General features: G+C 41.7%; 1 protein-coding gene across 1 annotated transcript; it reads left to right on the forward strand.

Moving 5' to 3' along the window:
• The first annotated feature begins 625 nt into the window (after positions 1-625).
• Positions 626-30005, forward strand: DPT (dermatopontin). Its single transcript, XM_062595678.1, has 4 exons — positions 626-944; positions 10924-11049; positions 22661-22768; positions 28607-30005. Exons 1-4 carry the CDS (start codon positions 646-648, stop codon positions 28671-28673), a joined length of 600 nt encoding a protein of 199 aa, XP_062451662.1. The 5' UTR covers positions 626-645; the 3' UTR covers positions 28674-30005.
• Positions 30006-72089: the final 42084 nt, after the last annotated feature.

Here is a 72089-nt window from a genome sequence, read left to right on the forward strand (position 1 = left end):
AAGCTGGTGCCCTGCTTCTCGATGTGGGCTGTTTCCATGCCAAGCTAGAACATTGGATTCTCAGTCATTTGGGCTTCACTCCCCCCATGACCAAACAAGGCCAAAATGTCTATAGGATTTTTTGCAATGAGAGTAGTAAATTCCCCCGCCTTATCCAACTTCCATCTTTCTAGGAACTGATGGACTCATTTCACCCATATTTAAAGAAAAAGTGGCTGGGGGGGGCACAATCACATTTTGTCAGATGTTACAAATGATGAGAAATAGCAACTTCAAAGAGAGCTTTAATTTCAAATAAAGTAGTTTGCAAACTGAACTACTCTCTCGAGAGTACAAGTGGGATGTCTGTGACACATGCATTACAACATGTATTTTGTTCTATAGGGTAACTCTACAGCAAGGGATCACAGATAGCTTGCAGTTGTGAGAAACCCTCATTTTCATGGCCTGCAGAGTTACTGTACTTGCAGAATTCCACCTTAAAAGTAATTGGACGTGTCTGTAACTCAGAGAAGGTTTGCTAGGCAATGACACATTGCACTTGGATCTGGAAGCATAACATCTGGAAGCCAAATGTTAGAGGCGATATAAAAGAGCCAGCCCAATGAACTGGTGGGGCATTTCTAAGCCAGAAGCATCGTCAACATGGACCTTGCCCTTCTCTGTGTGTTTCTGCCTTTGGTGACAGTGGTGTGGGGCCAGTATGGTGACTACTACTATGGCCCCTATAACTACGGAGATAATGATGAATGGGCCAACGTGTACCGTCAGGGCTTCAACTTCCAGTGCCCGCACGGGCAGGTGATTGTGGCCATCAGGAGCGTTTACAGCAAGAAGGAGGGCTCCGACAGGCTGTGGAACTACGCGTGCATGCCGGCGGCCCAGAGCCTCGGCGAGCCGACCGAGTGCTGGTGGGAAGAGATCAACAGGGCAGGGACCGAATGGTAGGACACCCCAAACCCTCCGCCCGTGGTGCAGCCGCGATACCCGAGGTGGAATGTGTATGCTAATACTGTGGTGACAGCAATGCAAATGCATATTAACGCTACCATAGCCATCTGCTTAGCTACCCCGAATGACTGCTTCAGGCTCATTAATCATGCCGCATGCATGGGAGGTGATCAGGATGCTATTTGCCTTCTCTGTAGCATTTTCTTACTGGAGAGTCTCAATGTGCTTTATAAACGCTGTGCCATTTGGTCACTCACAGCCTCAGCTGGAAAACGGCCCTCAGATGAGGAAAATGAGGCATGAACCTTTAACAAGGAGAGGATAAAGTCACTCCTGAAAGGCCACACATCACTGAATCAGTGACTAAACGGGGGAACAAATCCTCAAAGTCCTGACTCTGCACTCCTGCTCTTATCACTAGGAAAAATTTCTTCTCAGTGTTGCACTTTCTTTTTGTGTTTGGTTGCTAAGCTTTTTGGCTCAGGCCCAGTTAAAGGCTGTTTTCTAGTCATGCTGGTATTAAGGAGCCAAAAATTCACGCTCATGAATGATGATAGTAGTGTATATATGCATGACAATGATAGAAAAAGATCATGTAAATTCCCTAATATGGTCAGTTTTGATTGACTGTAAGATTCATTTCTCTACCAAGCTTAGAGGCAAAAGGTGATCACATTTTATGGCCACAATATTTTATGGAAATAAATAAGTATGGTGTTTCATGTTTAGGTAGTATATAACCCCAATATTTATTTTTCTTCTGATTTTTTCATGAAATTTAGAACATGTATTTGGAAAACTCTGTACAAAATACTCCTTGGACACAGTGAAATGAATATTTTCAAATATTTTAAATAGTTTTGCTCCAAAAATATGAATGTAATTTTTGTAGATTTCACATTATATGGGAACAGGTTAAAAATGAAATGTGAAGCCTCTGCTTTTTAAATGGTTCAAATTTTTTTTTCTGAATTATTCATACTCTTTTATTTACCATGTGATACATTCCCATGGCTGATGCAACTGCTAAGGAAAAAAAGACTGACCCCATACTTCATTTTGGAATAAGACTGAAAAGAAAGGGGGAAGGCAGATAGGCAGAAAGAAAAGAAGACATTGTGGTAATACTGCATTACCTGTTCCTTTTTCATATACTAATGCAATTTATACTTATTGCATAATAATTTCAAATGAGACCTTTTTGTTGTTCAAAATAAAATCATCATTCTCCTTCTGAAAATCCCTGGCAGTAATTGCTCAAGTTCACTTCTTACAAACAAGATACTGCATAAGTCTATACAAAATGTTTTCGTCTGCTATCTGAACCATGGAGCCATATTCATCATCAGGCTCCGTATGCTTAGTATGAGTACATACTCAGCATATTATCTGAACTCACTTCTTTCATCTCTTAAAAATCTTTTTGCTTTGTCCTCTTTCTTACCTGTATTTTCCCTACTGCCTTTCTCGCAGCCCTCTTTTCTATCAAATATATTTCTTTCCAATCCCTCTTGAATGTGTTATTCTGTTTAACTCTCTTCCCTAGCTTTTGGAGTTGTTTTTTCCCTATATGATCTTTCCAGTCCAACGCTTTTACATCTATCTGTCTTCTCTATACAGAACTCTTTCCTTCTTCTATCTCATTTGGGGGTGTCAAATATACCAAAATGATTTGGGAAGGGGAACTCCTTAGAAGAAAAGGTGACTGTGTGCTCCTAGTTACTAGTTTTTTCTGCACTTCCTAGCTAGCTGCAGCTGGTTGTGTTCTGCAGTTTTCTGTGCCACAGGACTGAGTTGGTTGCATATGTGGTGCTTCACGTGGGAGGCTTGCTGCAAGCCAGTGTCCCTCACTGTGCCCAAATACTGCCATCGGAGAATCCAGCGGGCTCATCTGGACCAGAGGGAAAGCGTGGGCCCACAGATAGCCACTCAGGTGGCCAAGGGCAAGCTCAAATCTCAAATTAATGTAACAGCATGGATGTGGTCTATGGGACCTTTGACAATCCCATACCTCCTCTCTTGGCAGTGTTTAAATTATTTCTCTTTGCCTGCACCTCTTTACCTTGTTTTGTCATACTGCTCTCAGTGCTATTTGGAGGCCACTCACAGTTTTCAAGAGAGATCCACAAGGATCTCAAGAGAGATCTCAAGAGAGTAGGTAGGACCACAAATACAAGTCGTGATCTGTATCACCGGTTCCTGCTCAGTCACCTAACCAATCAATCTCTTTGTGAGCAACACATTACACTCATGTCAGCTGAGACTGCACTCTGCTGGACCATCCAGTGCAGTCCCCATCCGGATATGCTGGACTATATTATTTCTTCTTCAACTCTGCCTTGCAGGGAATTTTGTCTCACCCTTCACATTACATCCAGGGGAGACTCCATGGCTTGTTCTGCAAAAAAAAAAAAAAAAAACACAAAGCCACAAAATTTTCCTGAAAATGTAACCTACAATTCCCCTGCTGTAATTGAGGCTTTTTAATCCTTGCCTTACCCTCACTGAGTAATGGGAACAAGTACCCTACATTCTTCGCAAAGTCTCTTTAACTTATTTATAGGCAGCTGCATTTATATAGCAGCTATGCCTTTCCCTCACCCCTGCACCCTCACATTGCTTTCTGTTCAGGCTGAACATGTCTCCACTCTTCTCGTCCTCCTTTGTCAGTTCTATATTGCAAAGCTTCTAAGCAAGCTCTGTCCATATGTGCAGCTCTCCTCTGAACTTTCTCCAGTTTCTCAGACATGTCCCAGAAACTCTAGTCTGGCAGAAACACTAAAAAATGACCTCTGACAAATGGCGTTTGTGCCATTTCACAAATCACCATTCCTAAGTGTTCTGCAGCTGCATAACAGAGACAAATCCAAGAGATGTTTCCTTAGAAAAGACAACAAACCAAGAAAAGCTTTAGAGAGAAAACGGAGTGGGAATAGAAGCAGAGAGGAAAGAGTCTCCAACTCATTATTTTCTTTGGCCATTAGCATTAGGGGGGAAACAGCAGAACTGGCTGTGGGGAACACAAAGAGACTATTGGACAGGAGGGGGCCACTGCAGAGCTGGTTTTGATAAGTTTGCTTCCCACACTAATGCTGACTATTATACGGACTTCCAGGATTAAGCACTTGAGATTTTGCATCTTAAAGATATTTAAAAAATGATTCAGCAGAAAGAAGGCAACAACACAGATCAACATGAGACACCTAATCAAGGTGCTCCCCTCTGGAGTCAATGGAGAGAAACAGGTATTCTAAAAACCGCCCTTGTGGGCACCCCATCTCTCCCCATAATCATATTGGGGAAGATCAATCAGCTATGACAGTTGTTAATTAAACTGTCTAAAATTACCTACTGGCATTTCAGAACACATCTTACTAAAAGTGCTATGCTAAATAAGTGCATCCCTGCAGTTAAACATATGTGCACATGCACTGCTGAAGACATGTTCTTATGGTTTTGCTGAATGGGAATGGACATGGGAAAACTGGGAATGGACATGGGAAACTCGTGAACAAGACTCAAAGGGGAAATTCTGACAAGAAATTGGATTAGATGATCACTGGTGCCTTCTTGGCTCAAAAAAACCCAGTGAGTATATTTAAAATTAAGCATACGTACAAAGGTTTTATTGAATCTGTCCCAGCCACTTTCATTCTGGTCTTAGTGCCTCTCCTGAGTACTGCCCTCTTCTGAGAGAGGAGAATCTGTTCCTGAACTATTAGGAAATCCTCATACCTGGAGCAGGGATAAATCTTCAGGACATCCCCAGGTTCTAAACATCTCTTCTAGCTATCTGACATGACAGTGTAAGGAATTGTACCTTTTCAAACAGAATAAGGCCTATGTCTTCAGCTCTATTTGTTCTGGAGGAAGTTTGACCTTGGGTAAAAATTCCACCAGCTAAGAAAAGGTAAGGTTTGAGCAATTTCTGGTGAGGCTGTGCTTCATATCTTTGCTGGAGATCAATTACAAAGTTGTCTCTGCAGACAAATCTTTGAAAGCGATATTCAAGAAAAGGTATTTTTCTTGCCTGAAAGTGATTGTATCAGAGGACAGGGATTAAGTAAACAAATAAACAAAAGCTTGCAAGTCAAAGGCAAACAAGTTTTCTTTCCAGGAGGAATTGCTTCTTTTATACCCCTCATCCCATAATATAGATGGAATCTTGCCATATCCCCACTATACTCCCAGTTATTCAAAAGGTATAAAATAGAAACATTTCTAGCAAAGTGCTACTGAATGCATGATTGCTGCCTCTTCTCCTTGTTTAAACTTTTGAGAAAACGTTTGGATGGGAGTTGGAAAAAAACAGATGACATGATTCTCCCACCCCACTCCCATTTCCACTCTCTTTTGTCTTCTCTTTATACACACAAACACACAGTTCAGATCTTTCAAGTAGATGCACAATCCCATTTCATTTCCCATAAGCGAGTGCAAAGACAGACTCATAAGCAAAGGAAGGAAATGTCTGTAGGAGCCTCCTGTTCAGACATTGGCAGCACATCCCGGTACATCTGCGAAGGACTGTTTTTGTTCTGAAACTCTGACCAATCCCAGGTCTCAAATCTGAGGCTGTGCTACCCAAACCTGATAATCAAGCTGCCCTTTAAAAATGTTCTCATTTGTGCTATCTACATAAACAAGTTAATTTTCTTCACAGGCCTACATTTATATTAAAGGGATAGTGCCACAAGGTTTTAACACAGCTGCAGTGGACTGAGGCCAGTGAGAGTATTTTCTCAGAGGAAGGATTTTTATGTGGATAGGGAGGGCTCATCAGCAACTTTCAGAGAGAAATGAATTGGAGGATTAGGATATTGCCTTCCCTTTGGGCAGACAGGAGAAAGGAAAGCCACTGATAGCCCCTTCATGATTATCTGAGTCTTATGAGAGAAAGAAAAATACAACAGCAGATGACAGTAAGATTGCCTTTGGCCATGTGGAACTGCATGAACATGTGCCTCACCACCCCAGAATGGATACCAAAGACTCCTTGTAGAAGTGGGCATTAGAGATCAGCATGGCCTAACCAAAAGTGGAGAAGCAGTTCCCTTAGTCTGACTGCCAGTGTTTCAGCTGGCCTGAGTCAAGTGGCCTGAGCCTCTCACCCATCACAGACGGACCTTTACATTAGCTGCCATCACGCAATGAACAATTCCACAGAGGAAGGACACCCTACACAAACAACCCAGAGCAGCGGGACAGGGTCTCCCTCCATTATCATTCCTAAAAGGAAATTAAGTTTTGGATACTGAAAATAACAGGTTTTGGTGAAGCAATACTGTTGGAAATCAATGGGTCTAATGTCTCATTTAAGAAATGCCTCTTCCATTCTAGCTGTGCTCCTACACACTGAGTGAGGTTAGGCCACCCCTCCCCACGGGTATTCCAGGAAAGACTGCAGATGACCAAGAATGCAACATTTTTTCTGTTGGGTCTGTTTGTCACGTCCGATATAGCTCCATAAAATGCAGATCCATTCTGCTCTGACAGGCCAAGAAAGGCAGCTTTAGAGCAAATAATGATACAATTTTTATAGAAGCCGTCAGCTCTATTACAAAACAGTAGGATTTTTGGAAGCGTGGAGAACGACACTGTCAGTTGACCCTATTATAAGGCACAAATTGCCCTTAATGCAGCACGGCCTTGTGTCGGTTGAACTGTGCATCAGCCTGCATGAGGCATTCCCGGAGTTACCATAAGGGCTACCTGCTGCTTAGTCCATGTGCTATGGTTCAATGAAGGCTGAGAAAGCATCGGCCACTGCAGCTCAACTTAGGCCTCCCTGAGGAGATCTGTAGCAAACTGGCTTCCTTTCTGGGTTGAGCTCAAGAGGATACACTGCTCAAGCTAATCCCTAGTGGATGGGAGGGACAGAGGACGTGAAGGACGGGTTGCAGCATAGCACCAGCATTAGGTGGGGCACAACACCCCACGGCACTGTCTAGCACAGAAGGGATATATGGGCATAATTGTGAAGTGACACCAACACTGTTGCTACTGTGTTCAAAACACCAGCACTACTGTAAGCAATATTCTGTCTCGAGTCTGGCAGGCAGTTGTTGAGCCAAGTAGATATACACTTAGTCTTTGAGGCTACATCAACATTTGCAAAAAATGTGGCAAAATTGAAGTGGATCTGTAGGATGAAACAGTTTGTGTAGATGACCAAAAAACAAATACACATTTTGAGTCATTTACTTCAAACCAGCTCTAGTCTGCTTCTATGAACTACATGCCCATTGGCGACTGGGGTGCACAAGCAAGCTGTGGAGTGCATCCTCCAGTCAAGTTTCATCTGAAAGAAATTCATTTTGCTTGCTCCAAGATCATTCTCCCTTGTGACTCAAAAATCAGTAAACAAGGATGATTTGCTCTGAAAGTGCATCTAGCATAGATGCACCCTTTGGTGGCTTGCCATGATAGAACTCAGCTGTATAAAGGACATCATAACTATTAACCAGCTCAGAAGAAGATTTGTTGCAGTCCTGTGCTTTTCACAGCAATTGCAGCAGGCTGTGGAAAGTCTCAGCTACCATATCCTTTTCACTTGCTGCACACAACCCCTCCTAGACAGAATTAGCCTGTGTAGGTTACTTTACGAAACCCCACAGTCATTTGCAACAAATCAAAAAAAAATTGGCATGACTTTTTAATCAATTACTCTGAGTTCCAAAAAAAAAAAAAAAAAAAAAAAGGAAAAAGAAAAAAAGCATGTATTGCAAAACACATTCCTCCCTAAAAATACAAAAAGCCTTCAGCTTTAAGACTGTAACGGATAAACACGCAGATGCCTGCATACATCATTATTCTCAGTATGGTACCAGAATGGTATAAAGGACTTCTGTGGTCCCAGAGAACCATGATTCAAAAATGGAAAAGAAAGAAGGGAAGGACAATTTTCCATTCACCAACACCTAACCCTCATCACCACGAATCTTCCCTCTCCTCCATCTACCAGTCAGCTCACCTCCCCATCTCCCAGTACCAGATGCAAAGCACAGCTCTTGATGCATCAAAATCTCAGCCAATATCAAAAACCAACCTGTCCATAGCCAACTTTAATACCACACAGTCCGAGCTGCTTTCTCATGCCCATCTACACTCACCTTCTAAAAGGTATCTTCCTCTCCTCTTAGCAATCCCAAGCTTTTACTAGCTTGCATCCAGTGCCATACTTCTGAATTCTGAATTATCTTTTACAGTACTGCTACAGACAGAGTGTGGCAAAAAAGGCAAATTTTTTTTGACTTGGCTATAAATCAAAGGTCCTGAATTGCTGGGTTTTACTCACCATAGAGATTTGCAGGATTTGTTATAACAGGAGTAGTGAATTCAAAATAATAGAAGGAGAAAAATCTTATAAATTAAGGCTTGTTTTCAGATTAGAGTTCAAAGCATCTGTCTAAAACAGTGTGTGTGGGGGGGGGGGAGGATATTTGTTACCCTTGAAGAGCTACTTTGTGCTTGCAGAAAAGAGGCCAGTTGGAGGAAGGGAAGAGAAGAGACTTCATATGAACTCACAAATAAATACCCCAATTTCTGAGAGTCTCTCTCTTCATTTTTGTAGGGATATGTGGATTTGACTTGAAAATTAGAAAGATCAAAAGAAAAGTAAACTTGTATTCTCTCAAAGCTAAAGCATAGCACTTCAATTTCTCAAGCTAACGTAAAGTATTTCAATTTCAAATTGAAAGTCACCTCTGACTGATTCATATTTTTTTCAAAATGAATCTTTCCCTCTAAGTTTGGAGTGTATTAATAGAAGTGTCAAGATAACAAAAAAGCAGTTACAGGGAAGGAAAGGAAGAAAGAAGGTAGGACTTTCTAGCTTGAATGTCAGCAGGTGAGGAAAGAAAAGGAGGAGGAAGAATCTTGCCCAAAGATATGTATGGGCAAGGATATCAGGTGCCAGTCAGCAGGTATGGGAAACTGCAGTGCAAAAGCCCCTTAGAGAAGTGCAAGAGAAAAGGGGGGAAAGAAATGTTCCCATTATTGCACCTATGCAAAAGAAAAACTCCCAGGGGCACAAGGACTTAAGCAGTGGGAATGCACATAACTGGGAACGGGGAGAGGCAGAAGGTAGAGACACAAGTTTGTTTCTACCTTACATAGAATACAGAAAAGTGCTCATTTTGCAACAGGTACAACCATTATCTGTATTTCTATGCATCTACTTTCTTTCCATCAGGATTACACCAGTCATCTGAAGCTATCCAAGACGTTTACAAAGAGTCTTAGCCACATGTTCCTGTGGCCTACGTGCCAAAAAAACAGAGCAACTCCCTATCTAAGTCCTACTGAAGTCCTCTGAGTGCAAGCCAAACTGCCTTACTTGGCATGATACCACAGCAACTCAGAGCCCCACCACTGCCTAACTCTGAAGGGCCTCGAAAGCCCCTTGCAAAGCACAGCAAGGATGTGTGGCCCCAGCAATGTGGGAGACATGGGGATGGAAACAAATGTAAATAAACTTGTCTGAACAACAGAAGATTGTGCAAGAGACTAACAGAAGAGAATAGACCCCTGGTTCAAAGCTGGAAGCCTAAAGTTAGGCAGGGGAGTTCATCCTTTCACAGGTCAAAATTGGTCAGGCTTTCAGCTTTTGCATCAAGTGCTTGTGCACCAGCACCTGTATGCATGAGTGAATGACTTTCCTAAAGTCAAAGGCTGTTAGGTGATGTGTTTTCCCTTCTGGGAACACCAGAACCACTAAAATAAACTATGAAGTCACTTAATGGAACTAAAGCAACATTTTTGATATTTTTCATCATAAATTTACTTCTTTATGAAGTGTCTCTTGAATATATCAATGCATTTGATTTTACAGTATCGCAAGGAAGGATTGTTGTTAGAGCTCTAGGCTGCCACTTCTCCTTGACAAAGGAAGGGAGAAAAGAAATGGAAGAAATGGCATTTCTGTAATTTTCTCCAGTGAGGAGACAATGAGGCTGGGAGGGTGCATCAATGAATGGGTGCTGGACAGCTGAGCGAATGTGCTGTCCGTCTTCACGCTCTCCTGGTCTTTTGTCTCAAAGAAGCAAGCTATCCAAACTCTGAGTACTGCCAGAATTAATTTGGGTATCAGTGACCAGCTGCTTGTAGGGTGTGCAGGGAGAGAAGCATGTATCTGCATACTTAGAGAGCATACATATACTCTACTCGAAGCCACTGATTTATTGTATGACATAACTCTCCAGTACACAGAAAACATGAAGAAGCAGATTTGCCTTTTGAAAATCCCATCACAAAACTTGTGAGTTATATAATTTCATAAAATCTGGGTCTCAGATTTCCTCACGTGAAAGAGTATTAGCAAACCATGATTTCTTCACAAGCTTATAATGCTTACTGTTAAGAGTGCCTTCCCCTCAGTAGTGATTGAGAAAGAAAGGAAGAAAGGAAGGAAGCAAAGAAGAGAAAAAGGAAGGAAGGAAGGAAGAGAAAGGAAGAGAAGAGAAGAGAAGAGAAGAGAAGAGAAGAGAAGAGAAGAGAAAAAAGAAAATGTTAAACTCACATAAAAGGTTTTTTGTTTGCAGAGAAACTGTTAAAAAAGTGATTCCAGTGAACGCCAAATGTCCAAATACCAGCAGTCAATGATAAAGGCGTTAATGGAAAGTCAGTCTCACAACTTGTAAAAACTTGAAAACAGCAAACCAGAACAATTTCTTTACTTCATCGGCATATTGCAATGGTTAAATGATAAAAAACGGTTTGTACAGTATTTTAAAATGTAAAGTGGTACATGAATGCTAAGGCATTCATAGTTAATTAACTACTGCTGATTTCTTACATAAAATGATTATTCAATATATAGTAACAGATCATTGGTTCTCTATACAGAGCTAAACCCTTAACATCCTCCCTGAACCTAGATTTCCAATGCTCTTTTAGAAAGCACTTGAAACTTTTATGGAATCTAACTTCATGCTTTCCTTATTGTGTTCTGTTCTTTCTCCTTTTTCTTAGGTATCAGACCTGTTCAAACAATGGGCTGGTGGCCGGTTTCCAGAGTCAGTATTTTCCATCTGTGCTTGACCGCGAATGGCAATTTTATTGCTGCCGCTATAGTCGGAGATGCCCATATTCATGCTGGTGAGTTCAAGCAGAAACCAAACTTGTTAGCCTCTATCATCCAAGCATTCCAGTAAATGTCATTGCCGGTTTGGCCCATTATGGGTCAGAACTTTCTTATCTGGGAAAAGGTTAACTGTGTTTTACAGGCTTAAGTTATTTCCACTCTGATGATGGGCATCTTGAAGATCCATGGCTAAGGGAAGAAAGTGTGGGCACAGGTACACCAAACAGCACAATACAGGAGAAACATCTGAGATAGCCCTAAATGAACTGGTTTGGGTGCCAGCAGCAGCATAGCTATGCTGGAAACTATGAGAGCAGTCTCCAAAGCGGGAGTTTCATTTCAAAAGCTTGATATGACTTCCAATACTTTATCCAGCACATTTACAGGAGTAAGAGCATCTTCGGGCTGCAGTACTGTGCTGTAATAACTTATGCTAGTGCACTTCCCTCCATTTACCTCAGAAAAACCACCCTCTGGCTAAGAATTTGAGATTTTCTGTTTTATAGTACATACAAATTGTTCCTTCTCTAAAGGCTGTTCGAAGCCTTAAGTCAAAATGAGCTACCAATTGTAGTCCAAGCACAACAAAGAGATGACCTCTTCTCAACGGGCTATCACAACTCGCTGGAGCTGGCAACCTCATAGACACTATGGAAAAAAAATGAGCTTCCCTTTGTCCCCAGGTGTGGTCTTTCTAAATCAAGGTGGAAGCACGGTAGCAGACTGTGTAGTGAAAGCTCATATTGCTCCTATCTATTCTGTGTAACAGAACTCAAGACTTCAGGCTCCAGGGCTATCAATCCAGCTATTTTCACTGGCACTGAAAGCACTACCTTCTTACACTTTAAAAAAGAAGAAAAAGGGGGATAAAATCTATATTGAATCTTTGTTTTCAAAATTCGGCTTTAAAGTAAACTTTCAATTGCGATGCATACAAAATGTTTACATGCCCACTGGTCTTACTGCTTGGCTGGCTGGCTCATGGCCAAACACAACAGCAGTGCCTTGCTTTGCAGACTTCAGTATCCTTGCAGCCAGGAGGAAAAGAACTGTTGTCTTTTCATTTTTAAAGATTTTAAATGACAGCAACTCTATAAAAATCTTTGAATGTTCCTCTGGCCCCTTTTCAGCCCCTAATGCTTACAGATGTTCTGCACCTGTGGGCTTATTTACATACCTGCCCCAGCTCTTCCCATCTCTAGAAAAAGACTCACTCTCTGTTTTAAGCAGTTCTTCCTATCTCTTGGAGTCCTCTACTGTGTGAATTTTCAGTGAGACGACAGAAATAATCTATGATTTCTTTTGTTATTGTTGTGAATTCTGTTGTATTCAGACATTGTCTTGACAGCCTTGTAACAGCTTTGTCTCTCTCCTGAAAATCACAATACAGAGAGTAGTGCAAACCCCAATGGAAATGTCTAGGGTTATTGATGTCTTGCATTTCCATCCCAGCTGCACATGGATTTCTATACTGCCCTTTTGTTTTAAACAGGGACAACACTGTTTCTTATTCCTGAACAAGACTGCATTATGCTGGTCAGCAGCTACCATCTTTCCATGCAGAAAAGGCTGCATTTCAAAGGCAGGTGAAGTGCTTCCCCACTTTAGTAGGAGAGAAATCTGCTCCTTTGTGCTCATATCCTTCTGGCAAAGGAGAACTGAACATCACAGCATCAAACCTCTGTCCAGATCTGACACCTAGGCTTGTGAATAGATTCTGGAGTGTACTAGGATTACAGGTATATTATAAAACCATTTTGCACCATCTACTATCAACCCCAGACACTTTAACTGGAGCTTATTCAGTTCTGGTCAGACAACCAGCCTATCCTGACACTTCCAGATCCTCTCTCATCCTGGATGGTCTCTCATACACCTTCTTTTTTTTGAGACCCCTGTTTGATCTGACTATCCTAGACTGCCTCCTTACAAAGTATTTATCCCAATTTCTTTCAAGTTTTCTTTCTGCCTGTGGGGTAAGCAGGGTAGATACAAGCCTCTCTACATACAGTTATCCAAATTAGGATGTTACCATCTGGATGGGCAGACAACAGGATGGGTAAAAGACTGGCAGGATGATTAGGCTTAGCAGGTAGTCATTAATGCCAGTTCAAAGTGTGGAGCACAGCAGGGGTCTGTCCTGATTCCTGGCCTGATTAACCTCTTTATCAATGACCTGGAGAAGGCAACAGAGTGCATTCTCATCAAGTTTACAGATGACACCAAAATGGAGGAACAGCTGACATGCTCGAGGGCAGGGCTGTCATTCAGAGGGATCTGGGCAAGCGGGGGGAATGAGCTGACACAGACCTCATGAAATTCAACAAGGACAAATGCAAAGTCCTGCTCCAGGGAAAGAAGAGCCCCTGGCAACAATCCAGGCTGCAGACTGACTGACTGGGGAGCAGCTCCACTGAAGAGGATCTGGTATTTCAGTGGCCAGTAAGCTGTGAAGAAGCCAGCAGTGGGCCCTGGCAGCAAAGAAGGTCAGCAGTGTCCTGTGTTGCATTGATAGGAGCATGCCCAGCAGGTCAAGGGAAGTGATCACTCCTCTCTGCTCAGTGCACACGAGACCACATGTTGAATACTGTGTGCAGCTTTGGGCACTCTGAAGCATGAGAAACATTGATAAATGGGTCTGAGTCTAGTGCACAGCCACCAAGACAGCCCTGGGGTCTGGAGCATTTGTGCAGTGAGAAGAGGCTGAGGGACTGGGCTTGTTCAGCCTGGAGAAGAGGCGGCTTCGGCAGCACCTAACAGCAGCCCCCCAGGACATATAGGGAGGTTACCAAGAAGACGGTGCCAGGCTCTTCATAGCAGTGCATGGTGGGATGGCAAGAGATGACAGGCATAAGGTGAAACAAGAAAGGTTCAGACTGGATGTAAGGGAAAACCTTTTCCCCATGAGGACAGTGAAGTGGTGGAGCCAGTTGCCCAGCGAGGCTCCATCCTTGGAAGTTTTCCAGACCTGACTGGATAAAGCCTTGAGCAGCCTGGTCTGACCTCAGCTGACCCTGCTTTGAGCAGGGGGTTGAACTAGAGACCTCCTCAGGTCTCCTGCTGCCTGCGGTATCCTGTGACTCCAAACAGGACTCTTCTGCTTGAAGGCCCACATCACACAGCTAAACACTCCCTTCCCTCCACATTACAGTGGTCTCATGCATATTGTCTGCTGGGAACAGGTCCTTTTATGTTTTATTCCCTCTACCATCCCCAGACAGTGACTAAGGGAGTACCAGCTGTTACGCTAACATCCAAACATGACCCATAACGTGCTAGTGCAAAACCCCATGCCCTGGAACCACTTTTCCTATTACAGATACAGCTTGTCAGAACTGCTAAATTTCCGTGCTCAGGAACTAAACCTCTGAGGCTTTAAGCCCAGTGGCTCTCACTCAGAACCCCACTTCCACTGGCATTTCCAAATTATTGCCACAGAACCTAATTTAGACATCATGCTCGTCGTACCTTGCGCTGTCTGCTTAAGGTGCATTAGCCACAGAGACTGTGCTGCTGAACAATCTGCAAAGGAGTTCTAGCCCATCACTGCTAGCACATCAAAATGCACATACATACAAAATATAATAAAAATGTGTCGACACATATAGTACCATTATTTATTACAGTTTCTGCCCAAGCCTCTAATGGCATTTCCTTCTGAAACCAGTTGTCAACAAACTGCCTGTGGAGAAATGGCTATTAACATGCTGCTGACTCCTGCTTCTTTGTTGAAGCAGCTTAATTTCATACAAAGGCATCTATCAATATATGACTTTGTGGAAAAGTAATATCAGGAAAATATGAAATGACTGTGGTGCCCCATGGATCATGTGTGACACACAGGAAAATCCATATTAAAAAAATAGTCCACACTGCAGAATTTCTTAGAGTCTTGAATTATAGCTTGCAATGAATCTCTCATTACAGAACCAAATTCAGGCAGAAAGGTATTTTTAAGGAAAACTAACAGTACTGAGACATAACAAAACTTCTTGTTCTAAATTAGTGTTCTCACCTAGGGTATTTAATCCCTTCCTTTCCCAGATGTCTCCTTACATGGATCTCTGGTAAATATATGATTAGTAAGACAGATGATCTTTATTTATGGCTTCTCTTGGATCTTCTCTTTCAGGAGACCTACGCAAGAATGTATTCTTTTCTTCCCTAAAAGGAATAAAGACAGTTTTCTTCCATATAGGCTAGCCATAAAATTGGTTTGTTAGAATTTGACCCAACTTTTAGAGCTGGAACAATCCTCTCTGTATTCTTTGAGTCCTGATTCTACTTATTGGAATACTAATTTATGACATTAATGAAACTCATACTAAAACACTTTGCTTAACTTAAGCACACAATTTAGCCAAACACATGTTTAAGGACTTTGCTTGAGTAGTGTCTATATCCTTACTCTTAGAGTCCAGCGGTTGTGTTTCGCAGCTCCTCTTCTCATCATTAATTCCCAGTTTAGCTGCACAGTGAACCTATACTGCAAATAATTATACTAATCTCTTGCATTCTCATAGTTTTGCACTTGTTATTTTTATATTTTTTTACAAGTATTTGGTTTCCTTCCTCACCATGCCAAGTCTTGTCATGGATTCTGCACATTTTTACCATACTGAAAATAATTAACATTCCTCACAGGAGGCAGAAAAGCTCCAATTATTTTACCTGGCTGTGTAACTCTACTGCAGTAAAACTGAATGGTTATCCAAATCATAAAGCAGCAAATCCCTTGCAGATGTGCAGACAATGTTATTAAATAGTCCCATCGGCTCTCAGATTTTTCTCTTTGCAAGGAAATTGAAAGCTTGATTCTATACTCCTAAAAGCAAACACATGTCACAGAGCAGCCCCAAGTCTGCACAAACTGTTTATGACTGTTTCCCCTCTCCAAACAACCAGCAGTTCAAGTGCCAGAATGTCTGTCTGGAGCGCTGGCTGCTCTCTATCACTGTGACATTGTCCAGGCAACAATTACATTTTCCAAGAGTTATGGGGCTTAAAGAACTTATTTGTTTCCTTGACTCAGCTGGCTACCAAAGCCATACTGATATTCAGATTTTGAGCAGGCTTCTCCAAGATTGCCAGCAGCACAGATAACATCCCAGAAGGTGAACTCAGAATAGACATGGTGGAAACATACACTTCTAGGCAATCCAATCCTCCCACCCCACATCCCCCATTTTTTTAAAGGTATTTTACTGATTTTCTCATTATCCAAGCAGAAACAACCTTACAGTTCAATCTCTAGGGCCATCCTTCAGACATCTCATAGAAAACACATCCACTTAACCCTGGGAAGTTGGCTAATGTTATTTCAACCACGTCTTTCTGGAGGAATAAGCAAAAAGTGTCCTGAGCTCTCAGCTGCTGCTATTATTTGTATTGCAAATAATACTTCCTGTAGGCCTCCACAAAGAGCTGTGGTCCCACTGTGCTGCCCACATGGTTCCTTAGCTCCTGTGAGAGTTTACAGTCTCACTAGATCAGAACCAAAAGAGAAGTGCACTGACATGCCTAGGCCCACAGCACACACCAGAAGCAGCGGTGGAGCCTGAAATCAATCCAGAAATGTATGTATGTGATGTGGTAAGAAAACTGCTCACGTCTACAAGAGTGCCAGGATATCTCTAGTTCCCTGGCAGCCCCGCAGTCCTGGGAACGTGGGGAGGAATTTCTACAGATGCTTTACTAAGACCTGCTTTGGCTTTTCAGCACAATGTGCTTGTTAAAAGGGGATGCCCTCTTAGCTGTCTACCAGCTAGAGAAACAACTGATGTTGATTAAAGGGACATTGAATTCCCATGTTTGGTGAATGTGACATACTGTCTCACAGCTCTTAAAACAAAATTCTCCTTCAGGAAAACCATATTCTTCAAGCAATTATAAATAACATCTGAAGCAATAAGGCCACTCATAGGATGCTTCTTATCCTCGAAGATCACAAAGTCAATGTCAGCTCTTACACTTCCCTCTTGAAATGAATCAGTTCCTTCTTTTGGCAGTTGCTTTGTTAAAGTTCAGCAGTGAGGAGGAAAAGAAAGGTTAAAGAGCAGCCATTCATCTTGCTAGCATAATAGTTGTGCAAGAACAGAAAAGGGTAAGGCACTCTGAAACAATGCATTTACCATCAGGGAATAAGTATATTCAACAGCTGGAGCAGGAAACAAGCTCTACTACTGACTGGTTTTGATCTTTCTTTTGAGATTTCTTTTCTCTGCTTGATATCTGAAGACAAGGCATATCCACAGTCCCCACTTACTGCAGTAATGTGAGGGTCGTAAAACACTAATAAGGCCATTAGTGTGACTCTAGCTCCTTATCTGTGAAAAGGAGATTCATGATAACTACCTCTGAAGTCAGTCCTTAAAGAGTATTAAGAAGCACTGTAGATTATTACAACATCCTTCTCAGTGCTGAATAAATAACCCTATGCCTTCTCTTAATCCCTAGCACATTAATTCTTCACTATGGAGAATAAACAAAACTGCTGTTTTCAAAATGAAGTAATAACAACAGTAATCCTGTTACAGATTCAATGCCTTTAAAGATGCCTTTTTCTTCAATACATTTTCTGCCCTGAGCAAGATTTATGGGATTATGATAAAGTACATTTATATGGTGGGTGGGGGGGGAGCAACCACTCAGAAGGGAAGGCACCCCAGATCAACTGCACCAGGTAAAAATCCTATTAAGAAAACACCATTTCCTTTCAGGTGTTCCTGCCTTTCTCCACGCACATGCCAACCCACTTACACTCCCTCTCACAAGCCTTTTTTCCCAGCCCTAAGAGTAGAATTTCCTGCCTTCTGTCCTCTCAGTAATACCACTGTTGTTCCAAATATCTTGTGTGCAAATGTCATACCCTTAATACTAACATGAAGTGGATTTGTAAAGCAGAAGCAAAATTCCTCTATTTTCCGTACTAATTTTTTGCAAATGGATCATTCAGATGAAGAGACTACCACTTGGCAAATTTCTCACGTTGCTCTTTCCTCTCCTCTGCAAGCCCTTCCTCAAATTTAATACCTCTGGGCCTATCCAGGTTAAGGATATAACCCTACTGACATGCAGTCTGCTAGCCTCTACACTGGTCCCCTTCCTTCTAAGAGTTCATTTGTCCCAAATCTGTTCAGTGTCTAGGTGCCGTGACCAACGTAATGCAGGTCTCATGGGTGCTTTGAAAGCCTCTGTTCAAGGGCTGTCCCTCATCTACTCTCTCAGGCTCCAAAAGCACCACTGCTTCATCCCAGAGGCCTTAGATCACCCCAAAGGGTAGCAGCAACTTCATCTCAGCACTTGGCACTTCCCAGGCTCCTTGGTGCTCTCCTAACCCAGGCGTTTTTGCTAACAGGTCAGTGCTGGAAGCGCTTACAGGGCCCTCATTCAGACTGTTGTGGATGGGTTTTCCCAAACTTGTCCTTGCTCTTCCAGACTGCCTTGGGCTTGCAAACTCCCACCAGCTAGGGTAAAGAGTACCTCTTTTCACTTGTGTCATGACTCCTCATGGGACACATGTAGCTTACAAATGCTACTACATTCATAAATAAATTGTCTGCAAATCACCAGTGGTCTGTAAGGCCCTGGTAGGCAATGCACAGTTGATAGGCAGCATTGCATCAGGGAGTGAAATACATAGTATTTTCAGTCAAAAATTTGATTCTGAGGTTATGTACTAAACTACAAGAAATGCTGAGGGAGTCATGGACCTGTTCTGAGCAGACTGAGATGTTCAGCTGTTGAGTCAATGACCTTTCTCCCTTCCAAGAGAAGAAAACTAAGTACTGAATACCCCAGTGCTATCAATGTAAGAGCCTGATCTCTCAGTGCTGATCTAGTTTGTGAGACATAGCCCTAGGACTCCAAAAATAGGGATAATAGGGAAGGGCTGGTTAACAGCACAAAACCTTGCGATATGGATAATGAGTTGCATTTCCTTCTAGAGGCTCTCACGCAATCCAGCTGACCTTGGGATGCAACGGCTTCAGGGAACGGTTACATAAATGAGTACGGCAAACATCAAAGCGAACAGAATCAGACAGACAGACCACACAGACTCAAGTGAATTTGAACATTGCTTTCGTAGCACTATTTACATATTTTCTTTCCAGAACAAAAGGAGTCGGTAGGCATCTGTGCCTATTACAATATTACAAGACGAACAGCAGAGTAGCTCAAATCCCCATATCATTTGTTTAGGTAATTTTCATACATTTGCTTTTTGAACACGTCTGACTGAAGGAAGCATGAAAGGCTGAATGATAATGTGGAGAAGTTAGTAGAGAGGAAGGGAGAGATGACAGCAGGCAGAAAGAAAAGGGAGGGAAGCTAAATGCAGGATTTCCCTACCACAACTCTTCCCTTCAGAATAACACTGCCTACTTCTGAGAAACATCCTTGAGACCTTTCACAGTAATTCTAGAGCATGTCATCAGATTTACTTTTTTAACTGAAAGACTCATGAAACTGTTTCAAGAGACTGATTCTCAGTTATTCCGAGTACAGCTAAAAGCAGCTTTTGAATGTCATGTTTTGCACAGCCTAGCCTGCCCAGCACACAGTGCTGGTCAAGATTACAGAACATTTTCCTTGCTGAAAGCCAAACAGATGTCTGAAATACATTTGGTGGAACATATATAAACATGCACCTCAGTGTTTTTTCTCAAAATAATAGCCCACCCCCCACCACCACCCCAGCCCAACAACCCAGATTTGATGGGGAAATGAGAAATGAAATCCCAGCCCATATCTGGCCCCCATGCCACAGGTCCCAAATACCTGCTGTGACCTAGGCATCTTCTAAGATGCCATCCAAGTCTGTGCTAGCAGACACTCTTGCTAAAAATAAGTAAACTAAAGGTACGGATTTTCCTTTGGCAGGAGAGGCAGCCATCCTATTAAACCTTCTTACCCTCCAAAATAAGATGGCCACATTCTGCCTGCTGAGAACAGTACCTTGCTTACGCTAACTCCCAAATGGTGACTTCCCTGCAGTAGTGCTAGGTGGCCTGCATCAAAATTGTCTGGAGGATTATCCTAACAATTTACCAGTCTCGGCAATCAAGTTCTAGTGCCCAAAACATTTTCTAGTGTTAATTTACTAGCATAGATGTTCACAGTTTCTCTTGGCCTCTGGTTATGGATTCAGAAATACCGTAAAGTTCCCAGATTCAGATTCATGCCTTCACTGAGGAGGAGTAAGTCCTCCTCAAGACCTTGGTATCAGAGGAAAGAAAATGGATAAAATACAAATCAGGTAGCAAAAGACAGTCTTTGTGGACTCCAGCCCTCCAGCATTCACACTGCAGTTCCCTATGCGGAGTGCAGAACCTCGAAGGCACGTCTTTGCTAACTGGAGGGTTTCCAGCAAACTGGTCCCTATATTCTCAGGGATCAATTTACGCTCAGGTTAAAGTCCTTTTTCAGGGCCATAAAGGGGTACTAGAGATTCAGGTGGTAGATTGTCTTGGTGAAAAAGTATTCAAAGGTCAGCTGTAACTGTCAGACACTGACAAGTATACTCAGGAGCATGAGGAGAGATGTCCTGAAAGCAAAAATGATACCGTCAGCCTTCAGTCAAAATAACGGATAAATTAGGTTTGCCATGGTTTCACATATTTATGTGAAAAACCATACAGTCTAGGAAAATCTACCAGCATACTTGGCACAGTATGAAAAGGCTTCCTGTAATGTTTCTATTTATTCTCTTGGTCCGGGCCTGCCCCAGTTTCCTTAAAATCTATAGGAGGTTTCATCTTGGACATTCATTGGAGCTGGACTGAAGAGCGTGGCTCTAATTTTCCCACTTCCAGAGCAGAGTGACGGCTCTGCCCCGTCTGACTAATCATCCATCTTAATAACTGCCTGCGTATGCAGTTTTTTTCTGTTCCTCCTGGCCTGCAGCATTTGTCTGTACCTCCTGTGAAATACTGCCGCTCATTTCTTATCAACAGCCCAGCACCACGAGGGCTCTGCTCACCCCCGGGCCCTTGGTGAGAGCCCTGACGACGGACAGACGGGTGCTGCAACCAGGTCAGCCGTCTGCTTCCCAGACGCGCTTGGGCACGGGCGCTCTCGTATTACGACCGTGAATTGCCACGGCCAAAGGACAGGACGCAGGAGATACAAGGAGAAGTTCAGAGGAGTTGACTGTTGAGACGTAGGGATCATGTCAGAATTTCACACTCAATCTCCTTTTTCATTTGTAAAGGAGTAACGATTTCTTAGGAATGATATTCCAGCTAGGCGAGGGCTTTCTTCCATTTACAAAAGTTGGTAATGACCTGCATTTAAGTCACATCTGCTTTGCAAAGAAGATGTAAATCGCATAAGAATGCAGTAGACAAAGTGATCAAAAATACAGCAAAATATGTAGACACTGGTAGCAATTACAGAATATTTCTTGTTATAGTGAGCAGAAGAAAGCAGCCTAATACAGTGTATACAGGAGTCCCTCAGTTTTCATGTAAGCTTTCACTTTCTCAGTACTTGATAGCTACTGGTTCAGGCCCAAATACTCCCAAAATATCTAATTTTAAAAACTTAAAACCATCCCTAAAATTGTACTCCTAGTAAGTAAAATATTTATGCATATGCTCAAATCCAACTGATTTAACAAAATGTAAACATATAAATGAGTCCTTGGATGGAGTGGACTAGGATTGCCTTCAAGCATCATTCAAGTCCCTCTGCTGGGCTGAACTAGATCAAAAAAACAGGTATCAGGATTTCTGCAAAGGCATCTTAACCTTGTTAATTTTAACAGGAGTTCAGCTATTCATTTCAATGGAGACAGCATTTTCCTTACAGGGAAACTGATTCTTCCCCATGCAACTCTGAAGTGAAGCTGATACAACTCCACTAGCAACTCCCACATAAAATGGTAGAATATGGAGAAAGATTGAGTGCAAGGTTTCCTGATTTTTAACACAATGTTGATCTAAAATACTGGTTGAGGTCCCAGCCCTTCCCTACAACTGACCATTAACCTGAAAAATGTCCGTAAAACCAAGTCCAATATTACTTGTCATTACCAGGGAAGCAGAAACAATTATTTGATTAATATACGCAGAAACACGTTGAGTTTCTTAGATAAAAATACTTGGAGTTTCTTAGATAAAATACACTGCAAAAAAGTATGGTCCAAGCCATTATTTTTAAATTACAAGCAAGGCTGAAAGTTGAAAGAACAAAGAGGAATGGATTAAGTGCTACATGTATTTAATAAAATGCATAAATGGATAAATACTTCTAGTTATTTAACTTGGCTACAGCTCTCCACAGTAGCAAACCAAACAGACTGACAAGAGGCCAGAAAAAAATCCCTGTAACAAAGTCATTAGTAGTAGACAAGCTTAAATTCAGGCTGCTTTTCTCCTAAAATTGTGGATATACGTATATATAATATTCCAATCTGCTCTTAATTCTAAATTTATTTAAATTATTCAGATAGCTACACAGAAAAGAAATGAAAGTAGAGTATGGGTGAGACTGCATCTTGTGGTGCTGTCAAGAAAGAAGAATGTTCATCAAAAAAAAATCTACTGTTTGAGTTGCATTTAGTCAACTGGACTTCTTTATACGATGGTCAATTATTTTTTCTTCTTTTTCCTTAATATAAAGGTTAACAACAGAATATCCTGGACACTATGGAGAAGATATGGACATGATGATGTATACTTATGACCATTACATCCGTGGGGCAACAACAACTTTCTCTGCTGTGGACAGGTTTGCTTTTTAGCTCTGTTTTACTAGAGATTTTTTAAAAAGGCTCTCCCTTTCCTATTTCCCTGAAGCAGCACATGGCTACAGGCCATCAGCTGTGGTATTTAGCATCAGGCTAGTACTCCTGAGGACCAAAGTCCAGAATGCATGTGGCTAATTGTCCAGAGCGGTGTACAAGGAAAAGGAGACATTCATGCACCATGGGATCATCTGCTGTGTCCACCTGAGTATGAAAAATACAGTGGTAGGCTTGGCTAAAACTCAGTTCCACAAAACATGACAGAGCTTCAGTTTGTTTCTCACCAGCCTCTAGTTACAGCATCTTTTCTCTAGCCCTGTGAAAGCCCAACCTGGAATGCTTTGCCCTTTCAGGGGACAAAGGCTTATTCTGACCCACCTTTCTTGACAGAGAAGCACAGAATCTGCCAGCATGCAAAGATGAGACCATAGAAACTGCAATCTGTAGGTTACAAAATGCCCAGGTCGTGCAACTGAAGCATTGCAATGCAGGTCTAAACAGATCTGAGGTCACATCAGGAACTGAAATTAATGCAACGCACACTTACTCCTTTGCAGGGATTGAGTTCATTACTTTCTCTTATTCAGCCCTGGTGATATTTGCCTTCAGTTGCTCTTCTTGTGCAAGGCCCTGTGGATAGCAAAGTTGTAGTCATGCCAAGGGATGCATAGGTGCCTTGCTCAATTAAAAAGAAACAATTCTCCTTCTCTATTACATACAATTGCAATGTTGTAAAAAGTGGATCACACATAAACCCAACAGTGCTGTCTCTATCTGGGACTAGAGAGCTCCGAATGTAGCAGGTCTAAGCAGCATGTGAGCACTCACAGAAATCTGAATGTGGTAGGAGGGCCCTGACTCTCTCGCACTGACTGCAAATTCATCAATCACGTGAGCTATTTCATTACTGATGTTTCTTTGACACCTCAGTGCAGTATATTAAAACATTTGCTATCAAACACAATATGGACAGCAAGTCAATTAGTGTGCTTTTTAGCACACCAATATTTTGCTTTGGTGCACTGCACCAGCCAGTTGTTGCCAAGAATGGCAGAGGAAGAAGGGGAGACAGGGGAGGGAAAAACTGGGATTCAAACACACCAATATTTAGAGTTGCCTCCAATGCTGTCCAAAGGAGCTGAGCTCTTTTGGTCACTCTGATGTTCTCAGCTCACTGGATTTCATGAGAGTTTCCCTGAACCAAAAGATTACCTCTAATAAGGAGGCCTTTCCAGAAATTATAACACATTTCCCTGAACCAAAAGATTACCTATAATAAGGAGGCCTTTCCAGAAATTATTACACGTTGTTAGACTGCTGCGGATCAAGAATTTATAATTTTCTGATTAAAATTCATTAGCCTGTTTATTACCAACTGGAAGTTGCATGTACAGATTATTCCTACAAGTGGAAGAATAGCTTTCATGGTTGGTTGACTCAAAGGTATCTCCCCTTCCTGTGGATAAAGACACAAGGCTGCAAGGTATTTCCCTATACTGGGATTTTCTCTTATATATTCCTCAGTGCTGCTGTTATCTCTGGTTCTCATAGGCCTTGCAGAGAGCAGGAGTGCTACTGCAAACAGCGCACTCTCTGCAGCTAGATTCCAACCATCATCAGATATGGGCCAGGGTAATGTCAGGAATCACACAGATTAGTGTGGAAAACAGAGCAGTTCAGGCAACCAGTGCCTTCGAGCAGACACACACGTGTCACTGCCCAAGACTCAGCATATCTTTCAGAGTGAGGTGACAGTGTGGGACTGGCCAAGAGCAGAGAGATCACAGGGACGACAGGAGTTCAGGTCCTCACAGGTTACCAGATCACAGTATTTGGAAAGGGCAGCAGCCACCACCACCTCTGTTCTGCCTCTGCTATGACAGTAGAGATGAACCTGCAACAGTAGCAGGTGAAAACTATGGACAAAAGATTTTATTAGTGCAATCTGGGAAACTTTTCTGAGCTAATGAACTTGCTGGACTGCAGCTTCTAGAATAATTAAACCCAGCTTGTTCTGTCCTAGTGTATCAAGTGAAAGGATTTCCTATGATGCCAGTTTGTAATTCAGACTCCTGCAGTAATTCTCATGAAGAGTGTGCATGCAAACGTATGCAAAGTTTGTCTTCCTAAATGGCTCTTCACAGCTGGCTAAGGCAGAATAGGAGAAAAAAAATGCTATTCCCAGTCCCAGCCAGCCTGAAGTCCACACATGCCACTCGTCTGTGTGCACATGCTGTAGATTTTGAGCTTGCTTTTCTTTTTCAAGCACATAAAAACCTGTGTCTCTACTATCCACCTCATATCAGGTAATGCTCCGGGGCTAACAAGAAGTCTCTGAAGCTATTTTACTGTAACCCTAAGCTCTCCTAGTCACTTCAAGCAATTGGGTATTTTTAGACTTTTTGAATTAGCTTGCAGAAATCATATCCTTCCCTCCTACCTCCTAAGACACCACATTATTGGGGTCACTGCTGATGTGCAGATACTTGAGAGAGCACGTAATGCCTCTAGTGGATGCTCCAGAAAGCTAAGAAAAGTGACAGCTGAATTTCCCTGCCTATGTATTGCACATGAATGAATGAATTGTTTTGCATTATCAGAGGTCTAATGAGCTCATCTGTGGAGAAGAGGGTTTAAAAGTGGTTAACATTCACATTTTTAGGCCCCATTTTAAATGAGTCAAAAAGGAGAAAGCAAATGTCTGTAAAGCAAGGCAAAGGCACCTGGAAAGACTCCACAGAGGCTTGGAAAATCTCTGAGAGCACATCTGGGAGCCTGGTGGTAATGTTGCTACAGACAGGATGAGCTATGGACATTAAGTAAGGCAACATTTCTAAGGAGAGGTAATATCTTTTATTAGACAGACTGATACAATTAAGTTTCAGGGATTTTTGCAGGTGGATACGGGATATGTGAAGCAGTTTGAAAACAACGGAAACTGCCCACACAGACCTACATGTTGTAAGCCCTTTGCAAAACAAGAACAGCTTCAGCCTGAGCTCTGAAACCTGTTAAGTGGTGGTAGCATGAGCTCCCTCGCAAAGCCTTGATGTGAGGCTGCTGGTTCAGCTCTTTCTGAGCACCACTGAACATTCATAGCCCAAGCCATGGTGAGCAGCTTGGACAGAAAGATAGGACTATCAGGTGTGCTTGGCATGTGCCTCAGCTGCCCTTCGCTGTGTAGTATAAAGTAACACATGCAGATTGCCCTAAGCTGATTTCTTTTTTAAAACTGTTTTCTGTTCCATCTATTTGGCTGATCTGAATAGCCAAAAATTTCTTAGTTGCTAGATCATCACTGAAAGATACATCAGCCTTCAGATAAACCAACAGTAACTGCATTTGAAATGCCTAGACAGCTAGATTCCTGCAGACTGAGCTGAGATAAATTGTCAGGTATTTTAGGTTTGTAGATTGAAACTTTTCCCTATAGCAGGAAAAACTCAAGTCTAATAGCACTGGGCACATGACAACTGGAGAATAAAGGTGACAATCCAGTGCTGGCTCACCAAGCCTAGCAGAATGCATGAAATTAGTAAATTGAGGGGGGGATCTATAAACTGATGAGAAGGGTCTGCAGGGACAGGCCCTTATATAGACTACATATGTAGAACCTTCATATATACAACACAGTAATGTTCATATGGTAATTTCTGAAGGAATCTGCATCCCCTCAGGGGGAAATTTCAAAAGACCTACAACGTGAAATAGGCTGATACCTATGGAGTAAGCACACAGCATCAACAGTGCAAAGTAATTCCCTGCTAAGGAATTCCTTGTAAGGAACAGCGTATATGCCATGTTACGGTTTATACACACTTCAAACATGAGTAGTACAAAAGAAAACAAATTAAGAAATTAAATGCATAAACCAATTGGCCATCACCCATGTGCGTATATGCTTAAGTGTTTGCAAATCAAAGCTTAAATTAAAATTTCAGAGATAATTGTTTTAGTATTTTAGAACATGTAATTATTTCATTTGAACAGAATATATTTCTTTTAAACAAGCAGAGTTTTAACTTGACAATATCCTTTTTTTTTCAGAAAAATGACTGAACTTCAGCTTTTGAGATGAAAGTCTCTCTGATAATAGGTGCTAATCTTGACTGATAAAACACTGTTAATCCGCATAAGTCATCTTTTTCCTCTGTATGGGTATCTGAGTGACCAAAAGAGTAATAAATACCTTTCAAGGGCATGCATATAGCCCAAATGAGGACTACCTAAAATAAATCTAAAATGAATTTCATTAACCTTTGTTAACAGTTTTATGAGGAAATAATAATTAAAATCCCTAGGAAAGCCTAAAGAAAAAAGGACAGAAAAGAAAAATAAAAACTTTATAATCAGCCTCAGACTTGGTGAGGAGTAGTAGACAGACATGTTCCAAACAACACTCGGCATTAACTCGTGAATTAGCAGAGTAAAATTTCAATGGAAAAACTCAGTAAATGAAAACTGAAATGAGAAGCTTTACACCTACCGAGAGCTTAAGGGTCAAATTATTCTTATTCCAGGGTAAATAGGGTCATTCAGGCAAGGAAAGCATAGAAGAAAGCAGGTGATACCCAAACCTCAGGTAGAGACACATCTCTGCTCTTAGTTAAGACCGAGTTAAGTCAGTCCTGTGCCTGTCTGCACTGCTTGGGGCTGGCCAGCACAAAGCGGGGACATGGGCAGGAGTCTTGTAGAGGGAGCTCCTGCCGAGCCATTTCGGCAGCACTGCCCATCCCATGTCTCAGGCTTAAGAGTTCATATTAGCAGAATCCAAATTTTCAGAGCCTTTTGGAGAACTCCCCATTACTGCTTTGAATGACTGCTGCCATTTGCAAGTACTGTACTCTAGAGCTAACCGCCGGAGTCACCCAGCACCAAACAGCCTAAACTGAGCAGCTGCACTGTGCATGCTCTGCTCCACAGCAGGACAGCACTTGCTCCTCTGAACCATGCCCTTCTGTCAGGGAGAATGTAATGTACAATAAGCTTAGGCAGAAATTTTCAGGGTATTAGGTAGGTATTGGGTGCTAAATCACTGACCTCCACTGTTGCATCCTGCTGGCATGTTTCTTTTTACTAATGATTATTAGCTGGTATCATATTGCTCTCCTGAGAGAGAATTAAAACATGCAATTAGTCACAAAGCAGGAAGAGCATAAACTCTGTTTACAGTAGTAAGAGTTACCCTGCCTCACATGTGACAAGTGGAGATCAAGGATGAGATATGAATTTAATTTCTTTCACTTATTGATTCTTTCACATCCTTAATAAAGGTCACTAACTAGAAGACCTATCAGTGAAGCAGGAAAAAAAAAAAAAAGAAAGGAAGGAATGATTTTGCTATATGGATAACTACCCACTCAGAAATGGCTTGAAGCTCACCCCTGCACTTTACTTTGTACATATTTCTGAGCAATACATCACATAACAATAACTTTTGACTAGAACCATCCTTTTCCTCTTGGTTTCCTTTCCGTTTAAAGCTAATTCCGGACTGATCACCATCAAGAGTCACTGTCTTCTGAGAGATACTCAGATACTGTCTGCAGAGAGATACCTGATTACTCAGAGAGTAATTACTCAGAGAGTAATCAGGTTGTTGGGGAGTGGGAGGGAATCACAACTTGCAGACATACTTAATCTTCTTCTGCCACACAAAAAAACCATAAAGCACTCAGTGGAAAGACAGGCTAATGGCAGACAGATGTCTTTGTTGCTGTAATGTCTGGTGTAGAGTTGTTCTTCTCTGTACAGTCTTATCCTCTGCTGCTGCCCCCCTGTTGTCTCATTAACACTTATGTCTTGTCTCTCTTCCCATACAGGGATCGTCAGTGGAAATTCATTGTCTGCAGGATGACAGAGTATGACTGCCCATTTCAAAATGCTTAAAAAGATTGAGTATCCCAAACTTGGAGAGCTTGGGGAGGGTTAGGGTGGGGTGAGGGTGGATAATTACGGGAGAAGGACAATTAGACTCACAAAAAAAGTACATAGACTCATCAGCTGTCTGTTGAAGATATAATTCTTTCTTGCCTCTGGAGCTATTAAATAAATTGCCATCCCACATGCTTGCAACAGCAATTTTGAAGGATTCCCTCAAGCTGCACTGGCAGTTGCATCCCCCAACTAAAGTTGCTGATGACACACACGTTTAAGACACACAAGTTTATAACATATGCACAGTTACCTTTTATATATATTCTGAAAACATACAACTTATTTTCACATAGCATCTTTGTATAAATTGCTTCCCAGAGCAAAGTCACTGCAAATGAGGAGGAAACATAATACAACCTTTCCAACATGAAATAGTCTTTCTTATCTTCTGCTTTTACTTACAAACCAGTGATCTCTACCAGCTTCTCAGCATTTAGTAGCTGGAAATGTGCTGAAAGTAGTATTAGTAGGTCTCTGACATACTGCATCTGGGGTTACCTGTTACAGCTCTCAGCAGAGCTGTACTGCTACAAATGCCTGTCTAGGCAGGGGAAGTCCAGCTATATGCAGTAAGGGACGATGTCAGTACCTGATTAAAATGAGAGTAGATACATCAGTAAAAACAGAAACCTAAGCCAGATTCCAAGTCTCTTTTATATTGCCCTAAAGTTTTCAATGCCCTAACTACCCCAAGAGCACTAACCTGGGCAAACCTGCAGTAAGCTAGGCCATGCTCACTCAGTAAATGTGTATACTATACCCATCAGGAGTCTACTTTTCAGGTGCACTGGGCTATCACCATAGGTGCCTGCGTGACAGTATCTTGCCTTAACAATGTATTCTTGGCCCAGATCAGACAAGTAAAACTAATGACTTCAGGTCACCTCAGTTCCTCCAACTTGCAGATCTCATTCCCTGAAAAGGATGATTTGACCAGGTTTCAAGACTGCACAGCACTTGTGCAGCTGTAATCTGACAAGAAAGACCACTGATCTCTTCTGGGAAGATCTGGGGTGGGACTTTTGTTCTTGAAGAAGACAGAATTCAGGGCTCCGTTCTTTAGGTTGTAAAGTCAATGTAAGACTTACGGTGGCTTTAGTGGCACTTGCTTAAGGGCCATGAGGAATGGGCCATGTACCAATTTCAGATTTTAAGCTTCTCAGGAACAGCGGTGTTGGTCAGTTGGTTTTCATGTCCCAAGCATTTTTAATATATTTACTAGCATACCCACAAGTGTGAGCATTAAAACCACACTTGTCCAATAAAAGAATAATAGGTTTTGCATTGCTGTAGCCTTGTTCTTTCTTGATTATACTGTTCCTACAGTGACTCATTAATTTGTACACAAAGAAACCCTCAGTCATTCTCACAGACCATGAGGGTAATTAGGGAATTCCTGAGACAAGTTAAGTCGCAGTGGAAAGGAGCAGTTAAGAGGCCCAGGGAAGCAGCAGAAGGGTTTTAACTGACATTGTCAGGGAAAAGAAGCCAAGAGAGGTCCAAACAAGACAGCACCAGAGGAGAAAGCACTCACCCTAGAGGGATTTGATGAAAAAAACAGGTACTATAATTAAGTAGGTAGGGATCATCTCTGGGAACACCTGCCCTAGATGGACACCCAAACATTAGGTAGTACATCCTTCTCCCTACACTGATGATTACGTAGGTTTCTCTCGAGTGTGTGTGTGCACGCCATCTCTAATATAAAAGCATTGTGGATTTATGGAGGCTCCTGAGGGGACTGTGGAAGATCAGCTTACACCAATCTAGATACACTGTGCTATGTAAGGGAGCAGTTCTGCTCTCTCCTCCACTGGAGAATGAGCCACAGTTCATTTCTGCTCCTTTCCCTCTGCTAGCAGTACTGCTCCTGGAGCCATATCGTCACAAGGATATCAGATAGGTCACCCAGAAAAAAACATGTTTGTTTTTGGGTAGTGTTAGTTTTCATCTGCATTAGACCCCAGAGCCTGCTGAGTATGCAGCCATGAATATGCTCCAGCAGCACTGTGGAGGCAGTAGGAAAGTGGCTGTAAGAGCTGGTGGGAGTCCTTTTCAGCAACAGATACTGGCCAGCTTAAAGTGGATGTGAAACCACATCTTGCCAGAATGAAACCAAATCATGCTCACAGGTATCTGCAGATTTGTGAACGTATTAAGGCATCCCGTTCTCACTAAAACAGCCTCAATGAAGCACCTTCCTCCTTCCTGCAAACTCTGGCTCTGTTTGCTCTATTCAGCCCCCCTGGAAATATGGGATCACTCAGATTTATGGGCCACTCCTTGCAGCACACTTTTATGAGGCAGATTGAGCCCTTACAAAGTTCTGGGATAGGTAGAAGGAACGACTGATGTGGAAGATATTTCATCACCATGCAATTTGCTATGACAGATTAGCTGGAGGTAACTAAAATCAGCAGTCTTAAACTGCCTGCACACCTGCTTTCTCTCTTTCCCAAAATTACATTCTGAACACTAATGCACGTTCCGCCAGCAGTGGAGGAAATCACTCAGGGATGTGCAAAGATTCCTCTCTGTGAAGTATTTTGAGCTGGACATGGTGTATGAACCACTCATATACACACACAGGCAACTTTCCTCGGACTCCTGCTGGTCCCAGATTTGGAGGAGTTTGACATTAAACCAATTCTGTTCATCAGAGAGATTTTCTGCTCCCCAGACAGGGACAGTTTAGGTAAATTTTACAGTCATAGAACAAAAGCCAAATTTTCTAGAGAGAAGCTGTCTTGCACTTATTAAATAAGTACTCTGCGCCTGAGTTGAAGCAAGGAGGGAGGAGACTAAAGAGAAGTCTCAAATAATCCTGACACTTTCAGACCAAGCTGTGGTCAATTAGTCCAGCCTGTATCATTTTCATCGTTGTGAGGACTGCTGTAGATGACATCTTGCTATCCAGCAGGATAATAACCCTATTGCGGTTATTCTTACTCCAGCCAAACCCCCAGTCTCTCATGAGAAGGACTGGCAAGAAAGCCAACTGAAATCTCATTGCATGACTATGAAAACTTTCCAAATAACTCTATCTTCAGCACTGTTGCTACTCCCTTGTGCTGTCAGCACAGACAGAAGGACTTATGATGCTGAAGAGTCAAGCCCAGGATGTTTCCTTTAGCCCAGCCAACCCTCTCTTGTTGTGAAGTACCTCATCAGGTCTCAAGGCAGGGGACGCACTACATTTCTTCCAGCCTTTCATCTGCAAATGGATGCAGCAGCCCCTGGATGAGTCCCCTCTGCTTTCCGTTCTCCCATGTCATATCATCTCATCGACCTTTCTGCCTCTTCTGTCCCCATCACCTCCTTCCTCCCACACTGCTTGCTCTATTCCCAGCAGCGCCCTAGCACTGCATTGCTGTGTGGGATACATCTCACAGGACTCTTCTCCAAAGAGTTAAGTAATTTTCAAAAGGCGAAAGGCATAGGTGGGAAACAAAATGTATCTTGTGAACAGGCAGAGATGGGGCATGGAGAAAAAAAAAAAACAAAAAAGTAAAACTGAAGCAGAGGAGGAATGGTTCCCGTGAGGTCCTAGGACAGTGAGTCAGCAAAGTTGCAAACTGAACTTAGTTTTTATCTAAGCTGCAGTATCCACCTTTAATGTTTAGATAATCTTTGTGAGTGGGAAAGTATCACTGAAGCTGATAAGGTTCGAGCCTGAATTCCTCAGGGCAGAGCAACGCAATGGTGAGACTGCTTTGCAAAAGTTTTCTGGCTTTAAAAACTGATCAAACCAGCTTTGAGTTTTCTAAAATTAATCTGGAAAAGAGAGAATTTCCAGCTACTTAGGACACCCTTACTATACAGAAAAGGACTGAGCCACCTTCTGCTCACTCTAACCCAAATCAGATGCCATTGTAGTGAAATGAACAGTTGGTCCTATACAGACAAAACGCAGCTAAGAGCAGATGCACTGTTTGGGGAAGCCCACAGCACTTCTTCAGTTCTATACCTTATATGGCACAGAAACATCCCACCTACACTTCTAGCATAAGGTGTAATTGCCCCCCCCATCTGAGAGCCAATATAGGGCCTATGCATCACTGAAGTCCCACATAAGCCTAACATTTTAAATCAAACCTTATTTCTTCATGAATAAAAACTTCAGCAAATAATAAAACTTTATTTATTTAATAAATAATAACACGTTTAATTCAAAGATTTAGGAGGAAAGCACTTCTTGGTAAACAGGCAGCTCTAGCAGGTCTGCAGATAGTATACAGCCAGTATGGTCAGTGGCTTTTATAGCTAAGCTGGGGCAGAGTAATACTTGCAATGACAAAACAAAAGCAGCAAACTTAAAAAAAAAAAAAAAGAAAAAAGAAAAGAAAAAGAAAAAAAAAACAGAACTTTTGATACTTTTTGTAACTCTTAATAAAAAAAAAGGTGAAGAAGAAAAAGGTGAGAACTGAGGGAGAGAAATATCAACATTTGCTCCCTGTACTGATCTCCCAAAATCCAGGGAAACCTGTTGCTAAACTACTTGCTCCACTCCTCATGAAGAGACATTGCATGAGTAGGATAATGGTAGAGGTAACTGGGGAAAACATGGGCACTTTTACCAGTCCTGGAGAGGAGGAGCTCAGAGAGGAGGACTCAGTTGCTCTTTTCCCAAATCAGAAGGTTAACTTAAAAATCATGGGACTTTTGTAGCAAAAACTGAACTCTATTTTTTCCATACATTCTGATTTCTCAGTTTTTGTTCAACATTTTTCAATATTTTTCACTTTCAATATTTTTCAGTCACTTCGAACAGATTACTTCTCAATTACTTCTCAATAACTCTGAGCCTATTTTTTTAAACGTGATGGCAGGGATTTTTTTTTTAATCACCTGAATCTGGGAGCAGGGACTACTTTTATAGGACTCTGAGACTATGATAAAATCCTCTTAGACTAATGATAAAAGGATCAGACTTAGCAGCACAGCAATGGTTAAAAAAAGAAAAGGCAAACTCATAACCACATGAAATGGAGGCATATTTCCCACAAAATCAAGGGGGAACTTGCAGCCTCTGTCAGTTCAGTGTTCAGGATTATGTAACATAAGATAAGCTTTGCACAGAGGTCGTGGCATCACCTAAGCAGAGAGATGCCAACAGAGCTGAAGAGAAACCAGTCCGTGGATGAAGAAGACCTGGCAGAAGACCAGCTGGCTCTTAAGAGCACATACTTAGACTTGATCCTTGACTCACAGTTATCGAATCCTTTTCTGTTTTTAAACTTTATTGCAAGTCCATATTTATCACACTAGCATGGTACTGCGGTGGCCTGCATTTTTAAGGGTACTCTACTCTTTGTAAGCAGGTAGTATAAACATCACCAGCAGTGATGTTGTTGTGAACCACAGGCAAGAAGAGTTCTGCTGAAAACTCAGTATCAAACATAAAGCATTGCTTGTGTATAGATTTACTTTTCAAGACACAGTAGTTGCACAGGGGACTGCTATCTTATTCATCACTGTGTCGAGGTACCAGTATGTGTGTAGCTGATGCTTTGCATAGTAAGCTGCATCTACACATTGAGAAATTTAGAAAAGGCAGTAGGGCTGCCCCCACGCTTACACTTAAAGACATGTACAAGAGCCTGTGGGCCAGGACCAGCAGGCTTGGCTCAGCCCTTTGAGCTGAACAGTATTGATTTCACTCTTATCCATTGAAATCAATGGGCCTGCTTGTGAACTTTGGCCAAAATCAATGGAGTTCAGTCTCAAGCAAGAGTTAGGCACGTAAATCCTTTTCAGGATCAGAGCTTACTTGGCATATGTCTACAAGGAAGAGTGGAAAAACTGCACCCCGAGTTAAAGGGAATCAGTCCAAAAGTGTGTCAAGACAAAGGGGGGCAGATAAGGTAGTATATAGTCTGCTCTCACTTTCTCAGACATAAATTTTAACTGCCTTCACTTCATGGAGAGCAGGACATACTCTGCCTTAGGTTATCTGTAAACCATTTAAAAAGAATAAACAGATGTTTTTCTGTAGGAATAAATCCTCAACTCCCTACTCATGTATCAGCTTCACAACAGCTATTATCTCACTGACTTCAATGGGAACTTTGCCCTAGCACTCTGTTACACCCCAATTTATAAGTCTAAGCTTAGCATACAAGCCATGCCAGTGGGATAAATCCCAGTATATAAAGACACAGCTATATTTTTGCAGGATATGAGCTTCAGTTTATACACAGAATCAAATTCTTCAGACCTTGCTTGAGCCAAGCAAGTTGCTGTGCTTTAGAACCTAGCCCTAAAAACACTGTCTCAAATTGCAGAGAACACAGAAGGACACATAGCTGCACAACAAGAGATGGTTCTTACTGAGAGAAACCTGAGGAGAATGCCAAGGACTGAAGTGAACAGTGGAAGAGAGGCATGAACCCACCTGAAGAATATGCCATTATGAAATCCCTTAAAATAAACACATGTCCTTATATCTTGGGAGATGTGATGTCTGGGATAATACCAGCAAAATTTTAAGAAATTGAAGAAAAATTGCCAAAAAACTGCCAGGAAAGAAGACAGCACAATATATCAAATGTCATTTGTGAAAAGCAGGGGATTTGCCAAGTGAATCTGAGCCAACTGATAATGTTGATATAATTCTTTTAATCTGTGCTGGGAGGTCTCAGCCCTTGACCAAAGAAAACAAAGCGGAGAACAGAAGTAATACGCTAATAATGAAATGCGAGTAACAGGAGAAGGGGTGGTCACAGATCAGGAAACAGGAAAGAAATAATCAAAAGGAAAGAAATCCTCAGCAAGCTAAAGAAAAGAGGCCTTTGGCACTTCATGTAGCCCCAGAACTGAACTTCTAGTTTTCCATGCTTGCATGAGGCTGTACCCAAAGTTTTTTTTCAGCCAACATAAACATACTGCTCAAGCTCCTTCAACGTTGCTTAAGACTCTGGTTTTGGTTCCAGTCTATCTTGAGGTGGGAAAGCATTGACTCTGAAATATATACAATCATCAGCAAAAGCAATGTCATAATGACACAAACCAGCCAAAATTCAGTGTTTTGTACTCTATCGTAGTCTAACAGATGCCACGGCTGAACCCGTGGGTGAATGTCACTCCTATCCACTGCTTTCCACCCAGGCAAGCTCACAATTTCTTTCCTTCTCATCCCTTACTGCTATTTCTACTTGGGAGGCAGAAAACATGGCCTTGTAAGCATGTAACACTGTGGGTTTGGCCTCGGCAGCCCCTAGCCGCAAGTGCTATAATCTGGGAGGCAAGTAATTAGCATCTCCTCTGTCATACTTGTGGGCAGAAACTAACTTTACTTAGTTTCACATGACTTTGCTTTGGAGCTTCCTGCTCCCAAGCTTTATCTACATCTCTCCTGCATTCACATTATTCTCACAACTACTAAAAGACCATGAGGCAACAATCTTCTCTCCCTGTCTGACTTGTCAAGTTACTACAAACTAACTGCATTCAGTACAGTATAAACAATAATAGGCAACAGCTTAAAACAGTGTATCATGGTCTAGTTTCAGATATACATGCCCACTGTCCAAAATCCTGCCCCAAAGCCCACTGATAATGGTGGAAGCTTCTCCACAGACTTTTGTAAAGTTTGCACTACTCCCTGTGTGAGGGAATAGAGCCATCTCATGAGGATAAGCTCACACATTTTTCCCAGGCCAAGCTAGCAGCAGGCAGGGAAGCAGGTTTTAACAGGATGTGAAAGAGTATATAGTCAAGAGCTGCTATAATAAATAAATAATCTCTGACCATGGTCTTACAAGGAGAGTCCTTCTCTTCCTTTGTTATTCTCAATTTTACCTTTTCAGCATGAATTTGGCACTGGTGGAAAATCCTAAGTGGCCTTGGAAAAACTCCTATCCACAGAACAGACACAGCACTGCTCTTGCACATCCTTCTGGCCTCTCAGGGAGGGACCTTTTCAGGGTGCAGGAGAGCAGCTGAGTGTCTGTGGCTCATTCATGCAACAGTTGCACTGATGAGGCAAACACCAAAGGGCTTAAAGTTGCCATTGCTTCTCTGCTAGGAACTGACTCACGACCATAAAGTTAATTCAAGATCAGTAATCAGTTATTAAATTGTAACCAGCTTGCACTTGTTCAGCTCACAGGCTGGACTGTAGCACCAACAAGAGATTTGTCCAAGGATTTTTGCTTGCTGAATATGCTGCACTAGGTTGGAAATACCCACCTACTTCTTTTAATTAAGAGTCCAGGAAGAGAACTGGATGAGACAAGATTGATGCAGACATCCTTCTTCACCCTACTTACAAATGCCAAATCTGAACCTTTTTAGCAGTATTGCCTGCATCTTGCTCATTCCCTACTACAACATTATCTGCTTTCCAGACACCTCTGTCTTTTATCTGCCTTCATTGCAGGTGGGAGCTATGGCATATATATATACCACAAACTCTGCACTTAACATTGCAGCATAATAAATGTTGAACTCTCAGTCTCAAAGCCAAAAATTGAGCTATCATTTGCAGTTACTCTCCACGTTATTTACAAGCCGACAAGATGAGAAGATCTTTAAGAAATGAAGTGCTCTTCAGCAGATACAGTAAATACATAGATAACCATGGCATTAACCTGAAACAGTGTCTGAAAGAACATTTATGCTCTGCAACCACTTCATACAGACTCAGAGCATTTGCAGGATTATTAACAAGAAATGTGGGTCATGGCTTTAGTGATTACTTTCCTCTATTATACTGTGCATGTGTCCCTGGCTACTAGTATAAATGGGCTCAGTTCCTCAGCAGTCAGGGAACTCTTCCTACTTGGCGTGAGCTGAACATGTGGCCGCACTGTTTGCTCTGGGCCAAGAAATCTCACAAATAATGGCCTCATCCAGCCTCTATCTCTGCCCGAGCAGCATTGTGTGCCCTGAGCTGCCCCACAACATAGCTAGTTTGACCTGGTTCCTGTCAAGCCGTCTAGGATGCTCATTTCTTCCACTTTCCCATCTCACTATAATAACAACTGTAATGAGTAAGCAAGAAAAATCATTAACATTAACAGAGAAATTATTGACATCAAAAGAAATTTCAAATATTTAAAATCAGTCCCACAGGATCTCCACATGTCCTTTTCAACAAAATTACCTTAATACTCTAGGAATCACTATTCTGGTGCCTTTGAGCAAACTTCTCTCTAATATCAAGAGTTCTTCTTTAAACTGACACTTGGGTTGACCCTGCTTTAATCCACTTTCCTCATACTGACAGCCCTCTGTACATCCACTGGCTGGCTTGAAAGGTTGGTAAAGATTTCTCAGACAGACTTAGCTGAATCAGGTCAGACATGGAATATTTCTTCCATCTCAGAGAAGAGGTCCCTGTGTATGCACTTGTTCTCCACCTGCTGCACCTATTGATCTCATTACCTGGGTTAGATTTAAACAATTCTGTTCTGGGAAGCCAGGTACATTCACTTGCACCAAAAAAATCAGATGCTATGTGCGTATTCAAGAAAGCTAATAACATTTTTATAATGATGTGCTCTATGATAACCTGAAAGGTAATGAGCCACTGTTACATCTTTGTCAGCTGATACAGCAGCAATGAATTAACTCTTCCGATCTAGCAGAGAAAGAGTAGGTAACATGTTATTCCTTTTCCCTCCTCTAACTAAAAATTGACTCAAACTTCAGTATGTTGCTTAAAAGACCATATTAAATAAACAAAAGGGGCGATGATGTAGTGTGGGAAGAGCAGAACTAAAGAAACCGTGATATAAATGCTTTCAGAGCCAAACACCCTGAGTGAGACAGAAGGGCATGGAAGACACATCGCAGTTTCTGTGCTGGTCTCTGGCGAGTCACTGCGGTCTTAGCCATAATGGAGAGCAGATGGTAGCGTGGTACTGACACACTACAGCATTTTGAAATGAACTTGTTTGTTAGAACAGTCTAATTCCAGTTGCCCAGAACTCACCATGAAGTATTTTATCATGGGTCTCTTGCTGAGTTAATTAAAAACTATATCAAAAATGGCTAGTGCTTCAGAGATGGCTGTTTTCAGAAATTAGGCTATTTTCTACTACCTGTTCTTCCTTTCTGCTGAGGCCTCCTTCTCCCTGATATAGAGCCTAATGCTATTTGAAGCTTTTCTAGAACAGGAATGTGCCCACCATGACCCAGTATGTCCCATTTGGTCATGACCAGACATATACCTATAACTGAGCCAGTTTGTTTATCATTTGCTTGGATAGTAGTAGGTGCTACTCTGTGCAGTGTACAATACAGAGAAATACTCAGTGTCTTCACTCCTCATCCTGCATGGACAGTGAAAATAACTCTGTTTTAGTACTTGAAACTACAGAGTTATAGGAGATGGGAAAGGATAAGAAGATGACACCTGCCACATTATAAGCATGACCTTGGTGCAGTTGATATTACATGGTACCCCATGTTCCAGCAAACCTCAACCATAGATCTGAAAGCCAGAGCCAGGCAAGTGCCTAAAACAGTGTAAGTTCTGATAGGGAGAAAAAAACATGTGCAGGCAATATGATAGTGAGAGACTAAGCTAATGACTCCTTTAAAAGTTTTACCATGAAGTATGAAAACACCAGTTAGAAACAAATTAAGAATGAAAATTCATCACAAGGCTTTGCTAGTGAAGCAATCAATTGTTGGAAGTCTTAAAAACTGGAGTGTTTAGGTAGGTGCATGATAATAAACCTGAAGGCAATTCCAGCAAAAAATAACCACAACTGCTTGTTTCTTAGGGGCCTTTCAGGGTGAAAGTCCAGTGCAGAAACACCTGCTTCATCTTTCAATTTTTGCCTGGTCAGAAGGCCTTTGGGTGATTCATGCAAAGTCCTCAGTCAAAGGAACAAATCCATTACAGGATCTTGCTCCAACAAATTGTTCAAGTAGCAATCTGTATCTGGAATGCTGTGCAATGCAAAAAGATGTCTGAGTCATGCCAGAGACCATTTCACAGAGAAAAGAAAGAGGGGAAGGAATGGATGTAGAAGGAATGGATCCAGAAAATAAGGGAGTCCTGGGGAACTGGCATCCACAGCAGAACTGAGATGAGTAGTCCCATGAGAGGCTCTGCTATGAATCATTGTGAATAGTCCCACTGTGAACAACCCCAATGGAAAGAGCATCTAATGGTTCAAGCGCTAGCCTGGGACTTGAGAGGCTCAAGCTCAGTTCCGCTGCTTCACACTCCATGTGAGCTGAGTAGGTCACTTAGGTTGAGCTCCCACGGCACGAGGCAGAACAAGGCTAGAGACCATGCCATGAGCTTTGAGGCAGCTGGTACTCCTGAAAGTCCCATACAGAGATACTAACACATATTTTGGAAACAATACTGTCATTACGTCCAGGCTGCTAATTCATCCAGGCACATATGTCAGCTAACACGGCTTGCCTGATTCCAGGATAGCTTGGTTAATGCAAAGACAGGGAACTGTGTACTTCGTTTCGTTTGTAATTTAGACTTGTCCTGTGCCTCTCTGCATTTCATCTGCCTTTCTGTAATAATCATCATGGGCATGATGCACACATAAATGCAAGGATAACAGTGATGTTTTAAGATAACAGGATAAGGAGAAAGTAGTGACACACCTCCAAATATGGAAGCTCAGATGAATCATAGTGTGATAGTGTTAGCTCCAAACTCCGACATTTTGTCCTTGCCTGGATTACAGATGCCAAGAAAATCCTGCATGGCTCCTCTGGGCTCTTCCACCCCATGGTCCCCTCCTGAGCTCACAGCAGCATGGTGACCTCCCAGGCAGGGCAGTCATTACAATGCACCAAACAGTGATACGGCCCCTGCTCATGTGACCACTTCTAGCTCCCCAAATATGGCTGTTTCTTCTGGGAGTCCTGGTGTGTAACAATCCGCATGGCCAGGGACCAGCTCCCTGCCTACCTTGCTTTTTGCTGCTAGGCCAGTTACCACATGCTGACAGTGCCAATGAGCCAGCTGTAAACTGGACTTGGCTTCACATCCTTTAGGAGTCACTCAGCTGAAGACAGAAAGTGCACCAGCAGGCTAGGCAGGCACCTTGTTTTTCATCCATGCCAACTACCTATCTTCTGGGTTAGGGAATTCCAGGTTAGAGCAGCGGAGCTGCTCTGCTGCCCCTAAGGTACTAAAGCTGCACTTCTCATCTGTGGGATACCAGACAGGTGAAGTGCTCCAAGCAACACACAAGGCATAAAGAATATTTTCGTACAGTCAGCACCACACTTCTTGATTGTAGTAAGGAAGGAAAAGGTTCCTGAGGGATCAAAGTGAGACTTGTCTTTAAATGTTTTTTCTATTTTTATATCTAAGGTGCTGCCAGGCATATCCCCCCTGACTAGATCTACCAGTTTTATATTAGAATATAAGACATATACTTCCTACTTCGGAAAAGGGCAAACTGTGATCCTTTTGCATCGCTGTGTTATTACAAACCCCAGTAATTTCACATACTTCATTTCACACAGGTGACTTCTAACAGAGTGTAAGAACAGAGTTCAGTCTCATTCAAAGACACTGTAATAAACCCTTGTGATTTTTCTTCATTCTTTCATTCCACCTTATCTAGCACCTCTCATCCTGGGGCATAATAATAGCTGAAGTTGGCATCTTTGTGCTTTAAACAGCCAGCTGAGTCCTGTTTTTACTCAGAAGAGGGAAAACAAGTCCCTCCATCAGGGAAGAATGCCTTCCTCCCCTTCCACCCCCCTCCCCCAGGATGTTTTAAAAAATGGCATACTGCTGGAGAAGGTGGTGTCACTAAAAAGCACCCTCAGCCCAGGAGCGCTGGGAGCCAGCCAGAGCTCTTAGGGATTGTGCTGAATCACAGATCATGCCTAAAGGAGGGAACGGGACAGCGTGCTTTCCAGAGCTGCAAGAGCACAGGCAGAGGCAGAGATGAGGGGAGGGGAAAGTGCATTTGAAGTGCAGACCCACTTTTCAAGAAAGGACAGGATTGTGTCATTTAAGGTGAATCTTCCTCGTGCATCACTTCAGCCAGCACTATCACACAGCCACGGCTGCTGTGCAGTGCAGTTGCTCAGGTGCAGTTTCCTCCTAGGGCTGATTTGGTGGCTCAGAAAGTGTTTTTGATGTACTCATATACAGTCCCTCAAACTGTGTGACTCTTGCTATAGAGGAAGAAGAGCTGCCTGGTGGAGAGGGTTATCAGGAAGTTGAGAACTTCATGTTCATGTGCATCTGTGTGCGTATGAGATTTTTGCTTCATGTAACACAGGGAGCCTTCTACAGCTGTGATACTGGGCAAGCTTAGCCACCTAAGTCTTACCCTGCTCCCGGACGGGGGCTGTTTTGCCTACTGTCGTTACTCATCTCAGAAGAATATAATCACTGGTGCAAGGCCACAACAGTATGTACACTGTTACCATTCACTGAGCCCCATAGAAGAAAAGAAGAAATTAGTAACTTGATCACCTAGCACATTCAACCAGCAGAAGGAATTTGCTCTAACAAATGCTTAAGTAGTTCATACAGAGTAGAGCAGTAACAGCAAGACAAGCTATGCAGGCCAGAACATGGGGTAGCCTGATAGGTGCCAGCAAGTGGAACAACCGAAGGCAAACTCTTACTCCAAACTGGACAGAGGAGGGACCTTATGCTGGTTCACCTACTTCCTAAGCAAGTACTCTAACCACTGAGTGTCCTGTTTTGTGCCCAGCATGAACTAGTAGGCAAGTCCTGGGAACATCTACCAGACTGGGTCCTACAGATGAAAGATGGTTAATTTGAGAGTCCTGTTGGGTTTTAATGTTGCAGCCAAATGAAACTGAGCAGTTGGATTTGTGCCCAGCAGCATAAATTAGTCAGTATTTTCCTAGAAGATTCATACACACATAGAAAGCACGCACCCTTGACTGAAACAGCTGCTGAGTAGGGGTTGAAAGGAGGTGCTGAGGTACCTTACCTAGTACTTCATGCTCCTTTGTGGAACTAACTCTTTTAAAACACAGCACACTTGTACTCGTATCTTCTGTGTTTGATTGCATGCACATCTTTTGCGGTAGCCCGATAGATCAGACTCTGAGCTCCAAGTCTGTGGTCCTGTTCATTTAAAGAGTCCTGCTTTGGAAAGTCCCAGGCTAGATATTGAAGGTCAAGGCTGGATGTAACTTGAAGATGTTGACGTAAAGCTGCTTGATACAGTAGCCAAGATAATGTGAAACCTTTTTAGCTCCACATTCTCAAAACTTGTCTCCTTAGATAGCCAGCAAAGTATGGGAAAAAAACCTACTCTAATTAGCAGACCTTTGTATAGGCTCTGGAGCTTAAAGATAGTTTGAGTATGGAGTAGTTCGAACTAAGAGACGCTTGCTGGAATTGGCATTGGCTAATGGCTTAAGATAAATGCTAGTAAACCAAGTTAAAAAGCTCCATAGCTGATGACATTAAATTATATTCTTCTATGGAGGAGGTTGCAATGTTTTTGTAATGGAAGGTTTTTCCACTTTTAAACCATCGACTGCTTAAAAGGGGATGACTCAGTAATAATGAAGACTATGAGAACATAGTAAAACTGCTGCATTTTTGTAAGGTCAAATTATAAAGATATTTATAACGGTCAGTACATTTATAACCTCTGAAACATAGCCTACAAACAACCATGAAATGAATATGCTTGGAAGATTGCTGGGCTTAATCCAATGCAAGCTGAAATCAATGGAAGGGCATCAGGGACACTGGACTGGGCTGAGGGTGAGCAAATTAAGTCCTGCATTGAGAGAGACTGGCAATTTTGGCAGGTTTCTTACTGCAAGCCAAGCACAGTTGGACACTGACTGACTTTTCATGGGAATTCTCTACGGAAAATCCTTGGTAAGGCAGAAGTTGCCTCATTTTTAAGCCATTATGACATGTTTTTCAACACCAAGGCTAAGATACCAAAACCACAACTAAGGCTTTCCATGAGGCTTAGTAGGTTTAGTGTGAGTCAGGCTTAGTACAGTATCATTCCTGTCTTTGCAAATTCTGTTAAATTGTTTCCATTCTCGCACCACTGTATTTCCAGTAAAGAGCCTTTAACATAGACTAAAGGAAGCCCAAAGGAAACTTTCAGTTACTTAACACTAATACATACTAATACTTTTTGCAGATGGCTTGGTTGTCTGGAGTGCTGAAGACCTGAATATGAGGTATTTCAAACAGGTCTGGACAAGGGAAATCTTCCACAATTTTGTGTTTGTCGCTGATTCCCAGGTACAACTAGGCTATTTCTCCTCCTGAGATTCCTGTACTTCCATGGACACTTTCAGTAAGAGTCACATAAAGAACATCCATTTCTGGACCTCCTAAACAGGTCCTAGAAACTTCTTTCTCTCTCCCCCTTCAAAGCTAATTAACGATCCATCTCTTGGTTGTGTCCTAGAGTACAGCTGGCTTGTGATTAGCTGGGAAAAACTCTTGCACATTTTCTTAATTCAATACTCTTCTCCCCCTGCCTCTCTCCTAGATAACGAAGTCCATTGAAGCAAAAGAATAGATTCCCTTGGAATTCAGTGGGCTTTAGATCAGTATTTGCATTGGGACAGAATATGAAACTACGTTAATTTGAAGGGAGTTGCTATGATTTCGATGTATACATGCAGCAAGCATGATGGCTTCTTGCTTGCCTCAGGGAGGCAGCGTGAGGTGCAGTTGCAGACACGTGCACTGAGTAACACCTCCTGCTCACTCTGACTCAGCATCAGAGCACTGTTCCTCCTTTTGTTCTTTGTCTTCCCCTAACGTAAAAAAAAAAAAAAAAAAAAAAAAAAATCACCCAGACAGACAAGGCATGAGATATTCATTTTAGAGGGAAAGCAAAATGTAGCTCCATTAAAGGATGCTGATTTGATGGATACATCAGTGATAAATAATATAAGCACAGATGGAAACAGCCCAGCAGAGGAGTGAACTGCTGCATAGATACAAGAAAATTTGGTCCGCACTTTGGACACAGGGCAATATATCAGCTATAAGAATTACCTGCCTTCCGAGAAAAACTTAAGCTAAGCTATTCATTCTCTATTCTCTCCATTTAACATGACTAATAATGTTAATAATCTAAGTTTACTACGCACAGTAAAATGTGTGCATCACTGGCTTAACTGTGCCAGAGAAAAATCAAGTACAAGTAAATCTTGAACAAATTATGAAACTTGACTGAAAATCTTCACTGGGCATCAAGGAATGTTACTCCATAAAAGTCCCTATTTCCCTCAAGAAAGCGCAACACATTATTAAATAATTTTATTGAAAATAACTACAGTAGAGCCCTGGTAAACTGGAAAAATGTCTTTCTTTCCTAACTACCAGGTTGGACTGTCTAGATATAACAGTATGCTACATTTAAATAGAAGGGGAAAAGGAGAAACTACGAAATATATAAAGTATGCGCTAGAATCTATGGTAGACAAATAGATGGTCTTGAACAACTAACAAGTGCCCATTATAAATGCTGTTTTTGACCATGGGAAATAGATGCAGAAGCTTCCCTGGGGAGAGAAAAGTTGTTGATTCTTAGCTGCTGTGGCCAGTCCCCCTTATTACCAGGGACTAAGGGTAGTTGGGGGTGTCTCTGTCTTGTCTCCCACCAGAGCTTCACCAGGTCCCAGACATGGAGAAGCCTGCACTGGCAGCAGCAGAGATGAGCAGCTCCTGCTCCGGCAGCGTGGGATGCACACAGTCTCTTCATACGTTTTGTGCACCGAGATAAGAAGCTGGGACACCGTAACTCGATCAGGGACCAAATACCAGTTTTCACACAGATCCCAGTGCCCAGTGCCATGTCACATGCTACGGAGTGGGCCATCCCCTCTCCCATCGCTTGTGCACAAATATCTCAGTCATCCAGCTGAGGCAGCTCAGAAATGAACTAACAAATGCGGGTGGGATATTTCAGTCTTCATTTGAAACACGTTGGAAAGTTCCCTTGCTTTAGTACTTCCTCTCAAAGCTGTAAGCAGGTTCCAAGTTTTGATCCCTGGCTTTGGCTTCACATGTCTTCTTCATCAGAATAGCCTGACATTACAGGAAAAAATGACGACAGGATTTGTTTACTCTGTACACGGACTCCCTGCTCACCTGCTACACCATGGGCAGTTACAGAAATGGCCCAAGGTGTCACATTCCTCACATGGACATTGACCCTTGAAACAACCCAGGCAGTGTGGCTCCCAGTAGTTAGAGGGTCTGTTTGTGAGAGGACTGCAAGAAGCTGCAGCATCCAGTGATTTTTCTTCGATTTTCATGGGCACATTCATCACCAGATCATTGCTTTGGTCAGAAAAATTCAGACAGCACTGATTCAGAGAACTGCCAGAATCCATCTCAAACCTGGCTATAAGTAGCTGGGATCTCAGCAACATTTACCTCACCTTCCTTTCTTCTGAGGACCAGCATTAAGGGCAATCACATCAGAAGTTCAGCAGCTTGCTTCTTTCTTTAAAGACAAATGGATGATGACCTTGCACAAGTCTTTTCACCCTCCGCCCTTCCTGCCACACTGATTATCTGATTCAAAGCCCTCAGAAATCCGTGAAAACTTTACCATAGACTTCAAAGTCAGCCCCTTTTTCATCTATACCCTTTAAAACACTCTGAGGATTTTATGCAGCACAACAAAGTCTATAAATCTGGTGCCATTGCGCCAAAGACTTCAAAGCATTTCCCAGTCACTAACTGCTCGTGATAAGAAAGGCAAATATTATTCTATGGCATATCTGTGGCTCCTGAAAATGAGTGTAAGTGAAGGGAAAGGACTTATCCAGGATCATACTGAGTTAGTACCAGGATTGGGATGTGAACCTTACCTCCTATAAAATAACCTCTTAAGGCATATTTCCTCTATTTGTATACTGGATTTATATAGAAAAGTCTGTGAAGGCAATAGGCCATCTCTGTTTCTCACGGCATATCTCTGAAGATGGTTGTCAGGCTTTGCCCTCTAATGCAGCATCGGAGCTGGTTGCCCAGTTCTCAGACAGAGCAAAGCACCTGGGCATATCCAATGGTAACACCAGTGGGCTGTCACCTGGTTCCCCCAAACAGCCCACGCTTCTCAGCTGTAAGTCTTTCAAAAACAAGTCTGCATTCTTCCAATCACTTTGAAACTCTGGCCTGCAAAAACAACTACTCCATGCATCTACACAAGGTGAATTTATACTGAAAGAAATCTCACTGTTTATCAACTTGTCATGTGCTCCACTTTCTCATCAGATACTGGATCTAACTGGTCTGGTATATTATTTCCCAGAAAAGGAGTGGTGAAAGGCGGAGGGCAGGTACTGACTTGTCCAAGGGGCATCTCTCAGAGCAGCCTTGTGACCTGATACTTTGCAGCTGTTTCAATGAACCCTCTCTCTTGCGCTTACAAAGACAAATGATACATGCAACAGTCAAACTGCTGCTAACTCAAATCTAGTTTACAGAAAGGCTGAGATTTAGGAAAAGGCAGGGCATGGTTGATTTGAAGATTGGATACCACTCCTGAATTTAAATTTAAGCTCATGTATACCTACTGCTAAGCTCTGGAAAAGCAAAGCTTTCAATCTGCAGAAACTACAAGAGCCATGGCTCTAAACCATGCTGGAGCCGTTGCCCTTTGGCACTGGTTCACATGCTAATACTGTAAGCTCTCTGACATAGGAACTTTTCCTGTCTTCCATTTATTTATTTGTACTGTGCCTTAATTTCTTCTTGGGCCTGAAGGGTCTACCACAGTCCTTCTGGGAATAACTAGCATTTAGTTTCGTTTAGCACATTTGGTGGGATTGTAGTCACTTGCAAGGATGATTTATTTCCAAAATGTAATATTTAGAATTTATAACATTTGTTTCTTGAAAGATTGTGAGAGTAACACTTTAAAGCGCATAGAAGATAATGTAAACTCATGCTAACTCAACTGCTTCACCTTATTCCACATCGGTTCAGCTCATGATGCTTTCAGAAAGAATAAATCAATGCTCTGTAATTTTCATAGGCATGAGTGAAACAAATAAGCAAGCTGACATTGATTTAAAGGAAACCTACCACACAGATGTATTAAAATTTCCCTGGTTGCATTAGGTATTGAATGATATGGTGAGGAAATGTTGACGACTGAACTTGACCTCACAGATTGGCAGGCTGGGCAACAACTTTGCAGCAATTTGTTTTAGTTATCAAACATCCAGAGCAGATTATGTGGCTAACACCAGAAAGAGTAATTTTCTACTTATTATGTACCCTCTTCTTAATCTAATCACCTACAGAGCAGTTTACCTACTTATTTCAGATCAAAATTAGCTATTCTAAGCAAAGCTCACACCTTACAAGTTAGCAGCTTCAGATAACTTTCTTAAATGAAGCAGTATCTGGAATAGCTGAACTGCAGATTTAGGCTTTAAAGATAGGGACTATCAGTGCCAGTGTCAAGGCAACCCTTTTAATGATGTGTGTCAGCATACAAACACACATACTCCATACATTACTATCAGAAACATCTTCCTTCAAAATAAAAAAAAAAAAAAAAAAAAAAAAAGGAGAAAGTTCCTTAGAATACATAAATGATGAGCTACTTTTGCTCTGTTACCTTCCTTTCTGAACCTTGCAGGATTTTTTCCTTCAGTTGCAGGAAGTAGGCAACAAAGAAGATATTTGTATAGACTTTTTGGCAGTAGGGATCTCTCATATCATAGTAGGTCTGACAACAAAGACAACAGCAATCTCTTCTAACTTTCTTGGGTGGCCAAGAAAGCCATCTAGCTACAGATGTTGACGCTGTAGTTAGACAGCGTGCAGGTTTCTGATATTTTCTTATTTTTACACATTGAACTCCTAGATCCCATGTTTTGGCACTGCCATATCTTGGGAGCCAAACCTGCAGTCTGGTTTGTGTGAACACCATGGTGTAATCCTCGCTGAGGGCTGGCTTCAGTCTAATCACACTGGAAAGTCTAGTTGTGGATGATTACTGTCTGGGAAATTTGTGTTGCAATCACATGGCCACTCAAAATCATATGGACTTTAAAAATACTCAGTGCTACAAGGTCTCTGCCCAGGGAAGCTCTCCCTAGTCCTCTGCTATCGGGTAAAGCAATTACAATTGCATCAGGTGGCATTACAGGCCAAAGCTGGTCATAAAAACCAGCCAGTGGTTTGGTCAGCAACCTTCCCACTTGCCCCTACATCCTATTACATTCTCTCAGCATACTAGAAATAAATTTAAGTAGCCTATGACAATCAGTCACATCCTTTCATCAAGCAACAAAATTAGGGAGGTAATTGGGTAAAAGATGATGATTTATATGTCTATTTCTGACCTAGAAGCAAAAAACTGTTTTTACTCATAACAACATAAATGCCTTTCAACATAAACACATTAAATTTCTGCCAACTCATAACTCTCTTGAGCTTTTCTCTCATTATTATAGGTTAAAAAAGGAAGAATAAATACATTGTAAATGTGTGTAGGTAGATGTGTGTATACACAAGGGAAGAGTCACCCAGTTTGTTCTCTATTCCTAATAAATCTTCGCACAAAATGCTAGGTCAGAATAATTTTCAGGTTAAGACTGGAGCTAATAAAACTGGAAACAGCTAATTTTTAGTAAAATTATCCTCTCCCTTGAGTCAAAATTTTGGTGGCACCTGTGCACTCATTTTCTCCCTTGTATCTTTTAGTGTCCTGTAAGTCATCCTGCTTCATTATTTTACAATAACAAAAAGGCAACCACAGTATAAAGGATAGAACAAAGGTGACATGAAACATAAGCTACACAGAAATTAGCAACAACTAATACTCATACACAAACTAAAATGAAATTGAGGGAAAAGCACTTGCAATGATGAGCAGAGAACTGGATAAGCCAGTCTGGTGCAAGGAGGGATTCACTGGGTTATAAGAAGACTGAAAACATTTCAGGTCCACATGACCCAGCTAAACCTGCTCCAGCTTCAGAGCGGTCAAAAGCTGGTACAATCTGATGGGCTGTTTAGTGGCTGTAGAGATTAGCTGTGGATTTAAATCAATTTCCTCTTGGAAGGCAGAAGTCAGTCTCATCAGGATGCTGTCCTGGAAGCTCCGAAGGCATTTTCCCATTCTCCCTAAGAAGAAATTTCCCTTTTGCAGCCTGAGATCATGCCTGGAAGGCAGTAGCAAGGTAAGCTTGTGGGAAAAGGCAGAGCAGCTCAGCATAGTAGGTATTATAGTCATATGGGTAAAAAAAAATAGCCAAAATTAGAGTAAACTGGCCCAAACTAGTATTTCTGTAAGTTCAAAAAGTGTCAGCAAAGCCTTGCAACAAAGTGTGCCATTCTAAACACTAATTCTGGTGATCAGGAAACTCCATCTGCATTACAGAGTTAGTACCTGCTACCTCCTGGTTTATTAGTTCCTCTGAATTATGCAGATTTCAAGTAATTCTTGCAGAATGTTTCTAATCTCTTTTGGCTATCAAGAGGGTTTTTTTCAACACCATGTTTTTCAAGTTATTACCCTATGGTAGGATAATAATTATCCTTGGAGGATACTGCTTCTGCCTGAGTAGTACCTGCTCATTTTTGACTATCACCTAGCTAAAGGAGCAGTCTGACCAACCTACTGATTTCTGCACAGCCAAACCGGCCTATTTATTTATACAGGGAAACTGTAGTAAACCCAACTGTTAGGCAATAAAAATGAAGTCACACATACAACATTTCTAATCGACTTAGAAACCATTATTTCTGTCCCTGGGAAGACATTTACTAAATACGGTACTATCTCAGTCAGCATTTATTGCCTTTCACTAACTCCAGATGAAACATGAGATCTCTAAAAGCAAAACTAGTGCTGCCTTCATTCCCCAAACACTGGCATTGCAAACTTGAGCACAGATATACCAGCAAGTTAAGCCTTTTTACCAGCACCAAGCAGTGCAGTGTGCAGTCCTGCACTATGTGACACAGTCACAGCTCTGTAGCTCTCCCTTTAGATCAAGGTCACAGCTGCCCTTAAACCTCTGAATCTGATGGGCTCAGTCATCTCAGAGCGAGAACTCGGTTCGTACTCTGCCGATTGCGTGGGAAGCACATAATACCCGGTTCTCTCTCTCACGAGCAAATCCATTTGGAGAGTTAGAAGGAAGCAGAATCTGTAAATATTTATACTGTTTGTTAAAGTTATAATGCACACAGGGCTCAGAATGCATCTCAGAAACCTATCTGCAAAATACAATAGCATCACATTCGCTTGCCATAGAATAACAGCTCCTTTGCACCTCTCCTCAACTCAGCCAAAACCCGCTGAAGAAGCTAGTCAAGGAGAATTAAATTTAACGCCTAACAAATACTACTCAGTAAAGTCTGCTTGTGTCAGGACCAGGTGGGTATATTCACCTGAAAATTATCTGCCCTGAAAAACATATCTAGGACTTCTTAAGAATGTTCTGATTTATCCTATTTCTTGGCTAAAATACCTAATGTAGGGGCTCGGTTTAGTTTCACAGTAGTACATCTCTGTGTAACAAATTTTAAATGAACAGTTGCATTGTCTCTTACCTCATACTTCAGTACCCATCCTGCCTCAAATACTAGAGTGCCAAGGGAAAAAAAAGAGAGATGTGAAACAGGTACTTTGCATATGACTCTTGATGAGCTATGAAAATCTCAATCCATGGAAAGCTAGAGGCAAGCCATGGCAAAAAAAGTTTTCTGTCAATACAAATTTGGGAGAATATATATCAGAATTTTAGAGGGAAATGCATACAAAAGAAGCTGATAATGAGACACTGACAGTAGGTTGCAAGATGCAGGTCAAGTACAGTACACTACTGTGAACTGTTATTCCCAGGATATTATGGTTGTTGTACTATGAGGCTGCACAAACAGCAGTCTTAGTAAAAGAGAACCACAGAGCAAGAGCAAAGACTTTTCTAGGAGACAGTTTGAAATAAGGAAGGAGGAAGGTTCCAAAAATTCCTACAGCCTATTACTTACTGCCAGCATCCCCCATTCAGATCTATTTCCAATAAAAAGCTGCTCTCAAAACTTGTTCCAATGATCAGCTTGCATCAAAAAATGTAGAGTATGAAACTGAAACTTCCCATCCCATGTCATTTAACGACTTACTTTGCTTCTCATACCTTTCATATCCCTCCTTTTGATCCATGTGATATGATTCAGATCAAAAGGTACCTTCAAAAAGGCTTTATGGAATAAGCCCAGGAACACCATTTTATGTACCACAGCTTCCACACTTCTCAGCAAGCTTCTGTTCGCAGGTTGTCTGCTGCCCCTCATTTATTTGTACATGCCATCACCTGGAAAAAACAGTGAACTGAGCCAGTCTGTGCTCTGCTAGCTGCTCAGATCACCAAGTGCCATTGCCATTATAGGAAGGGGGAGCCTACAACCTCCATACAGACAACTCTGCTCCAGCATCTACCGCTCTTTGCCTTCACTCAGATTTCCATAACATTCCAGCTCTTTTCTTTTTTCTTCTCCAAGAGCTGAAGCAGCAGCACATACAGGTACTGCTGTGCCCTATCTGGACTGCAGCTGGCTTAGCTTACATCCTTTTGCCAGCTAGCCAAGAGCATTTGCATTTTCAAGCCATCACCCGCAGTGATTTCACAGAAAGAACAAGTATTATCCGGCACTATTCAATAGCATTAATTATAATATAAATCCCCTTTTCAGACTCAGTTGCTTCCTACCAGTCTCATACTGGCTCCTGACTCATACTCCACCACAGATTTCCACTCTTCTTTCCTGCTGTGGGCTGAGTAGTAATTTGATGGACATTGGGGATACCTGCAGGACAGGGTTTCAAGCCTATTGGCATGTCAATGGCTGTTGATCTTACTGGTTTCTCTGGCAGCTTCCAAAGGACTATCATTAGGGGTTTGTAAGAGAAACGCTGCTCCCAGGGTGACTGCTATAGCTGTTGCCTTGGAACAACCTCTGTGGATGGGGGACAATGTAGCAACACCAGGCACAGCTCCAGCACAAGCAGTGGCCATAGAGGCTTCTCTCCCCACCACAACAGGGTGGATGGATGAGGATCTCCTGCAGAACTGACCACCTTGTGGCCCATGAAGAAAGTAAGGGGCTTGCATGGTTTCCTAGATTTTTTCCTTTGTTTCCCTTTGAAATGCTTAGCCTGAACATTGTATTTAGACCAGGTGACAGAGCTTGAATTCCATAAGGCGGTACATAGTTCAGGCTAACGTCCAAATGCATCCAAAAGCAAAAACAAAATTCCACTTGTGAGCTTGGCATTTTCTTGTGGCAGCAGTTTGTTTGCTGCTTCTTGAGTTATAACTGCACATTAGTGATCAAGTGTTGCAGACCACTTGGCAACCACCACAACTCTTCACAAACTGATTCTATGTTCTTCATTTATTTTATCCCTGTTGGGCTCTTAAGACCTTGCTCTTACTAAGATAGAAGTAATCTATTCCGGGGACTCTGTGGAGGTTGTATGGATTAGTTGTATGAGATTTTGCACTAGGGCACCAGTATAAATCATGGGAAAAGATTCAAATCTAACCAGCAAACTTAGGGGGGGCACAAACATACTCCTTCTATCCCGTAGGATTTGTATTTTTGCACCAATGATTAGTCAACTTACAATCATCCCCAGTGGGTACTTTACAACAGAACTAGAACATAAATATATGCATCCAAGTGATTCAGACTGGCCATAGGCTGGAGAATGGGACACCTCTGAACAAAACAAGCAGAATGCAGAGAACTGCCTTCAGATAAGCGTGGTGACTCGGCATTTTGTTTTAAATTAGCTAAAAAAAAAATGGAACCACAGCTTGAAAACTGAGAAGGATTTTCTTGTCCAGCAACCAAACTTACCCGCAAACAAGTGATCAAAAAGAATATTTTTCCAGCCTCTGGGTCATTTATTTTTCTCTTCATTAAACTCACTGCAATAATATCTGCAACTGTTGCCTCAGTGGTAGCTCTTAATTCTTTGATCCCCCAACTACAGATTTTCAACAGAGATTTTTACCAGGTTTCTTCATTGCCTTTGGTAACAGAAAGTCTTTGATCCCATGCTTATACACAGAAAATATTCTGAAATTCTGATGGATGCCTGTGGAAAGTTATGAACCTTACTCTAGTGTCAATGCAACCCAAATTCCTTCCCATTCCTTTTTCTAAATTAAATGCCTAAGAAGAGGTTAAAACTTACCACCTTGAGCTAGCAATGGTTAAATTTTGTGTTTAGGTCCTGTGCTGAATCAAGGCCTAAAGATGCAGTTTTCCCCCTGAGGTCAAGCAGGCCTATATACAATAAGGAAATTAAAGAAGGAGGAAGAAGGGAAAGAGACAGAAAAGGAAACATGGAGAAAAGTAGAAAGAACAAAGGAAGTAGCCATTAGAAAAGAGAAATGACTGTTCAGCTAATACTTTTGCTTTATTTGATATGTATTTCAACCTGTGCATTCTGCAACACACACAAGTGCAGTGCTTAGTCTGTTTGATTGCCCCATCTCTGTCACACGTAAGGTGTCACTTCCCTGCCTAGTCTAACCCAATATTTATAAAAAGAAGCATGACTAAGTAACCATTAGGAAAGAAAATCTCTCCGGAAGAGAGGGAGAGTTCTTTAGAAAGGAGATTACAGCAGGCCTCATGAGATAAGTCATTTCAAAGTCAAACCATTTAATACTTCACATATCACCATCACAATATTGCATCGTTCCTGCTCCTTTTATGAGAAGTGGAAAATAGAGCGCAGATAATCTTTATATATTCTTTAGAAAAGCATACAGTCAGTTTTAAAATAATCCTGCAGCACGTATGCAACATCATGGCTATAAATAATATAGTGAAAGCCTTTAAACAATATTCATGACCACAGTCACATGCTAGTCATGAAATGAAGTAAGACATGATGTATCTGACCTCCTAGCGTTAGATTTTCAAAAAGTTTTAGGCATCCGAAATGGAGGTATAGAAATGAAAGTTTCTTCACTTGGTGCCCTTGAGTAGGATGTGTAGACAATTCTGAGAATGCCGTAAGCCACCTCTATGCATCCCTAGGGATGTAAATGTGTTTTAAAATGTGACATCTTTCACTTAGAAGTGGCAGGTTGGGTAGTCAGGCTGATGTGAATGTGAGGTTGCAAATGTATCAGTCTGTTCCCCTTCTACCTTGACACAGGCCTGGGATGTTTTGCTCTTGATAAATCCCTCTCTGTAACGCATCACAGTGTCAGTGGCTGATTGCTAGGTGAAGATTAACTGTTGAATCCTTGTCTAGATTGCTAAAGTAAACTAGATAGCTACTAGATAGCTGCCAATCTATAACAGTTCATCAAAACAGCATCTGCACAAGATACTCCTTTTTCATATTCTTTGCCTGGTAAACTTTTGTCCTTCGTCCTTCAAATTTATCCTCTCCCTTTTCCTTTTATCTCAGATAATATCCCTCCCTCTCTTCAAGAAATGCTCATTTCTCTTAACCTCTACCCCATTCTTCCATACTATCATTTACCATACCCAGACTGCCCAGACAGACTCTTCAGGAGTGACTTTCTTTGACTTGTTAAAAAGTAGGATGCCTATTCTGAAGTCTCAGGACTCCATAGAATTGCTCCATGGACTCTGCCTGGATTCAGAGGGGGCCTCAGCATCAGTAACTGCTTCACTGAAGGAGTAAAGATTTTTATAGTCTGCAATCAGGAAGAGATCTGCTGGGTCTTGCTGGTCCTCTATTGCATCTGGGACAGGTTCCCACATAGGCAGCCTGACCTCCTAGGGTAATGATTTAACTCTCTTCAGCCTCCATTCCCTTGCACTTCTTTCATTATCACAAATCTTGTTACCTCTTTAAAAAGCACTGCACCCAGAAAAGGGTAGTTTCCAGAGGGACTAATTCTGCAATGTAACTTTTGGAGGAAACCATACAGACTGCTCCAGAGAGCCAGGAGCCCAATAACAACTGTTTCATTCAAATCACTGTCAACAACTTTGGCACCTGTGGTATAACAACAGCTGCAAGTTGCAGAATATGGAAAAAAAAACGTATTTACATGGGAGTACTCCTTACAGAAGAAGGTTATTAGATTGTCCTTCCTCAGAGGACCCTAGTTGCCAAGTCAACTTACACATTCAAAAAAAACCTGAAAATAGGTCTTTCTCATTCTGTCAGATAGGCAATCATATATATCAGTCTGCAATGAGAATAAAGCAGTGCAATCACAGAGATGAGCAAACACCACTATTTCACTATTTTTGGTCAATCAGAAGAGAGTTGTCACCTGAACAATCATATAACCACCTGGGCAAACACGTAAGAACAAACTCCCTTCTCCACTCATTAGCCCCTGCATTTATGCCCCTCTTCAGCCCCACAATGACTCTCAGTTTCTAATGTGGATTTATCTTCAATTGCAAGTGTTAGTAGGAATTTCGGTGTGGAAGAATGAACTCCAGAGCACAGTCTTGCAGTTGTCTACAGTTTTAGATTGTAACAAAATGCCTCAAAACGCAACCTCTTATTTTCATAAGCTTCTGAGGAAAAGTTTCTAAATGGAAAATTCTTGCCCCTCTATGGAGCACGGACGTCTGTAAATTGCCCAGTTCAAGGAGTCTCACAGTAGTATAAGCTGTTGCCAAGAGTGGACCCAGCTGTGGCGAGCATGCAGGCACTGCACAGCTGTGTGTCCGTGGTCATGTATCCCAACCCAGCCGCTCCTTCCACTCTAGGTCAGATGAGAAGAGCACAGACGTGATCAGGAGCTGCCATTAGAGAGGGGCTCAAAAGCCAGCTGCAGCTGCTCAGTGAACTGTTCTGCTCTATCTGATACGCGGAGGTCAAGGAGCTGGAGAAAGGCCACAGTATTGGCTGGGAAATGCTGAAATCCAGTGTTGGTGTTGCATGTTTCACTGGGGACTGGACCATGACTCGAAAAATTAAAAAACATGAATTGGTGTATTGGAAGTAAAGCACAAGCTTGCACAATAAATAGCTGTAACAGATATAGATGAAGGCATGTAATGCATACAAATATGGAAGAATATAAATAATTTCATTGACAATATTCAATATTTACTTACATGGCTGCACCTCTGTTGTCCTTCATCATCACTGAAATGGTATATTCACTCAACCTTCTCAGTGACAAGGCAGTTTAAATATGCTCGACTTCACAAGACAGAAGCCAAAGTAAAGTGAAAGACATTTTGCTCCAGGTCACACAGGAAGTTCATGGTAAGGAACAGAGTCAACATCACAACACTTCCTGTTGCCATTACATTCCTTGGGAGCTGAGGTCAGTCTTCAAGCTGCAGTATTTGTTCAGCAAATCATTCCCAAGACCTTCAACCTTGAAAAAGAATATATACCACTAGCAAAAGAGATGTTCCTAAATATTCACCCCATCTGTGACATAGATTGAAATCTGTAGAGCTGTGCTGCTGCAGTAACACCAATAAAGAGATTTTTAGATTTCTACTGATAGCTACATACTCTGTGTTCTAACAGACCTGAAAATTTTAATTGTTTTAGAAATAAAAAAAAAGCGAAATAAACATCAGATATCAAAATCTAGACTCAATTGATCATTTTATGTTAGAAGCTAAAGAATTAGCTACTGTTAATTCATATACTTCCATGAAAGTCAACACAATAAGCATGTTTACAGGTGCTCAAGGTCCAACCACCAATCCATTTCTACTGCTCACATCACTCCAAACTTTCTTCCTTGCATTGTATCACATAACTGAAATGCAGCTATATCTCACGTTGATATGTCTCTACTTTCACGTCTGTCCGTTAGCCACTCATTTTGTAAGAACAAAAAGAAACTATCCCTGCTCTAAGAACAGCAGCAGTGTCATGGAGATAGCAGCCCTCTCTTTTTTCCACAACTCAGATATGTTTCCCTTGTACCACAACAAGCTTTGATTCCAGCCCCACGCTCAGAGAACGGCTTTTTCTCCCCAGTGCCCTAACACTTCCCCTGCTTTGGCAATGAACAAAAAGCAGGGCATCAGCTACTACAGAAGCTCCTCGCTGTGAACCTAACTGAAATCACCCTAATGCCTAGCATGGAGGACATTAAGAAGCCATTAGAAGTAGGAACTCTGGGAATGCAATGGATAAATGTCATCAGGCAGCAGGTCAGAAGAGGTGTTTTCCACTACCTGTCCCCAAGGCAATTTCCCCACCCCAGCCACTTCCACCGTTACAGTGCAGCTCAGCAGAGCACAATTCAGCAGATCAGAGCTCACTGCTCTAATCAGTTGCAGCTTGCACCTGACTTGCTGTAAGCAGGATCTGAAATTAAGTTTCATACTACGAACTTTTATTAAATCCTCTTACTAATGTAAATCATATGCAAAATAGCCTAAGCAATTTCGTCAGGATGTTTATGTGCATTTGAACTGCTGTTCTAAAATAACAGCTCTTTCATCTGCAAGATGCAAGCTATTTAAGACACAAGTTATTCCTTGCGTCTTTAAGTTGTGAAGACTTGAGAACAAAATATTCCTGCATGGAAGAACACCACCATTTGGTGTTCTTGGTCAGTAAGCAACTTGTAATTCATAGCACTGGGGAAATGCCAAAAAGGAAAGATTATCTTCTGATTAAGGTAACAAAAGGACTCAGAAGGGAAACCAGGTTTTTCCGTGGTTTTCTAGATAGTCTTTTCAAGGTCCTGCTCTTTGTCTAAAAAATAGGAAGAACTGTGCATCCTTGTGAAACAAAGCACTGATCTCATTTGTGGGCTTCAGACTGCACAGTACATGTTATTAAACATTATTACATGCTACTAATAAAGTTGATTTTATTGTGGTGGCAGGTGCAATCAGTGAGCAGTGCCACATTTCCAAGAAAGTCATGGAAAAGATGAAAAAAAAGGAAAATCTACGCCAAACTGAAGATCTCTGAGGAAAACAAGCTTTGCACAAACAGTTGAAGACTCCCAGATCATTTGTCACAAATAGGCTATGGCTTCTGGAAAACGTGCAAAGAAGTCAAAGTTGGGTAAATGTGACTGGTGAGACGGAAGAAGGCGCATCCTCCCAAAAAGCAGAACAGAGGCCATCAAGAACATTTTGGTGAATCATCAAACTAAATTCTTCTTCCCTGCTATGTCAAGTCTAGGCCCAAAAGGAAAAAGTGTACAAACCTTGTTCATCTGCAAGACAAGATATCTGAAGACAGAACTAGAAAATTGATGAAGTAACAACTCCTAAGAACAATATGAGAAATATATTATCAAGGAAAGGGTAAGAAAGTGTCTGTAGCCACAGCTCCCCTGTAAGCTGCTAAAAGCTTTGAAGGATTACCTTAATGAATTAGAAAACCATGTAAAAAGTGGCAAAAAAGCTTAATAAACTGAAGCATCTTGAGCAGCTTGGGAGGTTAGGCACTGGTTTATGTTTTCTGTGGTGCGTTCCAGTTCACAACTTCACCTGCAGAAGCGAATAATTGAAAAATTATTCTAGTGGATATAAGGCTGATGAGGTGTGAAATGTACCATGTGCTGCTGCCTACTCAGCTAGAGTTTTCACTGATGCACCGTACCTCCTAGCTACCCAGGTAGCCACCGACTTCAGTTTTGATTCTATGTGTTACACAACTATTTTATTAAAGGAACTAAAATGTCATTGACATAACACTGTGGCTGCAAGATTCCTCAATATCCTATTGGATTGTGCTTCTCTTCAGTCCTAAGATCCATGAAACCATACACACACTGCTGCAAAGTAACGTAGCAAAAATTTCAGTTAAGAACAAACTAAAACCTTTTAAAATTAGGCTCTGACTCTTCAAATGGTGGAAATCCGGGAAAAGATAGCTTAACATCTAACTTTCCTCATTTATACCTTCAACAGAATCTGCGGTCCGCTGTATGGAGTGTGCAGAGTTCACAGAGGTTGGAAATATGACTAGTATTTGAATAAGGCTAGGGAAAAGCAAAGACATCCAACTGCAGATAAATCAGTTACAAAAACACCTGGCCAGACACTAAACATGTGGTGGTCCCAGACAGCGGTAGGATGTGGCCTTTGCCATCACTCACATTGTAGTGAATTGCCATTACTTAATTTAGGCTAGTGGAGAGCTTGGCCTAAGATCTTATTTACTGCCCTGACTTCCCCTGAAAACAATCCTGCCCGACCGTTTCAAAGGCTAGATTAACTGGAAGAGCTGTTGAGAAGGACCATCTACTGTTAAAGCAGCCACTTCGGACAACTGGCAAGCAACGCCTTATTAAAGCCCAGATACGAATTTGGGGCTTTGGATCACGCTGGCAAAAGAGTTTTCTCTTCTCTACTTGGGATTCGGTCTTCATGAAAGAGCAATCCTGGACTGTGCCCATGCAGTGTCTGTGTTTAGTTAGAAAAAAAGAGGGGAAGCTGACCTTGCCTGCACAGAGGACCAAAGGGCAGACTCATGAAGTCCCCTGGCACATTTACAGTCAGCATGCCTGTTGTTTACAGCTTTCTTTTCAAATTTAGAAGCAGGGCCTTTTCTCATCTCACTTGTTCCTGGCTGCAGAAAGGTCTCCAGCTATTTATGTATGTTGCAGGGGTGCCAAAAGACACACAACGCGGCTGGCAGCTTCCAGGGAGTCTGGCTCCAGTAACACTGCAAGTATCCAGAGATTTTGGAAGCTATTTGATTCCAGCAGATCTTTTTTTCTAGGTATACTTTGATCTGAGAATTTTTTTATATATGTGCTTCCTGATTTTATTTTAAACTTCAAGATTAGAAAAGGGTGCAGAATGCCTTCACTTCCTTGATAGCCTGTTAACAACTCCTATATTTATTATCAATGCATGAGCTGGCTCAGATCAAATACAAGTTTTTCAACCTATCACATAAAATGTGAGATGCACTGCAGTTTGTACGCACAGTGTAATTATTTTGCCTTTTTTTTTTTTTTTTATGTCTACTGCATCTTTAAATCTCTGGAAGCAAAGATAGATGCAGAGATCAGGAGCCATTTTTTATTCTGGCAAGCAAAGACTGGTTGAAAGTTTCAGTTCATGCTGGTTTTGTTTTTTTCTCCAACAAATGGAGAAACACTGGCATTTTTCGAAGATGAAAATTATAAAGAAAAATTTTAGTAACACTGAAAATTTAAAGGTTTTTTTCAATGAAGAATCCCAAACTGTTTTTTTCACTTTCCTTCCTCCTTTGTCTCTTTTTATTTTTAATTTGAGGAAGAGCAAAGAAATTAAAGAAAAAATGACAGAAATAAGCCATAACTTGTTTGCATCACTTGCTATTGTGTGTGTTACTTAAAAATTCTACAAATTAAAGAGAAACTGAAATGACTGAGGAAAACATAATTTGTTTTTTCCATTCTTCTTCATCATATATATTATTATTCTACCAATTTTCCCATGCAATGGTTAGAATTCAGTCATGGTGAAACACTTTTGTTCCTTATTGTTTTTAGGTAACCTCAATTAAAAGCTATGCAGAGTGATAATGAAGCACTGCCAATACATCAGCCATGCACCGTTTGATACAAATAGTGCCTTTTTTGTTTGGTGCCTTTGAATGTCACACTACTCTTCAGTTCAAAAGAGGTGAGATTACTTTGATTACTGTTTTGCTCCCCTCCAATCCTGCCCTCTTTTCCAGTTTCTCCATCATACTGCAGCTCCCATCCGCCCTTGTCATTTAGATCCCCTTTCAGTGTCAGTCCTGGCTTTAACTTCAAGCAGGATCCTTCCTGCAGCTCCCCAATAGCCACCTCGAGATCGCCGCCTATTGCCTCCTCCCAGAGTAGACCCCACTCAGCCATGGGCCAGTCTCCTGGCCACCACTCTTCTTTGAGATCCCAAGCACATGGCTCCTTGGTACAGTAGTCCGTCATGAAGGTGAAACTTGAACAGGAGAAGAAGACAAGTCATTCTTGGGCCTAGCAGCTGCTTCAGCCAGTCACGATGATGCTATGCAAACCTCAGTTGGGGACCAGACGGGTATTTTAAGAATCACAAATGTGCAGTTGGAAAGCAGCCCATTTAACCCATGGTGACACCAGCTGCAAGGGATGACATATAGCAGCGCACACACTTCAGCAACCGAGCGCTCAGAAGAATGCGGTAAGTATTTCTTAGCTCAATCTCAAGCACATAGACAGGCTCTCCAAGCCTTGATGGAGCTGTATCTTATACAGACAGTTAATACTTGGGGGTTCTCTCTGAGCAGCAGAAGAATATGGGATATGAAAGGAAAATGTTAGCATGTATGGAAAATTGGTTCACTGGGGAGCCGGAGAGCACGGAGGTGGATTACGGGGGAGAGAAAAGCTACTGGCAAGGGAGGAAACGATGAAATAGAGAGAAAAAACGATGCGGGGCTAGAAATCACTGTGAGGAAAACCCATGCACATACCCCAAATGCAGAGTCCCCTCCTGCAACTGAGCTTCCGGGCATAAAAGGCTGGGCATATTCTCAAGAAAGCCTCAGCACAGCTCAGTATACTTAAGGCTCTGACTGAAAATATGAGTCATCAGCCCCCAGGATGACTCACGGCCTCACTCCTCCACCCTGAGTGGTAAATGAAAATATAGATGAAGAGGAAGGTCGAGCTGAGGACAGTACTACAAGCCAGGGAATTTCTCAGCCTCTCACTATGTCCACACTCATATCATGAATCTTTTCACATTCAGCAGTTGGTGGCTGAGGAGGAGATGGCAGTGACCATCTGGGGACAGAGAGAGGGCTGCCGTCCTTTCCCATGTTGCCTGCCAGGGAGGGAGACTTTTTGGCAACAGAAATAAGCACCTGAGAGACAGAAGAAGGGAAACTGGTACTCAGTATCTAGTTAGCAGGTTAATTTGGAATGTGAAGGGAAAAATCACACGTGGTTTCATACCTCTTGGCTAATTAGCCTGCCGGCTATGGCCCCAAGGAGGATGACAACACCGAATAGCTCTCCAGGCTGAAATCCTGGCCTCATTTGAATCGTTGGCAGTCTGGTTGCACACAGCTGGCTTTCAACACTGCCTTGGTGCAGCAAGACATGGAGAAACTGCAAAGGTTTAATGCCTAGGCCAAGGCTGATGCGTGTTACTGCCTAGCTGGGTGCCCTCCAGCAGCCCTGCAGCTGCACCAACCTGGTGCAGAGGGGCTCCACATTTGCAGAGGCAAGGCAGTGTGTTGACAGCACTGTACAGATACTGGGACCTGAGCTATCGGACATTCATTTGGATATTGCCATGTAGCCAGGCCATAGCAACTTACACGGCGTTATTCTGCCGCTAGTTTCTCGGCTATAAAAGCAATTGTATTATACTTATTTCCATCACCTTTCTTTAAGTGCACATTTACTGGGAGCGGAGTCTAAGGGACTTTGCTTGTGAAACATTAATCTTTGCCAGAGTGGCACACACTCCCATATCATAACAGGTTGCTATCTCTTCTCAGATCCCATCTAGCTCAATGCTAAATCCTCCCTTGTTTCTCTATCATATTTGTTTGGACTACGTTTTAGTGGGGTAGCACCACTTAGCTCTTGGGCACCCTTCTGCTCTGCAAGGCCTCCATTTCCTTTGGGTCTTGGATCTAACAGCGAGATAATATTAAATCATTCACCTGCTATCTGAACACACATCACAGGGTCAGCTTTTTTTCTACTGAATCTTTTCCTGGAGTACTCAGGACACTAGCTGGATTATAATTAATCTCTTTTCATGGCAATGTGAGTTGGGTCATGTAGTAACACATAAAAAAAATCATTAACTCAAATCTGAGCAGCAACATTTCAGCACTTTTTCCCAGACCAGTGAAATTCAGCATTAACTCTAAGCGCAGTGAACCATTCACTTAAAGTACTTCATCTTCTCTAATTACTTTCAACAAGGAAGCTCCTTCTATCTCCACTACTTTCTAGTAGTTGGGCCTCCAGCTAAAATAATGTCCTTTCTTTCCCCTTTTTAATCAAACATCACTCAGAACATTGGGCCAAGAGATGTCAAAATAAATATACTTTTGCAGATACATCTAATGTTCACATGTATGAACAAATGCTGAAATCAGACTGGGCTTTATGAGTACCAGACAAGTTAAACTGGAGCTCAAACAGCATGGACTTGCCTTTGTGCCAGTCACTCACGGCCGCAGCATGTGGCAAACATCTCCTGCCTCTGCACAGGTCCATATACAGCAACAGGTGCTGAGCTGCTTCTTCCCAGCAATTAGCTCTGCTTTGCTGCATGGATCTGGTCCTTTTCAGAGTTGCTTCCCTCCTCTCCGCTTCTACACATATTCGATTTTCACTCCCTGCTAGCTCCCTGCTGCTGGATACCAGCTCAAAGGAGTGGTCAAAACCCATTAATGGTAACTCATTACATGCATGGAAACTCAGTTAGGAAACAGAAGCCAAGGGAACACAGGGCTCACTCCAGTCTAGGACATTGTCATATGCCTAGAAACATTTTCCCCTTCCCAAGGACTATCCCATACATGGGAAACTACCAATATCTGAATACCATCCTGAATGTTTTAATACACTCCTGGCATCTCACAGCGAATCTGTGAAAACAAGATGTTTTGAAGGCTCTGCTTCTCTTTCTTCACTATTGCTGCTTTGTTCTCAATCCTTTCCTGAGGTCACGCTCCTCCGCTTGTAACAATATGATTTTCTCTATAGCAACTAACCTATCTGCTTGGAAAAACTAGGAATTAAGGTATTAGAAAAGAAGGCAAATCACCTATCTAGGTCAGTACCTGGTATTCTGCATTGGAAAAATGGATCCTCCGTTGCAACTTTGTCTGTGAAAACTCCTCGGATGACACAAGTCAGAAGACATAGTTGCCAGTGGTGCTCATGCTATAGCAACCCCCCTTGTGCAATGTTCAATAATAGAAAAGGGATAAAAAAGGGGGAGAAAAAGAAATATTTAGGCCTTGGTGGCAATAATCCTGAAACTTGATAACCTACTTACAATCTTGTTCAAGGTGCAGATTCCAGAGACTTGAACGAAGAAACAAACAGTGATTTGTTCAGCCAAATCGATCTGCTGCCTTCTGATTCACTCAGGAATTAAAATCCTATGTCTCTCGTGACGCAAGAGGCAGGCAGAAATGATCTATGAATCGTTGAATCCCCATTTACATCGTCTCTGTTAACCTCCACCAGTAGCGTAAAAGGGGTTTAATGCCGGCATATCTTACAATTTGAACGGAAGCCTGTTGTGTAGACGCAGTAAGTCACATCCCTTTCCACAAGTCCGTGAGCCCTCTAGCGGTGCACCCCACGCTCAGGTCTGGGTCCGGCACAGAGCCGCGCAGCGTGGGTACGCACCGCTGTCGGGGGCCGCCATGCCACTGCGCCCGTCTAAACAGTCGGTGTCAACTGAGCAAAAACCACAACTCTTTTCCACCTCTGAGGGTACCTCCGGCCTGTGTCACCCATACTGATGCAGGACCCGCAGCGCACCCAGAAGTTTGCCTGTTTCTCTCCCCAGTGCATCACCGTGCTTGACAAACAATATTATCTTACCTTTACAAATCTTGCCAGGCTGATATTAAGCAGGCTTTGGGTAAATATGAATCAGGCCCTTTCTGTATATAAGGATATGCATCTCTTTCTATATATTACACACATACCAATATGCGGCTGTGCAGCAAAATGGTAAAAAAACAGCTGCAGTGGGCTGTGCTGCTGGGGATGCTGCAGCAGCCTGCCAGAGCCACCGCTTTGGGCAGTGCACCTCCACACACCTCCGAGTGTCTCCTCCCTGTAGCACTGGGCTCCGCAGCTCTCAGGAATCCCAAGGTAACTACTGTAATATGTATTAAAAAATAAAAAGAAGAAGAGAAGTCCAGCCTTGCACAGACCCTTTCATTGTCATTGCTACCTGCCCAGAGGGGGAAAAACCCAAGGAGGCACTTAGCTGGGCTTCTATTCCTGTCTCTGGGACTGCAGAACACCTAATGGTTTAGCCAGTTACTTGCTGAAATCTGACTTTCAGAACACTAAATATAGGAAATGTGCACTCTGCAGGGGCTAAATTTAGCTTTGCTGCGTTAGGAGGGGAGGTACCTAGCTCCTGAAGGCAGGGAAGCAAAACCACTGCAGGCAGGGAAGCTGGGTGATGCAGCAGCAGCCTCTGCTCTATTGTTCCAGCATAGGAAGGAACTGAAAGTTCGGTTCTGATTTTGATCTTTTTTTCTTTTTAAACAGATCTGTTTCATATTCTAGTGAGGTCTTCTAGCACTAAGCTGCTCAACTTTTCCAAAAGAAATGACACATCTCGATGTTATTCCAGCAAAATATTTAGGAATAGTGCTTATTTCAATCAAGGAGAGGCTTTTAAATAATACAGTTTAAAATTACTGCTGCTGGCATAGAAAACCGTATATAAAGACCCTCACATGCAGTAAATCATGACTGAGGAAAGCCCGGGCAGGCTCTTCAGGAACGTTAGTCACCGCTGAGCGGGGAGGCCTGGCTGTCTGCAGCCGCAGCCTGTCACCTCTAAGTCACCTATCCCCGTGCGCTTAGCTGGCACGCACAGGATCGGGGCTCCATTCCCAAGCTGTGCTGTTCACCCTGGATCAGACAACGCGCCTCAGTTTCCCTACCCATACGTGCCTCAGATGGGGACATCTCCTGCTCTGCAGGGCGTTTTCAGTGCTGAGTGAAGGGGGATAAAGCTGTGGAGCTGAGCTTTCTTTAGAGGCTGCAAGGGCCTAGGAAGATTGGAAATACAGAGTTTTGACCAGAACACTATACATAAAAATGTCTGAGTGCTCGCAAGCTTCTTTTGTAGCAGATATCACCACGTGTGACGCCCCGAAGGCAGGTGACTGCCCTGAGCCATCAGACAGCCTATGCCTTCGGGGAGGGGAAGCGTCGAGGCTTCCTGTAGTTCAAGACCCAAATGTGGCCCCAAACCAGAAGCCACTGACTAGCAGAGCAGAAGCAGCCATAACAAAACTCCTTTCAGGAATGATGACAGAGTTTCAGAAGTAAATGTTTTGATTTTTCGAAGTTTCACAGAAAGACCCATTTCTCCACCTCCATTCTCATTCAACCACAGTTTTTTTTCAAATACAAAACAAGATAACGACCACAAACACTTTCCAGGTGGAGAACTAGTACATAATAGCAAACAAAACCAAACACTACTAAAGGTACTTCCTCCTCATACAGATGATGATACCTCCCTTGTATACTTGATGGAGAAGATTACCTGTTCTAAAAAGCAAGTACCATTGGGACCAACTAAATTTTCTTGTCAGAACCAAAAAAGACCAAAAATGCTCTAACTAATACCAAACTTTCCTAAGAGTCCAAAACAGGACGACTGACTGCAAATTCCCCCAGAGGGTGGCTCTGGGTCCTTGCTAGCTTTCAAGTTATGCAGGGGACTTGTTTGGGAGGGTGTGAGCTGACCAGGGCTAAAAACAGGCCAGTGACCACTGCAACAGTTGAATAGTATAAATAAAACGATACTCAGCACCTAGGAACAACTTCTGGCACTGTTTAATTTATTAGGATACATTTCTTTCCCCTCAATACTTCCAGTAAATGATATCAGCTTAAATACTCCTTGGTCTAGCTCATAGCCTACATAGGTCTCGCAGCCCTCTTATAAATCATTAACTGACACCCCATCACTCCAAGTTTTGGTCCTTGGAGACAACGTTGGCTTAACTCACACATCGAGGGGCTGGAGGAGGACAGTGCTTTCAGAAAGGCAACATCAGCTGGGTGTAACCAGCAGGATTTGTAAATTCAGGTTGTTTGTCCTCTCACTCCGTTTACACCTTCTTTTGGCTCTTGGTATGGGAACTGAGCCACCGCGGACTCACACGCAGAAGTCTTTGGCCAGTCAGAAGGCCTTACAAAAATGCCTTGGGACCACATGTTCATGAAGTAGCTATTTATGGATAGAAAGGGGGAAGCACTTTCCAAATATCCACTTCTCACAATAAAATTGGAAAGAATGTGGAAAAGAAGGGATTCTGTACAGGATCACTTCTCTATTTTGTATATTTTGTCAGTATTTAGTGTTTTTCACTTTGGTCCCTAAGAGAATGAAGGTGGGTTACATCAATTCCTCCTTCAGCTAAGCCTCTCATGACCCTGACATTCTTTCTATATTCTGAATATTTCAATTAGTCTAATAAAAGATGTTACCATTTCCTTCAAAACCTCTGCCCTCTCTGATACCAAGAGGCCATGAGCATCAGAAGAGCAAACCATTAGAGGGGGAGACTTCACAAACTAATTATTCACAGCTACATAACAAGGCCAGTGACAACACAGTTGTAAATAAGCTAATAAAATATGCAATATACACTGGTTACACCACAGATTAACCTTAACAAAACAAAACAACAACAAAAAAAGCACATGATTATATAGAATAGGATATTCAAGGGAAAAAACAAAAGATAAAACTAAGTGCATGGAGCCAGCTCTCCAGGAGTTCCCTTGTTCATAGGTTTGTATCAATAACTTTTAGTGTTGTGTAGCAATTCCAGCCATTCCTAAAACTACAGGCAAGAATTTTCAGTCCTCTGCACTTTCAAAAGGCAATGGGTGTTTCATTCCTAGCCCTGTAAGAAACTCTGTAGGTAGTCTCAAAGTGAGTTGTATCTATCGGTATTGCAGCTGTAAAACAAGGATAATAGTTCTCTCTCGCTCTGCTCTCTGCTCTTGCTAATTATTACTCAGGTTCTTTTTGTTTATTCAAAATTTTCAGCTTGTTGGATTAAAGTCTTAATAATGACATTTCTCCTTTTTTATTTAACACTTCTCATCCTTACAAATATTAATATGTACCTTTTTGTAATTGTTCCATAGATTAATATATTAATTTAATCTCTAAATCAGTATCAGTTGAGAGAGAAGTTATGAATACAACTGAGAACCCCAAGTTCTTTAATTGTGCAAAACAGGTGGTTGGCTAGCTTTGTTTTCTCCAAGGTTGAGCTCTTCACAACCTTTGCTTTGTCTTATGAGCACTGAGAGTTCTTTTCCTTTTTTTTTTTTTTTTTTTTTTTTTTTTTTCCTATTCCCCTCTGGAGCATGAGGGCAATAAAGGCACACAAGAAGAAACACAGGGGAAGTTCAGTGAATGCTGGCTCACGTCAGCATTGATCACAGAAGCCTCCATAAAAGAAATGCACTGAAAAGAAAACTGTGCACTACCAGCCTGCCTATCCTGACACACAAAGTGAAGCAAAAACGGGCTCAGAGGGCTGCCATCCTCTAAACACTCTACACTGTGCTATTACAAAGAGCTATTAATGTTTCATGTTTAAATATGATTTTAGGAAAGCCACACAGAGGAATTATCATTCTTATCTAGAAATATTTCTCTATAAATCCCATATGTAAAAAATATAATGTCTATAGCCTAAATAAATAGATGTTTATATGGGCTGGCAGACCTACAGCATATCATGACATCAAAGTGACCACTACATCGTCATTTTGAGGGCTCTTCTGTGGAACACAAGTTTGGGTTCCTATCTGATACAGACTTTTCAGCTTATTTACTTATGTTGTAGGCATACTCCACACAGAAACTTGTTCTGTTACATATTCATTTATTATTTGCCACAATGGTACTTGGTGCAAGGGTGGAGTTCTTACTGTGATAACAAAGATAACAAAGAAAATTTTTTCCTATTGCCAAGAATAGCTTTCCTAAAGCTATCAGTTGAAGTGATCAATACACTCACATGTGGCCAATATCTCTGAATAATTGATGAAGCCACAGACAGATACGGAAAAGATATGTAACGCAATTAAAGGACCACCTACATTGATATAAGTTGTATATGAGAAAAGATGTAAGCAGGTAGTCAATGGCCTTTTTAGGCTTATACAGCCAATATTATCTCCTTCACAATCAGAAGTGATAGGTTGACTCTACCTTTGATAGAAGTCAACAACTCAGACATTTAGAAGACCTTACAAAAATGCTTTATGACTTCTTGTCCATGAGCTAGCTAATTGCCAGACAAAAGAGTAGAAAAAAATCTTCAAACATAAATTCTTCGCACCAACATTATGAGGAATATGAAAGGAAAGGAACTCAATATGGGACCACATCTTTAGCTTGAATATTCTGTCTGCTTTCAGTCTTTTACTTTGAAGATAATTTACATAATCTGACAGCAGCCTGACCCCAATGATCTTGCTGAGCCCAAGATTAAGATGAAACACTGTTAAGTCATATAGCATGTCAATGAGCAGAGTACAGCTATTAAATTAGTGGTTCACAATTAAAACAATAAAGACAAATGCTGTGAAATGTTCCCCACATATATCCAGGGAATATCCCAAATATTCTTCACCTACATTCAACTTTTGTTTTTATCTTACATAAGCTTTCTATATTTTTGTCCAGTTTGTCCTATCACTCCAACCTTAAGCATCAACAGCAGCTGACCTGAAGAAAACAGGAAAGATTCAGGCCACTTGACCATAATGTGGAAAGGGAAAGAAGAAAGCAATAAGAAAATGAGATGCACATACGTTTTTTCTATGCAGAAAGTACAAATGCTATCACCTTGTAATAAAGCATACAGAGTGACAAACATGTCTGGATTGTATTACTGTCATTAGGCATTAGATGCACTTTATTTTCCTTGGAAGATTTAAAATACAGGCAATCAGTAAAAAGCAGACTCTGATTTAGGGTAAAACACTAGAAATAAGGCAGTAAAACGGAGCCATTAGTGAATCTGTTTGCTTTCTTTCTGCTCTTCACACAGCCTAAGACAGGCTCAGTCAACACTGTTATTTCCAGTATTGTCCTTTTGTGTATCTCCTATCTTTTCACAAAGTAACGTTCACATTTTCCCAGTGGCTATGCTAACAACAGCAGGCAAAAAAAAGGCTTTTTTTTTTCATTTCTCTTACACGTATGTACAATATCTTTTCAAGCCCACTTTTTTATTTACAGCATTTTGCCAAGTTACTTTGCAGAACTCTTTCAAATCAATCAAAATGCCCAACTCCGTGGCTTTCGCTCCCCCATAGAAAAGGCACAGCTTCCACGCTGAGCAGGGCTGCCCTTTGCTGGACGGGGGGGACTAGCCTCTGCATTCAGGGCAGTCTGTCAGTCTAACAGCGCTGTTTCTAAGGAGCAGCTGAAGAAGGAAGGCTTCATGATCAAACCAGCAGAAAGAGATATGAGAAATCAACAATGCAAAATCCTTATTTAATTATATTATCGCATGGTAAAAAATGAACCTGTTTTATATCTCAGTTTGAACTTAACAAATATAAATAACTAAGCATATTATAATAAAATAAATAATTGAAAGCCATCATTTGTTGAATCAATACGTTTCTGTAAGTGGTTAAACAAGCTTAGTTTTTTTTTTTTTTTAAGAAAGAATGAGGTGCAACATCTTTAACAAAACTGTCATATCCCACATTATAAATAAATAACAGTAAAACTATTGTGTGGATTAAGAAAGTTTCTATGTCAGCAGTTTCAAATTTCAGCACTTACAGAGTCTCTGTTTGGGCCTATTCACCACTGCTATTCAGAAGTCTATGGAGTGCAACTTTTACTGAAGATTTCAGAAATTGTTACGTGTGAAAAATCTATTAAGGCATATCAGAGATGATTTTCAACATTGGTTTTCAGTGTATGAAATAATTGAATTCCAGTCTCCTTCCAAAAGTAACTTGATATAAATGGCATATAGAAAGTCAGTTACGCCATAAATATAAAACATCATTCGCTTTTTTCTAAATCTACTAAAATGTGAAAATTATGAATGTAAAAAAATATTCTTATATAGTTGCTTAAGTAAGTATGTACAGCTACAAAACACCACTCTTAAGAGCTGGAAAAACATTTAGTATAAAGATTTTTATTTAGCTTCTATTATCAAATAAACATGTTTTATATTTAATGCTACCAATAAGTATAAATCTGGGCTTGGTAAAATAAAATACAAACAAAAAAATACATAATTAAAGTCATTAAATTCAAAGACAATTTTCTGCTTGCTGATTTAAAACCAAAGTGACTTAAAATCAGTCCCTCATAGATCCCATAGAGCAACTCATAGAAAATAACTTAATTTGATGAAGTTTCCTTCTCCTAATTTGAAAATCATTTGAGAAAAAGCTTCTAAACTACTTTATTGAATTAATCATGCTTATTATCATTAATATTTATCAAATAACTGTGGATCAGCAACACCTTAAGATAGACCATTTTCAGTTCCCTCTGAGGATTCAATATTCAAATTCGAGGTGAATTTTCTCAGCTTCAGCTAGACGCAATATGTAGGTCATACTTCAGTCCTCTGTTTCTACACCAGATAAGCACAATCTTTAGATTTAGATTTCCATTGGGAATGCTTGCTCATGTGAATTCATACTTTTTTCTACTTGTATTTTCTATCCATTAATCACCTTTGCTTAGATAATTACTACACA

The sequence above is a fragment of the Rhea pennata genome, chromosome 1 (genome assembly GCF_028389875.1).
Source record: "Rhea pennata isolate bPtePen1 chromosome 1, bPtePen1.pri, whole genome shotgun sequence".
Lineage (NCBI taxonomy): Eukaryota > Metazoa > Chordata > Aves > Rheiformes > Rheidae > Rhea > Rhea pennata.

Excerpts from the sequence above, each read along its gene's own strand:
- DPT (XM_062595678.1), top strand. The coding sequence starts at position 646 with ATGGACCTTGCCCTTCTCTGTGTGTTTCTGCCTTTGGTGACAGTGGTG. Across the intron at positions 11,050-22,660 it reads AGATGCCCATATTCATGCTG|GTTAACAACAGAATATCCTG; the intron begins GTGAGTTCAAGC and ends CTTAATATAAAG. Across the intron at positions 22,769-28,606 it reads ACTTTCTCTGCTGTGGACAG|GGATCGTCAGTGGAAATTCA; the intron begins GTTTGCTTTTTA and ends CTTCCCATACAG.